The sequence below is a fragment of the Vidua macroura genome, chromosome Z, assembly GCF_024509145.1.
Source record: "Vidua macroura isolate BioBank_ID:100142 chromosome Z, ASM2450914v1, whole genome shotgun sequence".
In the NCBI taxonomy this organism is placed as follows: domain Eukaryota; kingdom Metazoa; phylum Chordata; class Aves; order Passeriformes; family Viduidae; genus Vidua; species Vidua macroura.
This window is the reverse complement of record NC_071611.1, coordinates 58,540,078-58,612,166: the sequence shown is the minus strand read 5'-3', so window position 1 is coordinate 58,612,166 and position 72,089 is coordinate 58,540,078. Positions and strand designations below refer to the sequence as shown.

The 72,089-nt window shown below is 40.1% G+C and overlaps 2 protein-coding genes across 4 annotated transcripts in view; one reads left to right on the top strand and one right to left on the bottom strand.

The window, feature by feature from the left end:
- The window catches only part of MAMDC2 (MAM domain containing 2), a 62,753-nt gene extending 56,984 nt beyond the window's left edge, over nt 1-5,769 (bottom strand). For both annotated transcript variants that reach the window (XM_054004405.1, XM_054004406.1), the window contains exons 1-2: nt 5,711-5,769; nt 5,467-5,580 (exon numbers count right to left, since the gene is read on the bottom strand). In XM_054004405.1, the coding sequence (XP_053860380.1) occupies nt 5,467-5,580; nt 5,711-5,741 (145 nt within the window). In that variant the 5' untranslated portion in view covers nt 5,742-5,769. The remainder of the gene's footprint in view (nt 1-5,466; nt 5,581-5,710) is intronic.
- A 37,501-nt stretch (nt 5,770-43,270) lies between these two features.
- PTAR1 (protein prenyltransferase alpha subunit repeat containing 1) lies at nt 43,271-71,660 on the top strand. 2 transcript variants are annotated; one of them, XR_008441536.1, is made up of 7 exons: nt 43,271-44,093; nt 47,732-47,901; nt 54,219-54,285; nt 59,245-59,349; nt 63,152-63,365; nt 67,802-67,925; nt 69,514-69,575. XR_008441536.1 is itself a non-coding variant. In XM_054004407.1 (7 exons), the coding sequence occupies exons 1-7, from the start codon at nt 44,008-44,010 to the stop codon at nt 70,710-70,712; spliced, it is 1,293 nt and encodes a 430-aa protein (XP_053860382.1). In that variant the 5' UTR covers nt 43,271-44,007; the 3' UTR covers nt 70,713-71,660. The 2 variants fall into 2 exon arrangements, 1 of the variants encoding a protein (XP_053860382.1); XM_054004407.1 differs by lacking the exon at nt 67,802-67,925 and adding an exon at nt 70,367-71,660 and having other exon boundaries at nt 69,514-69,818.
- Nucleotides 71,661-72,089: the final 429 nt, after the last annotated feature.

The following is a 72,089-nucleotide window of genomic DNA, read 5'->3' as shown; positions in this document are numbered from 1 at the left end:
TGTCAGGACAAGGCAAAACAGACCATGCGCCAACTAAGGGCTTCTACCCTCCATCAAACTGCACTTGATACAGAGATGCCCTGGCTACAGGTTTGGAAATCCCAAACCAATAAGCTCCTGTGGCAGGGTGAATTCACCAACTGAGATCTTGCTAGCAAACAAGCACTGGGGTATGCCAGCTTGGCTCTGCTGCAGCTAGGTACAAGCTTGTGCAAGTCTCCTTGACTCCCAAGTACACAGTGATCTCACAACAAACACGTGAGACCGCTAGTCTCATTACAAGAATTGTACAAAGCCAGCAATGTTACAACTTCTTTTACATTTTCAAATTGTTTACTTCCCAATGTACAGGAAAATACTGTAGATAAATGGAAAGAAGACTAAGACCTCAAATGTGCTAATTTGTTTGCCAATAGGTTTGTAACAGAGCATGACAGAGCACACATCAGACATAAACTGTGCTGTGCCACAAAAACAAGGATTACCAATTATCACCTGCTTCATTACTCTGCATATTACAACCACATGATGTGACAGTCAAGATCAGACAGCTCAGATCAAAAGAAGTCAATTTTAAGTCATATGGCACAGCTGTAAATACAAGCTATTTAAATGGTATGCAGGCAATGTTTAGATTTGAGATTCCTTATGCTGCTGCTCTCACGCCTGACTTATCTGATGTCCTGCAATAGCTGTCCTGTCTCTTTAAATTATTTTCCGTATATTTTTAAGTGTAGCTATGTGATAAATATGTTCCAACAGACAAACTTCAGTTTCCTGAAACTACTGTTATTGATGTTGCTTGCTCACTAGCTTTCCATAAATTGCTACCTGATGGATGCCTGTTTGGAGTGTATCACAGGAACAGCGTCTTGGAATAATGAGGCAAAAATAGGCATATGCTTTAGGAACAAGAAAATAAGGCCATATTTGTATGTAATGTAATCTCTTGCATCACTCTTCTGAATGAAATCTCTTTTCCTTCAAAATACTGCAGAAAGAAAAAACATTATTAAAACCCTGAAATGTGTGCTATTAAAATGCATCCTTGATGACATGAGATATTAAGAAACACACAGTTCCAGAATTTTTGAAGGAAAGCAACACTCACAAAAATATGCATTTGAGGCTGTCAATTATCCTATGAGAGCTAGGTGCATACAGCTGTATGAGCTACTAGTGATAGCTTTAGTGTTTCAGTGCCACAAAACTCATTAGGCACATAAAACAGTGATCACTTGCTTTTTGGAGCACATTGCTAATATAAACAATCTCTCTTCCCTATAGGCTGCTGTCGTAATAGACAAGTTTCTTATCTAGTGCTTAAATACAGGCAAGCAGATGCAGCATAGCAAACTCCATTAGGGCAGAGTTAAGCTGAAAGCCAAAATGTACATTATTTTTAGCACTATTAAACTGGTCACTGTTAGAGTGAAGGGCAATGGAAAACCAAACATACCCACAGTTCACACGAAGTGCTGTACAGATATTCTAAGCAAAAATGTAAACATTGCCCAGAGTCACAGAAAAGACATGCCACAGTTATTGTGTCTAATGAAATTTATCTGTAATACTGTTTGTGAGCAGGATGTTCTTACCATCAGGTTATGGCCAGCTCTGTGCTGGACATGGCTAAGAGGAATGCAAAAAATGCCCAAACCTAACACTTTAGAATGCCTACAATTGAACCAAGGCTGTGTTTCCTACTGCTGTTATAAGTGGGTCTGCATGGTTTTATTTATTACTCTACTCAGGATTACTGCCTATTACACACAGTATTTTTCTTTGTTTCAAAGACCGGTTTGGATTTGCAGAGCCTGTCTGTGGTCTAAAATAATTGTGCAATTTGGTTAAAGAAAATCTCAAGATTATTTGTTTAATCTTACCCTACACAATTTGACAGTATGTTTTAGAATTAATTGGTACTTCCCTTACCCACACATATGCTGCTGACAAAGAAGTGAATTCTTGTGGAAATCAGCCATTATGCATCTGCAAAGCTCTATGCCCCAAAATAACTGGACATGAACTCACGCTCCATACACCTGTAGGTGTTAGTAGAACTAGCATGGTGTTCAAACTTCTCAACTATCTCTAACTGCTATAGTAGCAATGAATATAGATGTGATTTCTAAATTTCCTATCCATTGGTTGAGTCAAGAGTTTAATCTTTGTCTTATATTCTGAACTTTAAGTAAAATTATCTGTTCAGAGGCATCATGAATGCAATAACATTTCTGTGGGCATGCCTACACCACTGAAATGAAAATGGACCATTGTCCCCTCTGTTTATGTATAGGAGAAACTCACATAAAGCTTTCAGCTCTTATCACTGGTAACATACAAATTGATCTGTTGCTCATTTCAGAAGCAGGATTACACTATGATGATCTCTTCCTGAGCAACAACATTACTGTGTTTCTTGTGTAGTTGGTATCCTACAAACACACGAAGCAGAACGTGTTGCATGGAATTTCCCATGCTACTGGCTCCTTAGGGAACACACTGCCTCAAGCCTGATGCTGTACTTAAGCAGCCTGGGCCATGACGTCAGTTGGGTGTGCTTCCCAGCCCACCCCAAGGCTCACTAGAAATTTATATCCACAGCTTTTTCTGTGTGTCACATTTTTCCTTGCATGGTGTTTGTCTGCTAAAATCATTATAGTTCTAAAAGGCAATCTAGCTAAAAGCTAGCCAGTGACTGAAAAAGCTGACAGTTAAAAAAGGCACCTTGATACACTTGAAGGTCCTATTCCTGAATTCAGAGTCATGTGAGAGAGCTTGAGGCTTACGGAGTGTTTCACTGAAGCAGAGATTTTATGGGAGCACAGGTCAACTGGACAGATGTCTGAATTGCTTCTTGTTTCAGACATCCACTTCACTAGGGCCTGATTTGCCAGTCTTGAGTAAAGCACTTAGCAGTGAAACAGCTATCCTTTGTAGCATTGACTATTTTCTTTTGATTTACACTTGATTAAAATAGGCCCTAAAATGCCAGTTACAGGTATCAAAACTTTACCTAAAAAAGTAAATTTTTTTCAATTATGAAAATTCTAAAATTAAACAAAAAAAATTATTTTATGCTGGAACTACCAGAACACTAAAGAGAAACCAGAAACATTTAAAACAGCAGCTGAACCTTAGAAATATAGTCATTTAAGTGGGACTGTGTAGCTGCAAACAAAAGCAAAACTTACACTTCCTTTCTGTGTGCCCTGACCATCAGAAGACACTGGCTTCCTTGGCAACTGGGCAAAATACTTTCAAGTATGGAGTGGAAATTTCTGGGCACGGTTTTAGTTATATTTACTTCACCTTGACAGTTTGGCACAAGACTACACTATTGAGAGATCTGTAAGATGCAAGAACTTAACACTGCAAGTCAGATAATCCCTGTGAAAGACCCACTGAATGTAATTCTATACCACAACTAACATTTTAAAACAATAAAGCAACTTGAAAGCAATGCAAGGAGAAGTGGAACAATTCAAAGCTAAACTGTGTCTCCTGTTCTTAACTTCCTCTGTTGTCCCAGTAAATTACCACATGTACATACACTGCACAGCAAGTACCAGGACACAGTGCTGTCAAAAGGGGCACGGTTTTATAAGACAAAAGAATGGAAGATTATCTAAGGAAGACTAGTTTTGCACACCTACTGTGTAATTTAGAATGAATTCTTTTCAGCTTGATTTAATTGTGATTCTATGAATGTATTTCTAAGGAGATCAACATAGTACCTTGTGTACCAAATGTTTGCACAGAATGTCTTGCTATGATCAAATTACAGACTGCAGAAAAGCTGTTTATAATGGAAATGCTGACTATGAGCATAGAACTATGCCTATTACGAGAGCTGGTATACCACATATCCTCCCAGAGTATAACAGTTCAGTTATGTATCTCTGAAAATGAGATATGCAATAGTAGAAGCTGTGCATTCACTGGTATGTTTGTTTGTAAAGAAAGATCAAACTATGGCAACAAAAATTGTGTTCTGTGCACCAAAAAAAGCAGGCTGCTGCTGATCCAAATCTCTGGTCAAAGGTCCTTATATCTTGAAACACTGTAGTGTGGATGTGCACAACATGATACACACCGACTTCTGCAGGTTTTGCTACCAGCAACTCCCAGTCTCTTGGAGCTGAATCAATACTACTACCATGTGGCTGCCTGTAAATCACAAGGAGGAAGTGCTGCTTTGCAGACAGATAGACTAAGAGGGCATAGTGTTAGGAGGCATAGCTGGGACAGCAAAGACTAGTACCTTCAAAAATGCAGGAAAATCTATGTATATTTAAATAAATAAACTAAGAAATATATATCAAATAAATAAGAGAAAAAGCACGTTTTTCAATTATTACATCCTTGCAGGCTTTTCTGAGTTGAGTTTTTTGTACATTCTCAAAGCCTACTGACTAATCTAAAAAGTAACAATGAAGGTAATTTATTTTGCATAGGTGAGAACTGGGTGTGAATCAGGGGGAAAAAACGTTTTTCTCAACTGAGACACAAGAGGAATACAAAACTGGACCAGCCAGTTTTGAAGGGAGCACTGATTAATGGTTTCTGAGGGGTTGTCTATCTCTGTGTATCTCTACTCACCTCTTCATTATTCTTGGCAACTGTTTTTGGGCTTAAAAACTTTAAAAACACATAGTCCCTTTTTCTGTGTGAGCACAGCTTTCACTTAATGAATGACAATTTGGTGAGCACATAATCAAAATTAAATTATTGTATCACCCAGTTACAACCATGCTGTGTATATTTTTGTTTAGTCTTTTGTTCATGTAGATTCTATCAAAAATTGGAGGCCACACTGAAAACTTACGAAGTAGTTGCAGTTGCATGGAAACTCTGCAGTGACTGACTATTCTTTTCAACAGCATTAAGTCTTGTAAAGCCTAATACAACTTACTGAAAGACTTCACTTTTTCTGTTGAACTGGAGGTACTGTAAATCGGAGAAAAGTCTTAACTGAACATATTGCAAAGATAATCTTGCCAAAGATTCTCTCTTGCCCTGGAAATGCATCCACTTTTGGAGTAGAACCCAAAATACATTTAGGAAAAAAGTGATGCATAAGGAATGCATAAGGAAAATAATGCATAAAGAATGGGACCGATGTGACATGTTTTTTTACAAAGAGGACTTGATAAAGGACACCTTTTCCCAACAACACATGAAAGACAGTGAAAGAAAGGAGATTTCTGAGGCATCCTGCAGAAACCTGCGGAGATGCCTGTGCCGGGGGAGTACAGACGCCTCCCCGCAGGACCTGCCTGTTGTCAAGGGACTACCACGGGAGGGGCTAGACGGCGGCTGCTCCCCGCGGGAAACCGAGCGGCGTGGCACCGCCGGCAGCAGCGGCACCCCGAGATGCCGCCGCCCCGCCGCGGGCTCCGGCAGCGCCGGGCGGAAAGGTGAGCGTGGGGGGAGCTGCGCTCGGAGCGGCAGCGCTCTCACCTTCCCCGTGCAGCGTCCAGGGCAGGTGCGCGTAGTCCCACTGGTAGCCGCAGGCGCTGTCCTCGAAGGTGCACGACCCGGGCGAAAGCAAGGCCGCCCCGGCGAGCCGTAGAGCTACAAGAACAAAACGAGCCCCGGTTACGGGCGCGCCCGGTCCGAGGGCTGCCGACTGGGGGCCGCCGCCGCCCCCAGAGCAGCGCCAGGCGCGTCCCGAGCGGGCGGGAGGCGTCCCCGCCGCCCTTACCGTGCGCGGCGAGCAGACAGAGCCGCAGCATCTTCCGCGCCGGGGGCCGGGCTGGCGGCGGCGGGGAGAGCGTGGCGCTGAGCGCGGCAGGCTCGGGGCGCGGTGTGCGGCGGGGCTGAGCGCGGCCGCTCGGCACCCCGGCGGGGCGCGGGGAGGGCAGCGCGGCCGGGCAGGCAGGGGAGGGACGGGGAGGGACCGCGGACACCGCGGGTGGGCGGCCCGTCCCACTCCTGTCGCCGAGCGGGGTCGGCCCCGACGGTGGCCCAAGGCCGGAGTGGCTGGAGTGCCCTCCAGAGTGGGGGTTGCCGCCCCCTTTCCGGGGAACCTGCGGAAGAGTATCACCCCCCGCACAGCGAAAATGTGCTTTCTTACGTTTAAGTGTTTTTTTTCCCGCGTTTCAGCTTGTACACAGTACATCACTCCCGTCATTGCGTACCATCACTGGGTACTACACGTGAGTTTGACTTTGTCTGACGTTTGTCTGACTCGCTGTCAGGTGTTTGTGCACAAAAGCAAGATGCCCACTCAAACATATCTGCAGAGGACAAAGGGGCTCTCATCCCACCAGAGCTCCCGTGTTACCACACCTTGCCCTTCCAACTTTCCCTTCCACTAAATCTGACCTTCAGATGACTATGGCAGGGTACCCTGGCACTTTTAGCTAAGAATGGTCCAGCAGCTGCTGAGATGCTCCAAGTGCTGCTGTTCATAGGCTTACAGAATAACTCAGGACTACACCACGGCAAATGTCCAGTCCAAACCCAGCGCAAAGCACAGCCAGCTTTGAGCTCAGACCAGGCTGCTCAGTTGGGGTTTGATAACTGCGGCGTGGGTTTTTGCTCTCCCCGGCCGCACGCGGCTCTTGGGAGCCTGGCTGCGGCGTAGCTTCCACGTGCTGCCGGGGTTTGCTGCCGCGGGTTCCCGGACACGGCTCCGTGTCTCGGGCGCGTGGGCTGGCCAGCCTCTGTTACCGTGCGCTAGGGATCCGGCAAAGAGGAAGGAATTTGTCCATTTACTCCGTGCTTGGCAGGAACGGTTTATTGGTCACGTGGCGCGGTTCGATGGAAAGACGCGACCGCTCCCGGCACTCGCATGGGAGAAAATGGCGTCTGACTGCCGGCGAGATAGGGCTTTATAGAAGGGCGGGGCGAGAGGATCCACGGCCTGCCGCCCAATAGGGGCGGCTGCCGTGGCGATGATGTCAGCAACCGCGACCAACCAGAGAACCCCGTAGGGGCGGGCGCCGAGCCAGAGCGGGCTGAGCGGGATCGTGTGGCTAGCACGGGGTTTCCCGGGGCCGGACGGCAGGGTGGTTACAGGAGCAGCAGAGGGGTAAGAGCCGGCAGCAGGCAACATGGGGGCAGAAACCGCGGGGGGGAACAACGCGGGGGAAACGCGGGATTACAGAACTTGACTTATTTTAACATAAATTAAAAACCCTAATCTAAACCCAAACTCCGGGATGCAACATCTCCCCGCTTAATAAAATATAAAAAGAAAGCAGTGGTGTTGGTTCAGTCTCTCAAGCGGTGGCCTCTTCTCCCAGCTTCTTCTGGTGCTGCGACTGCGGTGACTGCTACGCAGGTGGAGAGGGCCTGGAGATGGTGCTGGGGTTGGTTCTTTTCAGGGTGTTTAGGGATAGGGAAACTAGGAAACAACTTTATTACAAACATGGGGATTTGGGACACACACAGACTGGGGCTTTGGGGAAAACATTTTTTAAAGAGATTGTAGGGTCCTTTTTTCTTTTGCGTCGCCTGCGGTTTGATGCAACCCCCCGATTGGTGGGGTCATCTGCCACGCTCAAAGGCACCCCGATGTTCTGAACTACCACCTGCACAGTTACTTGGTAACTCACAGCTCTCCTTAAGGTGCTGTGGCCTGCCTTACTTTTATCTTCACGCGAGGCAGGTGCGCGTTGTTCCTTCAGTTTTTTGGGGGAATGGGATCTCCCTCCCCCCCTCTCCCCCCTCCCACTGTCCCTGGGGGTGCCCTGCCCAGAAACGGACATTGAACCACAAAATGTCCTCTTTGATTGCAGTGGAAGCACTGGCGTCTTGCTGGAGGCTGCTTCGGACCAGCGTTCTTTGGAGGCACGGCATCCAAGGCAGCAGTGTTCATGGATGCCGCTTCCAGGACAAACTTGTCCTGAACCTCTGATCCCTCTACATGCCTCTCATCTGTCGGCTCGACCCATTCCACGGAATCTGGAAAATGCTCAGAAACCCACATCCCCCTGCTTCCCTCCCTCCCGGGTCTCCGGGAACCCTGGGACTGCAGAGGCAGGGGCTCCGATTCCCCCCCCTCTCCTTTTCCCTCCCGCCCAGACGTCTGGGGCCCATGGGAACTTGGAGGTAGGGGTTCCCGTCCCCCCCCCCCTCTCCTCTTCCCTCCCGCCCGGCTCTCCGGGGCCCATGGGAAGATGGGGATAGGGGTTCCCGCTCCTCCCTCCCCCCTCTTCCCTCCCGCCCGGATCTCCGGGACCCATGGGAAGATGGGGACAGGGTACGGGCAATAGGACGGGGGCTGCCTCCCTCAGGCAGCGGGGTGGAGATGGCAGAGCTCTCCCCGGTGGAGGAGGGCGGAGTCGATGACTCAGCAGGGACGACATGCAAAGGACTGGAGGGAACACCCATTCGAGGGAGAACAATGGGTGAGGGAGTAACCTGAACTCCCGAGGGGGCGGCGCCCACGCCCACGGGGAGGCAGGTGGGGGTTGGGTCAAAGGCGGGGACACCGGGAACAAAGAACAGAAAGGGGTTGTGGGAAGAAGAGACCCTGCCATGTGGCCGCCCTCCATCTTGGGAAGACAAAGGGATCGACCACGTGGCCTCGGCCTCCTCAGAGGAACAAAGAAAGGGGTTTAAAGAAACAGAACTGCGCGGGGTAGCGCCGAAACTGGGATTTTCAACTGGGAACAAGGGATTGGAAAAGGGGTTTAGGGTCGTGGCCTCAGCGAATCGACCGATCTCGCTAAGGCGGGGACGCCGGGGTGGCTTGGGGGAGCCAGGCGCACGGTCCACGTTTGTGGAGCTGCCCTGCGTCTCAGACTGACGGGGTGCCCCCCCTCGCCCACCCAGGTTAGGGGAAGAAGGGGTAGGAGAAGGGGATGGGGAAACAGATTCAGAGGGAGTAACAGATTTTCCGGATGGTTCTTTCCTTTCCCCAACCGAGTTTCGCGCGGGGTCTGATTTTACTACATCTGTGATCAACAAATGGAATTTAGGGAAGCAGTCACCTATAGAGGGATCCCTACCGATCCCCTCTGCTAGCCTTTTTCCCACTTGCTCCCAAAATTCTGTTTTGCGCGCGTCCTCGGTAGACAGACGGGGGAAAGCAAAGAACAACCACCGGACAAATTTCTTAACTAAATTTTTTGGGTAGGGGCCCTTCACCAAAAGGATTTCTTTAACTTGGGAATAAAATTCCTTTTGTTGGGCAGATAGCACGGTCCCCATGCTTCTTCCACCCAAACCACCTCACCCCTGGGGCAGTAAAAAAGAGAAAAAAAAGCAAAAAAACGCAGGCGACTCCAGCGGCTGCCGTTCGTGCTGCGCGCTGCACGTCCCAACCTCGGGAACACGGCCAGCCCTCCCCGTATTAGCTGGACACGTTTCCACGACTAATACTTACCAGACTGAAGTCTCTGCAAAGAAAAGCTGCTACCAGGGTCCGGGAGTCCCGGGAAGTGTTCTTTCTTCTGCCCTCCTGGCTGCGAAAGTTTGCACTTCCTGTCCCACGCGGGACACACTGTCTGGTCCCTCGTGGGCGACGGAGACTTCACTGACGTACTTTGGAGAGCCCCTGCTCTCGGTTTCCGTCCGGCACGGAGCTGTGGTCTGGCGCGGATCGCTGCCCGCTCTGGCTTGGCGGCGGCGCTCCCCCCTTGGCGGCAGCGCGGCCCCTGGCCGGCGGCGGCGGCTCCCGGCGCTGTTCCTGGAGCTCCGCGGTGAACCTCCGTCCACGCAATCAGCTCAGCGCTGGCCTCGGCACCACGTTCGGGCGCCAATTGCGGCGTGGGTTTTTGCTCTCCCCGGCTGCACGCGGCTCTTGGGAGCCCGGCTGTGGCGTAGCTTCCACGTGCTGCCGGGGTTTGCTGCCGCGGGTTCCCGGACACGGCTCCGTGTCTCGGGTGCGTGGGCTGGCCAACCGCTGTTACCGTGCGCTAGGGACCCGGTAAAGAGGAAGGAATTTGTCCATTTACTCCGTGCTTGGCAGGAACGGTTTATTGGTCACGCGGCGCGGTTCGATGGAAAGGCGCAACCGCTCCCGGCACTCGCATGGGAGAAAATGGCGTCTGACTGCCGGCGGGATAGGGCTTTATAGAGGGGCGGGGCGAGAGGATCCACGGCCTGCCGCCCAATAGGGGCGGCTGCCGTGGCGGTGACGCCAGCAACCGCGACCAACCAGAGAGCCCCGCAGGGGCGGGCGCCGAGCCAGAGCGGGCTGAGCGGGATCGTGTGGCTCGGGGCGGCCAGCACGGGGTTTCCTGGGGCCGGACGGCAGGGTGGTTACAGGAGCGGCACAGGGGTAAGAGCCGGCAGCAGGCAACATGGGGGCAGAAACCGCGGGGGGGGAACAACGCGGGGGAAACGCGGGATTACAGAACTTGACTTATTTTAACATAAATTAAAAACCCTAATCTAAACCCAAACTCCGGGATGCAACAGATAACCTCCAAGGCTGGTGACACCTGCCTGGGCCCTGACTCCAGTCCTGGCCTGTTTTTGTGGGGAAAGTGTTTCTTCCTTGTGAATGCTCTGAATTTCCACTGTTTCATCTGTGCTACTCCCTCTCACTCTCCAGCCATGCACCGCTCTGATGAGTCCTGACGCTGCATTTCCTCTATCCCTCTCCTGTCCAGGACTGCTGTTGTATGTTGCCAAAGTTATCTCTCTTCCCAGCTGAACCCTCTCCTTGCAGGACAGGGTCTCCAGGCCAGCTGCCTCAGTGGCTTTCCCTCACCTCACATCTAAAAGAGATTAAGATCACTTAATTTGTTGCATTGCAAGTACAGAAATTCTGAATTTGTCTAATAAGGGCTGCAGACATAGCATACTTTTCAGATTTGACTGTTGGCACACAGTAGTATTTAAAAGACAGACTTCCGTTTTATTACCATGCTTTAATATCAAAACATTCAGTGAACAGAACCACCAGAGACCCCTTTTATTACTCTCCAGGACCATAAAAGGACTTCCAGCAGGAGGTGGATGTGTAAATTATTTTTAGGGAAGTGATATTTATGTATTAGATAAGAAACACCTTTTAATGAATATGTATGATTATGATGGATAAACCCCTTGTTGTAAAGTCTCACCTCACACACAGAATGAGGAGAGTTTGATCCTCTCTGTGTGTCCTGTGTAGATAAAGAATGCCTGTTTTCTAATACTTCGAATTGAGTTACCCCAAGTAATTCTGGCCAATTTCAGCATCTCCATGAATTAATTTCAGTAATAAGGCAGTTGATTAGCTAAATTTCTCCAGCAGCTTTGACACATGCCCATTTTTACACAGAATTGAGTATCGGGCATTATCTAGAATACACCATTTCTGAAAAGCTGATGGCACAAATAGCCAACTGATACTGATGACTCACCAATATAAGCACTCACTAAGAACAGCTGAAGTGGCTAATGGCCTCAGTTTTTTCCTTGCTGATATCCAAGATGTTCCACCTCTTAGCAGAGATGGCTTAGCTGCACATGTCAGCCACCAAAGTTTACAGCACTATGTAACTGGTTTTCAAACTGGCACCTCCAGCTTCCTGCAACATCTCAGGAGCCAAGGAAGTAGCAGGTATGTATGAATGAGATGACATTAAAATTCCTGAAACTGATGTAAAACCTCAGTGGCCCACTACACTCTTTTCCAAGAACTGTATAGAAGACATTTTCTTTAATAATGAATTTGTAAAAGTATTTTGCCCCTTATTGACTCATGTTTCCTGAAATCTCACCCCATCCTTTCCAGCTGATTTAATTAGGTTGTTCTCTTCATATCAGGGAGTAACATAATCAAGGCCATATTAATCAGGCAATCTCACAAGGGAAAACAAATATCAGAAGCGTCATTAATTGTTATATAGGAGTATTTGAGAGGTACAAGAGGCTTCTACAGATGGCTGAGTTTAATTCCATAAGCACTTACCCAGTTTGTTCCTAAGCAGGCAGGAAATGCGCAAGCCACATTTGTCCTTACTGCCTTTTGAGACTGGGAATGCAGAGATCTAGGATAAGGCAGAAGGCCAGTTACAACTCCTGTCAATTCCTATTACCAAGTGAGCTTGCTTTAAGTACAAAGTTAATCCACAGGCTACCATTTGACTTTTATTAATTTGACTCCATTTTTGCAGATTAACTGCAACACCAGAGAAGGAGACGAGCAGCAACTAAAGTCTGAGCTTTTCCAAATTCTCTGCACAGCTACAGATACTGTCCTCTCCAGTGTTTGCTTTGAAATCCTGGAAAATACACTTAATAAAAAAGATCTCTTTGCATGCCCAGGCACATCCAAACTTTCCACTTGTTCTCAGACATTGGACACCAGTACTGTTCTCAGCTGGAAAAGGATATCAGGACTGAAAAAGGAAATAAGGTCTTGTAGTACCTTTCAATGTTCAAACTTCAGTTTTCTCATATACATGTGTTAATATTATTATTTTACACTTTATATGCTTTAATGGAGCTATAATCATGCATGACACTTTACAAGTCTACTTAGGCAGAAATCCTGGCATCTTTTTCTCTTTATTTTCAGCAAGAAAAATACAAATAATTTGAGCCAAGCTCGTCTAAGCTAACTTTGCTTTGGTGTATCCATATTTTTTATGTCCTTTGCCCATTGTCTCTGTGATTCACAATTCCAGATGATTCTGATCTTGCCTATGAGCCAGTTTCTGCAGCTGCTGTCTTCTCCATTCTCTGGAAGTATGTCATGCTGTAGGAATGCTTCCACTGGAAAGGTAGAAGGTACTAGCAAGCCAGTGGCTGTGCTGGACATTTCTGCTCCCATATGGTTTACCATTTGAGGATGGGGTAAGAGAAGAAATGTACCCATGGGATGAGCAGGAAAAACTCCTGGCAGCATTATTTCATTTTTCTGGTTGCTATCACATTGTACTGTTAGAAGCAAACTGCAACTGCCAGCTGAAGCACTGGGGAAATCTCCTACTGCTATCTCTTTCATGAGCCACATGTGTTTACCAGCAAAACAGATACACCTGTGTGCTTTTGGGGATGGCTCAGAGAGGAAAGTAATTCACATTCTGTTGAACTGATTCTGTATAACACTTTGAAATGTCCTGCTCTGCACAATCTGACATCGTTTATTCCTAACAAAATGCACACGTTTGTCATGTTGTTTCAACTTACTGTGTCTTGATTCTGTGTATTTACTCTTCTGTGCACTGAAGTTGCATCTACTAATTGATGTTCTGAAAACTACACATGGAGACCTGTGGAGCTCTCCACTGCTTCTAGTTTGCTGAGGATGGATGACTGATCGTAAGGAGCACCTGACTTTGCGAATGGAAATTACAATCAGTCCAGTGCTGGGTCACCTGCTGAGTGAAGGGAATCCTGCTGCGACCGAGCTTGGCAGGACTGGCTGCTGCTGAGGGTTGTGATACAGAGCCACGGCAACAGACAGGAGGGGGTTGATCTGTTTTAGATGCCAAGTCAGTATTTGCTGTATATATGTATATATATGAGATACATGTATATCTGTAAGTAGTGCTGTACTTACAGATAAGAATTTAGTTAGTGGTTGAACTGAGCAATCCTTAAAAAATATTCAATCATTCTGTAATATGCAGGTTTCTCATAGTAGGGAAAAGGCCAGGAGGCCAATCTCAGGAAAGATAAAGCTGGGCATGAAGGCACTGCTCCATAAAGCTGACTCTTTCTGAGGGGTAACAAAGAGACTACAGGAGCCCTCTCATACATTAAAAGTACTCTCTTACATTAAAATAATCAGGTTATGTCTTATAATTTCTGTATTATTTTACTAAGATTATACTTTTCAGACCCTGTTTAATTCCATGTAAAGGAAAGCCAGCTGCTGGAACAAAGTCAGCTCTTGCCGTACATCATTGTGGTTTCATTAAGAAGAGTAAAAGGAACAGTCAAGAATGACACCTGTGTGTGAAATTACTAAATTAGTTAAATCCTAGTGATCTGGCACTTTGTTAAATCTCTGCTGGAACCAGCAAACAGCAACTTCCTCTTTCAAAAACAAACAAACAAACAAAAGAGACACCATTCAGGTGCCAGAGAAATAGCTAGCCACAAAATGCTCAGTTTAATAGCTAATGTATGGTTTACAACTGCTCTCACATCTGAGTTCTATGTTTTTGGTTTTTTTTTTAAACCAGACAGCTAGCAGATTATTGGAAATGGTTGATTCATCATCCCTGGAGGAATTTAAAAGACATGTAGATGTCTTAGGGACATAGTTTAGTCAAGGACCTGGCAGTGTTAGGTTAGTGCTTGGATGATCTTAAAGGTGTTTTCCAACCCCAATCATTCTATTATTCTGTGATTCTGTGACTGAACTGTACAGTATCTAAACATTGGCTACAAGGCTGAGAATGGGCCTGCTGGCCAGGTAATGGCCCCTGAAGGGCCTGGATATTGCTTTTAGCTGCAAATTCTGTCCTTTTCTGTCAACGGAGGGTGCACAAGTCACTGATTTTGCAGTTGGTATAAGTGATCAGGAATGTTATGAGAATACCCAAGCTTGATCCATCCAAAACAATGCAGTTTCCAAGAGTCCTTTCTACAGCTTCATACTATAGGCTGGTCAGCCTTGTGGAGAAAAGGAAGCCAGTAGGTAGGAACTGGAGTAGCACCATCCTTAGCAAAGCAGGAGAGCCAAAGTGAGATGGGCAATCTCATAGTCACGAGAACTACAGATGAAAAACTAGTAGTAAAAAGTAGCCTTTCCACATGCATCCATGTAAGGGAGTTTCTTGGAATAAGTCCAAGCTACAGCACCTTGCTTCACTAGCAAGAGACAGGAACCACCAGAAGAGAAGACCTCGCAAGACAAAGCTGAGTGCTAGAATTCCCCAGATACTCTCTTAGAGATGAGCAGTTAGGAAATGAACTCAGGAAGAAGAAAGAACAAATATTACTATATTTTGGGGTTTGGGGCTCAATATTCAAGGAGGTTTTGGTTCCTGGACAAACCCACAGAACTACTGAAGATTCAGGCATTTTAGTGAATATTTCAGCTACTCAGGTGAGAACAAAAATAAATGCTTCAATTAAAGCTGTCCTGTGAGTGTCCAGTTACTGAGGGTTAGTTATATCTAGATGAAAAAATAGCCTTTGCTGTTTGACATAAAAAGATGAGTTTAAATAAGTACAGATACCTGGTGTGACCCTTGGGGTGTCCTGTGCAGGGTCAGGACCTGGACTCCATGATCCTTGTGGGTCACTTCCAACTCACCATATTCTGTGATTCTGTGAAATATAGAATAGAGACTACTTGCAAAAATAGAGCCTAAATATTAATTCCAACACAAGTATATTTCTCATTTTAAAAGGGATTCACAGTACTCTGAAACAATATGTACTAGAGCAGGCAGTTATGCGATTACCAGTGTAACTCTAGCTTGTAAATTGTGAAGTTTTCCCATGAAGACAAAATTCCAGGAAAATCCAGATGGTCACAGGATAGAGTAGAAGGACAGCATATATTTTGAACGGGAGAGGTTTATAATTTACTTTGCATAAAGCTAGAGTTAGGATTTGGTTTAGGGCCAGGGAAATCAAAGACCTCAGAGCTGAAGTGCCAGCAACATCTTGCTCAGCCCAAAGATATGGGATGGCAGCTGGGCTCAGGAAAAGCTGTAACTCAGTACACATTAGGAATCATGAAGAGGTCTTATGCCCTGCAAAGATACCTAGTTTAAAGTCAGGGTCTGGGTTAGTTATCTGAGGACCACATTGGAGCAGTGTCCAATTGGCCAAAGAACTGTTCTTTCCAATATAGACTACCTGTATTCTGCTGCAAATTTTAGCTCTGAAAACAGAAAAGTTTTTGTTTTTTTTTTTCTCAAAAAGCATTCAAGTGCCATTATCCTTTTTGGACATTGTAGAACGAATCAGGTAAAAGAAGAAATTGTAAACAAAAATTTGTAATCCAGAAATAACAAAACACCATGGACAGTAATTTATACCAGATGCTACAGTATAGATGTAAAAGTAAATATAAGTAGGCCTATAACATCAAATATGAGCAAATTAACATCACTGATTGTTTCAACATAAATAACTCTTTCTTATTGTCATGAACAAAAGCCACTGACAACTGCAGAAAACCTTTTATATTGATGGTGTCCCTTTTGTTTATTGGTTCTGTGCCTGTAAAAATATACTTCTAAGATTTCTTTGAGATATCATCTGCAGAAGAAGCAGGGGAATGCCCAGCTGTTCAAAAGCTATTTCATGATGCAGAGGACTGCACAATGAAAAAAAATAGGGGTGCCATGGTAAAATATTATTTGCATACAAATAAAAGCCCTGCAGACAATTTCTCCCTCAGATGACATTACTTTTGCAGAACTTTATAGAAAACAGAGGACAAAGCCAAATATGACGATATGTGCAAAGATGGAGAAGGAGGAGGGGGAGGAAAAAGGATGTGAGACAAGAAAGGGAAGATTTATTCAGTGTTGTTGAAAATCATTGGTGCCTATGTTTTAGAATTCAGTGAAGTGGACCTGTATATGCCTTATCTTGTTATAAAGTAGCTTTTTGAGACTGAAATAGGGTAATGAACTCCCCTGTCAGGGGCAAAATTTCTGCCCAAAAAATTAGCAAAATCCTGCAAAGAAGGGTTGCCCTCTTTAAGAGAGATCTCTTGTCACAGGATTCAGCTGCGTCAGGACATTTTCTGTCTCCCGAGTCAGCAAAGAACTAGCAGACACCATCTCAGCATTGCATCCTTGGGGTTTAAAGTCCTACAGCGGAAAGTTACTGCAGTCACCTGGCTGCTGGGCTGGAATTTTGTGTGGCTTGAAGTCATGCAGTACTCCTTTTAGCTGGGTATCTCCTCCTGCCTGTGTCAGACCTTTCTCTTTGCCAGCACTGGAACCATCTGTTCCAGTTGAAACTGTTGAAACATGCTGAATAGAGCAAGGATATGTACATATGTACATAAATGAAAGACATGCTTACAGCAATAGCAGTCCCAGTTGCAACATCAAATAGGAAGTGTATGAGATTGAAAAAAAAAAAAACAAACCCCAAAACAAAAATAACCAAAAAACAACCAACCCACAACCACAAAAACAAGAGAGCTGATATACATATGGCATTTTTGCCTGAAGGAACTATGGCTGCAGTTTTACAAATTCATAACAAAGTGAAGAATATTCTTTATTTTACAACAACTGCAAAGGAAATCAGGACACCCACTCAACACTAGAGATTGCTGAGTATCACAAGAAGTATAGTTTCACTTTTTCAACCATCCAAAGAGGCAGCTCCAGCTGCTCATCCTTTTTCTATTTGATATACAGCATAAATATATAGGCCATGAGATAAATATATATTTAAAGCTGTACAGGCAGGTATTGCCACAGGATACCCCAGCCCACTCATGTTAAATGCCAGCATTTCAACAGATTACATGTAACAAAGAAAAATCTCTGCAAGTATTGCTTACTTTGATTACAGGTCACAACTTGTTAGCTACATGATGAAAAACCTGAATGGCAGCTCCACTGTGTTCCTGTATACCAATTGATCTGATTTCCACCTTGTTTCATGGCCAAAACTGGCCTTTCTTTTCCCTGCTACACCAATTTGTTCTTATCTGTAAATGTTGTGGCACTCAAGGAGTTGTTGAAAATGTTTAGTGCAGCATTTATTACAATGGTAGGAGAAAGGAAATTGCTGGAACAGGAAACGAAGGAGATGAACATGGTGGTTGTTTATTGTTTGGAATCATCCATTTCATTCCTCAGCAAGGGGGCAGCAAGCTAATTAGCTCAGATGTTTATATATTTAGTGTTGTTTAAACAGTTAAGGCCTGGTTGGCATTTCATATCCCAGTTTTATACTTCAGTCTACTTCCTGGTTTTCCCTTCTACACCTGTTTGGTGTGAGAAGAGTGCAGCTTCTCAAACTGAAATGTCATGTAGCCCAAGTTAAGGGAGTATAGAACCCAAATAATGAACACAAAGAATGCAAACCTGGGAGGTAAGAAAAATCCCTATATATTCATTAAAAGCCAATTTTCATGAAAGAGAGAGCACCACTTTGTCATTCCTGATCTGATTGCCAACCAAAAAGCCTTGCCAATTTGAAAATCTGTAAGGACAAAAATGTCTTTCACAGGTTAAAATATTTGTTCCCTAGGAATTATTAGGGACTGTTGGACATTATGAATGCTTCCAGATTGACAGAAGGAATGACTGACTCACACTGATCATCTCTAAAGAAAAAAAATTAAATCTAGAAACTTTAGAAGTTCTTCTTCCTGTTTTTAAAGGTAACAAACAGATGAGGCTATTTCTTCTAAAGTTTTTTACTTAGACAAAAAAAAAAAAAAAAAAAAAAAGAAAAGCCAAAATTACACCCCTTCTTGTGGCTGTGGTTTTGCCCTGTCAGCTGATCTGACCAATGTCTCCAACAATCTGTGTGTGCATCCTGGCTGCCTCACACCAGATAAACTGTCAAATGATCCAGTAGTGGTCTTTGCACCAAAAGCTGCACATCATGCTAAACAAGCAAATTTCATTTGTCAACAAAGCTACAATTTTGTGGTTTTCTTTCAACCATCTAGAGACAAAAGTAGTGAGTGAGGATTACAGTATATGGCAAGGTCCAAGGGGTGAAATAACTAATAATTAATGACTCTGGTTATGAGGTTTCCACAGCAATGTGCTGTCATGGACTGGGTCCTATGACTGACTTACACAATATATGTATATGTTCTTGAGCTGTGTTCTCTTGTGGTTAGGAATACTCCATTTTTAGTTCTAGCATCATGACAAGATGGGTTCAATAACTAGCAAGCTGCCAGATCCTGTTTCCTTCAGTTTCTAGACATTGATTGTTATGTGTTCTGAGACAAACAGGAGTGCCTAAACTGGTTTTGTCCAAGGTCAATTCTCATAGAGAGGTTTATGATTATATTGTGCCAATATGTATAGCCACCTAGGGAACAAACCAGAATAAGGGTTGAGCTGCTTAGTTACAGGTGGGCCCACAAGAATTGGTCTGCTCCAGGGCAGGGCTCCCACACAGATCTTACATCTGTCACCATGACATAGCAACAACTTCATCAGTTTCCTCAGACTGACTGGGCCACTGCTCATCACTGTTCCACCTCCTCCAAGGACTGGGCTACTCACTTCTTTGTCCAGACCTAGCCTTATGAGACAGGAGAGCTGGGCATTGTCAACACATCATTGCCTGATTAACTTTGTATTGATCTCCTTTATACTTGGCTGACGGTCTGGAAGTCATCACCCCATCTGACATAAATAGTGAATAATAGTATTAATTTATGGTGCCCACTAGTCCCAGTTATATGACAGCTGACTATGATACTTAGCTCACCTTGTGCACAGTGGTGAAGCCATGGGCTGAAAGGGCCACAGAAGTGTATGGGAGAATAAATAGCATGTTCTGCTACTATTTGTATGGCATTGTGCATAACAGACTAAAGAAATCTGATGGTCCAGAATTTTTAAAGAAAAAACACTTTCAAATTTGTTTGTCAGCTGGGATTCCTCCCTGTAATTTCTCTATGAATAAGCTTTTCTAAAATTTACCATGAAATGTGCTTTGGAATCTATTTTTATCACAGATCCACATCTCAGAATCTCAGAAGTTGGCAGGTATCTCTGGAAGTCACTTAGTCAAAACCCCTGCTCAAACAGTAACAGCTACAGCAAGTTTACCAGGACTGTTGTTCAACTAGGTTTCTAATATCTCTAAGAATTGAGACTCCACCACCCCAAGACACTGAATGCACTGTTTAATTGTCCAAACACTAAAAAATTTTTTTTTCTTCTCTCTAAGTAGAATTTCCCATATTTTTCTTTGTCTCTTGTCCTGTCACAGGGCACCATTAGAAGAGTCTGGCTTTATCTTCTTTATGCCCCCCATCAGGTATTTGTACACATTAAACTACACTGTCTTGTGGTAACTGCAGCTGTGGCTCCTCCCAATAGTCACATTCCCAACCATTTTTTTTTTCTGTGAAATTAACAGAAACAACAGAACTTCTTTGGCTTTTCAGCCACTGATGTCAGGAAATCATCATCAGTGGAGTCCAGAAAATTCCCAAATTACTTGTGCTCTACTGCATTAACTCTGCAGCAGATAGAGTTGAAGAGCTAGAAAGCCCCCTGACGGCCAGGGCAAGTGAAAGTGAAGTTTCTTTTAGGCGTCTGAAGACCTTATCTGAAGATCTTCAGATCTTCTCTGAACCAGATCTTCTTTTTCCTAAACATTTCTTCTATAGAAGACACCTTTTTCAACACCCTTCATGTGCACCTGCTATTCCAAAATTGCGCTCCATGCACTCCTGCTGCTCCTTTGTACAAAGGGCAGCTCCATTTCCTCAATCTCCCAGCCTGTCCTTCCTAATGAATCTGTTTCCATCCATCACAGCACTCTAGTCATGTAAGTATGTTTCCATTCATTGCAGTACACCAAGGTAAGTACAGTGAGCCTGTAACGCTGCAAATGCACATAGACCTCCAATTCCAGCTGTGCTCCCCAAGCTGCATTAGATAATTAAATGGTAGTGGGCGCTTGCAACTTAAATTATGAATTCTAAAAGAGAGGGTGAAAATAAAAATCTCATTTTAACCTCCATTTCATCTTCTGGTATACAGTCTTTTGGAATACAGTCCTTTCTTTAACAAAGAAACAAGAAGTTGTGATCTTTTCTCCAGCTTAATCCAAAGACTGTGGAATTACTAGGCTTTAGATGGAAACAGCAAAGAATGCAAGGGAATAACAGAGCACTATAGCAAATTGCTTTTTTAGTTTTCCCTAGTAACTCCTTTTGTGGAAACAATTTTGTTCAAGTTTTAAGTAACCCTGAAATAATATGTTGTGTCTGACTTCTGTTTTGGTGCCAGTCAGAAAAAGACAGGGAGAAAGGAAACTCCATGATTGCTTATGAGACAGTTATAAGCCAAGGAAGAATTTCAGGGCCTTGAGAACCTACCACGGTATTGCAACCTGAGGTGCCCCAAAGGAATGGTGACATAGACACAATGACACTGGATTGTGTCACAAACCCTTTCCCATGTGGACTAGAGAGTTCATCACTTAAGGCAAAGGGGTGAGCTGTGTTGCTTTTGGGAGGTGGAAGAAACAGCATGCATCTTTGTTCACCAGGCATTTCAAATACCTCTGTGGTGTTACCATATATTGGTCAGTGATTTCAAGGTCATGAGATTGTAAGGAACAGGAAGAGTGAAAGAAAACTTGTTAGAAAAAGGGAGGAATACAAAGTAGTAGGATGGGCAGGGAGGTCTAACCTCTACAGGTCAGGAGAGCCAGAAGAAGATGAGACTGACTGCAAGAACAAAGAAATCCAAGCATGTACTGCAGCTATTTTTCATTACTTATAATCACAGATATATATAATCCCTTGTTATATCAGCTGGCAAATTGGGCTATTTGCAAAAAAACCCTGACTGGCTTTTGAACAAATATGAAAATTACATTTTTTTCTGTTGTAACAGAAAATTTTAAGCTTGCGAAAGAAACTTGTGCCACAACAGTAGCAACTGTGAGCAAAAGGAGATGGAGAATAATGCTGGATGGCAAGTTTCTTTCATACAACAACCAGAGTTAAACTATGCTAAATGATGATAGGGACCATTTAACAATGCCCAGTTTTAAAAATCAATAGACCCTAGTTATGTTTGTAATTCAGTAACTTCCTGTTTACAGCTGCTTAATCCATACATGATTTGCAATCAACACACCTGACAATTCTGTTTATTTGCTATTGTTTCCTTTGCTGCTACTGTTAATTTTAAATTTAATGTCTATGATTTTCACTTGAAAACTTGTCTTATCTATTTCATAATACATTACAATACCACATCAAAATTTTAAACAGCAGTTATGGATACCTCTATAATGTAAAAATCAGTGTGTAAAACAAAACATGAGTGATTTGAGCTCAGTTTAATTGGAGACTCTAGGAAAGGCATGCACAGAATGACAGAACCATAGACTGACTGAAGCTGAAAGGGACTTCTGTTGGCCCACTGCTCATTCAGGGCCACCCAGAGCCAGGTGCCCAGGACCGTGTCCAGATGACTTCTGAATATCTTTAGGGATGGCATCTCCAGAGGCTCCCTGGGCAACCTGTGTCAATGCTTTTTTACAGTGGAAAAGGGGTTTCCTGCTGTTTGTAGGGAATTGTCTGTGTTTCAGTGTGTGCCATCGCCTCTGGCCCTGTCACTGGGTTTGTCTAGAGAGAGTCTGGCTCCCTCCTCTATGTGCACTCCCTTCAGGTACTTGCACACCTTAATAAGATCCCTCCTGAGCCTTCTTGGAGCTCCAGGCTGAACAGCCCCAGCTCTTTCAGACTCTCCTCAAAAGAATCATACAGCACACAGGGATTGAAAACATAACATATGGTTTGTTTTTATATCAAGCTCAGAAATCACTACATTTTCCATCCCTAAAATGAGAAGTTCTATTCATGGCCTGACTGTGCATTGTGATCTCCTATTATGCCATGGGTAAGTATATTAAAGAAAAGACAGCAGTACATATTCACCAAGCAGCAGGCACAAGTAAATACTTGCAGATTTTGGTTGTAATAAGTATAGAATTGGTAAAAATAGAGATAAAGTATCAGTATCCAAAATTATGGAGTGTGTTAAAATAAAAAGGAGCCATGTTTAAAAGTATAATGCCATGCAATGACGCTGACAAGTCTGAGGTCACATGAAAAGATTATAGCCAGCTTAGTACTTGGCATGGATGTGGTAGCAATAATGGAAAACAGTAATTAAAATCTACAGTGTGTATGCAAAGTTGCATACACACATAACAGTGTGTATGCAAAATTGGGACAAGTCATCTCTACTGAGTTGACTTGTCCCAGTTTGAAGAAGCCAGAAGTTTTATGGAAAAGCCATGTGAAAATCTGTGCCAAAAAGGTATGCCATGATCAACAAAGTGTTCCTACTTGGAATCCCCTGATTCAGTCCTGCCAGGAGTTTTCCATAATTGGTGTAGACAGCTTCACACAAAACATGAGTATGAAAGCAGCAGCTATTGCTTTCTTATTTCCTCAGACCTGTGAGGAAATGTGGTAGCTATCATAAAATAATAAAATTTTCATATGAAAGAGATTATTCAGAAAAAATTACAAAACTCTTCATTGAAATAATTTGCTCATAAGAACTACTTGTGTTGGTTTTCTTCAAGTAAAGAAATTCCCAAACACCACAAGAAGTGGAGACTTCTGTGAGCAGAAGAACTGAAAACATCTGGTTTTAAAGACAGACATGAATAATAAATTATTCTTCTTTGTGTAATTATACAGATCATAATTCTAATCCCCAGTATGTTCACAAAAACAAGAGAAAGGCTCCCCGAGCAAGAGGAACTACATATCATGACATCCAATTTAAGATGGAAATACAAGTTTGATGCTGTAAAACAGCTGGTGACCATCAGGCCTGTTGAATTTAGACCACAAACTCATTAGAGCAGGAACTGCTTCTTTGTTCATGGCTGGTGTCTTATTTCTTAATTGGCAATGTTATTGCAAAATGAGAGTAGAAAGAAAAGCTCTGATTTTTGCTAATTCAAACCAGAACTAGTATGACATCAGTTTGTTAGTGTTGGAAGCTAAATTTTGACATGCATAAATAACAGAAACCCTATTACACTATGTCAAGCACTGGAGAGTCCAATTGTGTTTGACTTTGCTATGGTCACACAGTCTGTTCAATACCAACATTTTACACAATCACCTGCTTTTAAAAACAGAATTAATCCTTCATGTTTCCCTTGTAGATTTTAATGAAGATTCAGAATCTCTTGATGAAAGTAGAAGTGGAATACACCACTAGAAGCTGAAAAAAACATACTTCTGAAATGCTGGCACAGGCAGAATTGAATACTCAGCTTACTTCAACCCATCTCATAGTGGTGTGACACACAAAACCCATGATTTTGTTTGTAATACTCTCCAAATATTATTAACTAAGTCTTTCCATTGACAGTTCTTGTGTGCCAAAACAGCAGACTGAATTTTGGAAATAGAAAAAGAGTGTAGTAAAAGTCTAGAGAATAATAAAATATTGATATTTATTAATTTCCATAATAGACACGAGGAGGAAAAAGTAAAAAGTGAAAGAAAACAGGATCAGACATTGCTTTCAAGAAACTGTATGTAATGACTCAATTGTGCTCCCACTGAAGGAAGAAAAAGACTTTCACTTGATATTAATGGAAACAGGCAAAGATTTTCAGTCACCTAGAGATGCTGCAAACTGAAAAGATGTGTATCCTTGAACACTACGCTGGAGACAAAGAGAACATTACATTTTATTTTACTTTGTTCAGTATTATTTGGCATTAGAAATAGAAAGATAGTCTCAATCAGCAAAAATCTAGAACATCCAAACACAGTATTAAAGGTATTTATTAATTCTTTTCTCTGGTTATGAAAGGTTATGAAAGGCATCTTAGCTCATCCAGCACATCACAGTAGAGAGTAAAGATTTCTACTTTCAGAACGGAAACAAACCAGTACTTTTTAATATTAATAAGTGTATAAATAGGTTATTTTCTTTGCCTCTGTGTGCATTTTTTTCTAAATATGTTTGAGATTCAAATTTTATAATATACTGTAGAACTCCCCAGAACACAGATTTAACATTCTCATCCTTTCTCTTGCCACAGTATGCAGATTGCTGTTCAAATACCAGTTCAGCTGTAGGCAAAACAGCTGCTAACTAGCAGTTCACTGGAGGCAAACTTAAACGCATTTCTTGTTAATTTGCACCCCTCTTTTCTCCACGACTGAAAGGTGCATCTAAGAGGCCATGAGTGAAATCCTAGTCTCAGCCAATCAGGCATAAAAGTCAACAAACACCCATGAAATCAAGGCAGGAAGAATAACACGCAAAAGAAGCCAAGTCTTTTAGGCAGGAGCACTAATCTGTCTGAGAAAATAGCCTTGCACACTTTTTCCTTTTCAAACAGTTTGTACACAGCTGTGACAGTTATTTACCATTTCTGTCCCTGCTTATGTTCAGGGCAAAGATTTGTTGGTATAAAATACCTCTGCCCCCCTCCACCTTCACCAGCTGGGATTGTGCTCCTCTAGCCACCCCACTGTATCCAACTGGTTCCTTAGCAAACTTCCCTTCCTCTTAGGAATGGTGTCCCAAAGACTAAGTTCTGATTTGCATTTGACAAGCCTATCTGTGTTAAAAGAATTCGTAGCATGTTCACAACGGAGGGCAACTTGCATCTGAAGCCAATGACTACATACACAGCTTCAGACATATCTTGGGTTTTGAAAGCCTTTAATGCTAACCCCAGAACAATTGTCAGCATTTATAATGGTGATTTCTGACATGCCACTGGGGATTGTTTCCTAATCAGAAAGAGAAGAAAAAGAACCACAAAAGTAAAAGTTCTGCCAGAAAAGTAGACTAAAGCAGACAGATGGTTTATATTAACTGAAAGGGCATCCAGATTTGTGATTTTCTTTTTCCTTAACAGCAATATCAACAAACAAATTCAGAAAGCTCATAATATTTCTTTAACTGTTCAAACACTTACTCTCTTTGTATTCCTTAGGTGACCATCAGCTTCATCTCCCATACAGACAGGGTAACTGGGGATAGGTGGAAATCTGCTCTGAAGACTTTTTAGTGGCAAATGGTGCACAGAACCAAAAGACATACTGAAAACCCTGCTATTCAGTATTAATGAAACATCATGCTACTGTTGTATTTTGTCTGTCCTAGCACAGGGCATGCAGAATGCAGAGACCTCCTGGAACTGCATGTGGTGAGAGAACCACACAGGGTGCAACATGTGTTTGTGCTGCCTGTTTGTAAATATCTGTGTATTGAAACACCCAGACAGATCTGCCCCAGTTTCCCTTGCCCCACCTCAGAGACACCAGCACAAGTACATCCTGAGTGATGAGCCAAAGGAAAAGGTCCTTCAGCAAAGCAGTCTGCTTACTCCCATGTACTTTCCAGTAGCAAAGAAAATTATGGCAAAGAAGCTCATCAATGTACTTTTGTTTCTCCTATACTAGTCCACTCTCCAACAGGCATTTTTCTTCTTGATGCTCAAGTTTCCATTCAAAACCTGAAATTTGTGGCCACTAGACTATTATCTCCAGGCTTGAGCCATCTGTTTTTCTTCTTGGGTGGCTTCTACAGTTGTATACTATAATCAGGATCAATTATGCATTTATTTCTGACAAAGAACAGCCACTTCTCATGGTTTACTCTGCCTCTTCAGACAGTGATTGAGACAATTCTAATTCCTGTGTCTCAAACAGAAGAGGAATTCTTACAAAATAAATAGGAAAAGATTTATAGACAGGATTTATTGGAAATAGTTCTTCTTCCACACAGTAGGTCACTACATGGGCAAAATTTTTCATTAGAAAGTTAATACTAGGTCATGAGAGACCCTCTGAAAATATTAGGGCAGCCTCTGTAAAATTCTTATTCAATATCTGAAGCTGACATTTAGCACTAGACAAAAAAAGTACATAAATGAACCAAATAAGAAAGAGGGAGCAAAACCTATCTCTTTCATACATAAAACTTTGTCTATGCAGGGAATAGAAAAGCAGGCTCCTACAGCCCAAACCACTGAAGCAAGCCAAAAGAAGCAGCCTCATCAAACACCACTTCACTGGAATCACAAAGCCTTCTCTGTGAAACAGCCACACATGACCATCAAGTGCCTGAGCTGAAACTGCTCCTGCATCAACTAGGCATGGGAATGCTGTGGGCCCAAGACCCACCAGAGGGAGAAGTTCCTCCTCCTACGTTTCCTCACCAAAACCTAAATTATAAAAAAAACAGGTCCATGTTGAACAGCCCTTGGCTGTAAGAACACCTCACCCTTGTAAATAATGGCTCCAGCAAAACAGAGGCAGCTGGGCTCTTTTTCATGGTACCACTCCTTTTTCATGGTAGTTACCAGAAGAAAGATTCCAGCCCTATTGTACAAATTGACCCAGCTGTTCAGAATATCAGGTATCAGTATTTTGAGTTTTATTTGTCATTATTGCCAGATGTCAAAGGAATTATTAACCTAGATGCTAGTGTATCTGAGATGCCTGCAGCAAGGTTATGGTGACCCATCTAACAGTCTCAGTTCACATTCCTGTGGTCTGGGATTTCAAATGAGCCCTAATAGCAGATAATCCGTACATTTAGTAAGTAAGTGTTTATTTGTTTCTAATTGTACTTGAAGCTCCAGCTAACAGATCATAACTACAGGACCTTTAAAAGCTCCAGCATGACCCAGTAAAACATCAGAACAATGGAAATGCCTTTACAGACATATCACACTTTAAACTGAAAAAATATGTTTAAGGCTTGCTACTTTGTTCTAGTTTCACCAGCAAATAAAAACCTATTCTTCAGTTGTTTTAAAAAGAGGTTACTGAAGTAACAACTACTTTCCTTCAACACCTCTTGAATTAGGGGAAAAGAAATGAGGAAACCAAAGAAGTGGGGAGTACATATTTAACTATTGATGTGATTTGGTCTGCACTTTTCATACTGTGTAAAAGCAATACAACTTAATAACGTTAGCATATCCTTTTGAGAGAAAACTTCTGTTTTTAAACTCTCTAGAGTAAAAAGTAACACCAGGATGGGGATTTGCTATCCCCAAGATTCCCAGATCGCAAAAACTCAGTTTATGTAGAAAACGTGTTCTGCTGCCTACTCACTTCCTACACCTACATGGCGGCTTTGCTTTATGTGCCATTGCCATATATAATTTAGTTGCAGTTATTGATGAAATGTGAAACAGAAGTCCAGTGAAACAAAACAGAATGGGGAGAATGGACACAAAGATGTCTTTGAGACCTTCCTTCTGCCTACATCTCTTCCAGAAGAGCTGTTCCTCCATGGGCTGTCAGCATAACGAGGACTCAGGGATGGCCAGGCATAAAAACTTCTGTGCTAGTTGCAAAGAGTATGGAATAGAGAAGCAAGAACAGTTCTAGCTTGAAGCATGTTTTGCATCATCTTACAAGTGTTTAGATTGGCTAAAATGCAATTACTACTTCCTAGTTTTGTAGAAATGTTTCAGACTACTCATGTTAATTAGCACAAGAAAGCAAAATAAGTGTCAAGAGATTATGAGCACTTGTTTCTACAGTGGATTTTCTTTAGTGAAAACTACGAACTTCAGCTAGGATGTTGTGGATAATGCTATCAGACATATGGTGGGATTCTTGGGGCTGTCCTGTGCAGAGCCAGGAGCTGGACTTTGATGATCCTGGTGGGTCCTTTCCAACTCAGAATCTTTTATGATTCTATGAGTATTTGCTTGGAACATTTTTTTCCACTCTTCTAACTCAAGGGGGAAAAAATTATAGTAAAATACACAACATATAGGCCTAAAATGACAATTTATCCCTGATTCTTAAATCAAATGTAGAACTTGTTGTCCACATTAGAGTAGCTTGGATAAAACAGTAATTTCCTAACAATGTTGTCATTTCTTGTATATAGGAAGAGACAAAGCTAAATTTTAGTTAAAGAAAGCTTACAATTTTAGCAGTCCACTTCCTTTTTGCACTTACTTGGTCTCATTTAAAAATTCTTTTCTCAAACACCTCTTCAATAACTATGCTCTTCTGACTTTTTCTCAGCTGAAACACAAAAATTCTTTGAGTTCATTCTGTAATCACTGAAAATTTACAGTCAAATGTAGGTTTTCTCTTATGTTTTTCCTTTTAAATCTCTGCACATTTGGGGCAGGGGAAGAAGAAGGAAAGCAAAAAGAGTGTGAGAGGTCAGCATAAGTACTACAAATTTTAAATTATGACAATAGTAAACTGAAGTTTTACTTTTAAGTGACCAAACAATACTTATTTTTTTTATTTCTCCATGACTAAAATGAAAAATCAAGGCACAGTTATTATTCTCTCACAGCAACAGATAAAGTCAACACCAGGATTCTGTTCTGAGGTGCATTGGAAAGCAATGTCTAGGAGAAAGAAGTAAGCATAATTAGAACAATGTGTATCTAGCACAAAATACCTCAAAGTCTGAGAGGGCCACACTAACACTGTGCCTATAAGAGACAACCCCTGCCAACACTGATTTATTTGGTACAGAACACCTCCCAGATAAATATCACAGTATGAAATATAGTTTTTTGGTTGGTTGTTTGGTTTTTTTTTTAGACTGTGGGAAGCTCAACGTGGTTATCACCAGATGCTTATGCTTTTATATACCCAAAGTAGAACAGAACAGCATGTATTGCAGCACAATAAAAAATCCTTAAATGTGAGTTGTACTGCCACAAGCAACTGTAGAAACGGTACTGTCTGTTCCTTAGCAATATGTATACACACTTTTCAGCAAGTAATGTTCTTATGCTCTACACATGACATAAGAATGTCATGCTGTGCCCTTGGTTATGTCCACCAGACTCACATGGCATGTGCTGCCTGACACAGAGCTCTAGCAATCCTCATCCTACATATTTTGCACCATTTTTTGATGTCAGTGACAGACTTTGAGTTCTGGACAGGTAGATGAGAGTAGAAGGGGTAGATCTGAACAATGCACATGTGGGTCTCACTTTTCACTCATTAAGTACCCTGTTACCAGCTTCGCCTTCTCATCTCTGGGAGCTTGCTCTATCCCAACACATATGATTTTAGAAAGCTACTTCAGCTGTCAATTGCCTTTTCATTTTAGAATCATTGAATTATTTCAGTTGGAAAAAACTTTTAAAATCAACCTATTATCATTATAATTTTGTGCTTTGTTTGTCAAGTAACAGAGGAAAAGAGTGGTCAGTATAAGGCTAAACTCTAGAAAAGCATGCTCTCCAATAACAACGAATACAGTTATTTTCATGACAATAGTAAACTACCCTTATAGTGGGCTTGTTGACCAGAAAATTATTAAGAAACAAAATAATTTACTGTTTTTACTAGATGAACATAAGAAATATTTCAGAAAATACAATGAAAATCAATCTCTTTAATGAATTGTTACTATATCAGCTTTAACATTGCTTAATTTTATACCTATTACATACTAATTTATAATACAGCTTTTACCATGAGTGATTTAATTGTCATTAATAAAACAGCAACTTAAAGAGCAATAAACTGATATTCTGGTAAGCATATTCAGATGTGATTAAGCTCTACATGAAAGAGAAATTAAACCTATGATGTAACAATGATAGGAAATTTTCAATACAGTACCTTTAGGAACTCCATTAGGAAGACTAAGAAAATTATATACTAATCCTGTGCAAAAGTAATCTAATCCTGTCTCAAAAATAGCATTCTATCTTTTATGTCTCAACTTGATTTTCAACAAAGACATACAGAAAAGATGAACCTGTAAACAAAATTCACACTTCTGCTGAAACCAAATACACCAATGCAGAGAAGACTGAATTTTATATAATTTTATAGCCTTCCCCAAACCTCTGCTGACTTTTGTTTCTTTTTGTTTAAACTTTTCCACTGAAATCTGTCTAGTTGATGAATATAGTTAGTAACTTAATTTCACCATTTAATCCATAGTTACATACAGAAGGAATACCTGCCCCAGAAGATGTACAATCATCAACAGGCCTATTCAGATACTGAGAGCAGATCCTAAGTGCTGTCCTAAATTATTTTAGCCAGGAATTTGTTACTTCTTTATTAGACTTCATGTGCCTGAAAACATTCTTTTAACACCCTAATCTATTATGTAATCGTCTGCAACTTAGCTTGCATTCTTCTAAATCCTCTATGAGTAAAATTATCTGAAGAAAGTGCTTACATGTTTAACAGTTTGTATATTTTTTCTGCTAAATTACCTAGTCTAACTAGTATGTTTTGTCTCCTATCTGTCATTGTGAGGGGAAGAGGAGGGGCAGGCACAGATCTCTTCTCTGAGGTGACCGGTGAGAGGGCCCAAGGGAATGGCCTGAAGCTGAGTCAGGGGAGGTTTAGGTTGAACATTAGGAAAAGTTTCTTTCACCCAGAGGGTGGCTGGACACTGGAACAGGCTTTCCAGGGAAGTGGTCACAGCACCAAGCCTGATGAGATTTTGAAAATCATTTGGACAATATTCTCAGGCACTGGGTGTGATTCTTGGGGTATCCTGTGCAGGGACAGACATTGGATTCAATGATCCTGATGGGCCCCTTTCAATTCAGCATATTCTGTGATTCAACGATTTAATGAAGAGCCAATGATTTTAAGGGAAAAAATAAAACCAGAACTAAAACCCTTCAGATATCTTAGCCTTTTGTCCCAAGTCATATTAAAATCAAATGGCTGAGTAAGAGTTAGGCACGTAGTAACTTTCAGGTGTACCTGATTAGTTATGCTCTTTTTTCCTGCTGCTCTATGTTGCTGCTGAGCGAAGAGTATGTAAGACCTGGCTCTTATTCATCTTTTTGTAAGAGAATAGTTTACAAGAACAAAAACATCAGCTGTCTCTCCTGGTGTGTTTGATTTGTCACTATTTATAGTAGTTTTGTTACTAGGATACTCCCACAGAATTAGGTGCCTATCCTGCACTTGACACACAATAGGCATGATGCAGACTCACCCTTACATGTGTACTTTCTCTTTTTCTATACTGTTTGCAAAACAGACTTTAACCAGCTTAAACATAACAAAATTACCAGAGAAACAGGATATAGCCCTGAAAATGTAGTCTTTTTCACAATATGATAAATGCAAATGTAAAAAAACAAGAGCCATTTATGAAAGCAGGAAAGGCTTATTATATAAGCCTCCAGAACAGCCTCTGCAAAACCCAAAATCTGAGTCCAGATGCAGCTTTGCTTCTAGGTTCAACACAATTTTTGTTTTCTCCTGTTTTCTCCCCTTTCTGGATCCACCTCCAAATGGATCCAGGAAAAGAAAATAGAAACATAAAACTCTTACCTGTAGGTAAGAGTTTATTCTCTGGGTATGCCTTAAGAAATACATGACAGTTTAAATTCCTTGGTTCCCTAAGATGGTAATTTCTTCTTAAGAAGCACCTAGAGGTATACAACAGTTCAATATTTCTCCATCTTGGCTTACCTAGACTTATTTTTGTCTACAACTGGGTATTATAAAGCAATAGTTGCAAACTATTTCTAAATGTTTTGTTTAGACTCCATGAATTTGTCAACAGAAGCTATTTACACAGCTTAGCTTGACCTCTTGTTGATCTATGAAAATTAATTCAAACACTATCGTTTTTCCTTATTCACTAAAATTGCAAAAGAAGTATGCAGGTAAATAAGGATGAAGTAAAAGGTGTTCCATCTATTATTGTGTGCATTGTTGGGTTTTTCTCCCCAGTAACAAATTATTTTAATAACTGGGCTAGATCTAAAACTCAGAAAATACCATGTGAAAGACATATGCTATACACAGATCTGCTAAATATGACTACCACTGTGCCAATTCAACCCCAAACAAATGAATACTTTTTAATTTAAATAATACATTTTAATACTTTTTTATTTTAAACATAAGATGTTTAAAATTAAATGTTACACTGGGTTTTTCTAGTTTCATACACAATGGAAGCAAATATTTAACATACGGAGTATTTGATGGTAACTGGGCAGGCAATATCTCGGGGGAGGAACAATTTAAAATGTTCTACTTAAAATGTTACACTGTTTTTGTGGAAACTTAAGCCATGTTTGGAAAAACTCCAGTGACTTGACACAGTCACATTTAGAGCTCTCAAGGTTTCATACGAGTGCATTGCTACTTGGTGGCTTCATATACAAAGAACTGCAATGAAAACAAAAAGAAGAAAAGAACATTTGGAGTGCTTTCATATCTCCAGACATATATTCTAAAAATTAGGTCCTACCTTATTATTAATGGCAGAATAATTTATTTTCTTTGATGTTTCAATTGCAGGGAAAGAAACAAAATAATGAAGAGCACAATCAATTTTTTAATATGAAAATCCCCAATAAAACCTACAATTTGTAACTCAGAGAGTTACTTGGGCTAGTGTCCCAAAATAAAACCTACAAATTGTAACTCAAAGTGGGCAGTTTCAGGGATGGGGGCTATAGTTATTTTAATTCCATAGAATTGAGCTTAAGCCATCTGTATATTAAAACCACTAAAAACACTGAGAAAATACTTTCCCAAAAAGTCCTGAGAAGATTCCATTTGCTGGGGACCAGATGAGAATGATCTTACTCTTTATCACCTTGACTCAACACTCTCCATTTGGTTCTGAGATGAGACAGTGGAAAAAAAAAGGCAAAATTATCTTGGCTTTAGTAACACATCTGGTTTTATGATGTTATACTAACTACAGCTGTAAAGAAAAAACCCAACAAACCAAATACTGGAAAAATAAAAGAAGAAAAATAAAGATTACATAATTTCAGAAAAATGCATTTTGAAAATTCTTTCCTAATAAGCCAAGAATTGTGGCTGCCTAAAGCTGGAGAAACATTACAAGATATGTTCTTGCTGGTCTTTACAGCTGGATGGGGTAATGCATACACCGGACTTGGGTATCCATGTAGGGAATGGTCCATTTAGGTAACAGAGACATATTTTGTATTTTCTACAGTTTTCTGAAGTTTTCTAATGATCAGGACATTCAAGTTTGACCACCTTTGAATTAACAAGAACATGAAGTTTTTTCAACAGTCAAATAAGAACAACTGCTATGTCTGCAGATGCTCATTTAATTAGAACCATTTTATCTCTGTTGGCTTCAGTGAAATTACTTGTAAGGCATTTGAAGACACTCTGTCTATATGTCAGAATAGTTTAAAGACATAGCTGTCAATACTTGTATCAGACACACATCCCTCAATTTTAACTTGGTGATCTAAATATAATATAAATGTCAAATGAATCTTAAATAGATTTGGTGTTTAACTGTGATATGAACTTACTCAACTCCTCAGTTCAGCTCCTACCCTTGAAATTCTGAAAAGAGATTTACAAGAAAGGCTGAAAATTGAAAAATGTGGACAGCTATAATGCTTATATGGGTCAGAGAAATGGGTGTAGTTACAGGAAGAGTGACTCTGGAATATTACTGAGGACAAGTTCTTACTCTTCGTTAGAGTAAAACTCTTTGTTTCAGGTGGCACTAACACATATTGCCCACCACCTGTTTTAAAAGAGTGAACAACTCTGTCAGCCTTTTTTAAAGTCCTGTATTTTAAGTGCATTTGCAGAGATGACTGAAAACTGTCCTTCAACATTTGCCTACTGAAAAATTACAAAACGGGAGGACAAAGAAGAAAAATAAATCACACCTTTATATGTAAAATGCAACACTAAGTCATTGGTTATTGCATGTACTAAATCATCTCTGTCAAGAGTTGCACCAGAGCACCTGATGGCTTACATCCAGTTGTGGAGTTTGGCTATCCTCAGCTATATTTGAAACTAAAGATCAAAGGAGGAGAAAACCATAAAAGGAGTAAAATATATACACAGGCCCTCCCTCTGTTAGATACACTGTGTCCTCTAGCATCTGAGCTTTCATTTAAACAGCCTTTCTACATTCCACCTATGCTTTTCTAGGATAAATATCTGGGGGAATCAGTTTGGAAGTCAACATCCTTTTACTGCTTTATTTCCAATCCTGGAAGGCAAACTTGACATACTGACAATCAAGAGCAGAATAAAAGCAACTCTGAGCTATGTTGTGTTGAAGTTTCTTACAATCTTCCCAAACATTTTTCTCTGCTATGAATATATTACACCATACAGATCTGTAATATTCTTTACCTGAAATAATAAAAAGTAAAATCATTAATATTTTAAAGTGACCTGGATGACAGCCTGAGAAAACAGCTGCAGAGTGTAAAAGACATTCTGTCAGTTTCCTGAAAATCAATCACTCTTAGTTTGAGATCCCAGACTTACTGCATTTCATCTGTTATGAAGAAATGTTTAAATAGTAAACAATTAATAGAAAACTGATATGAATCAAACAGTTTTGCAGGAATTTTTTAGAAGTTCACAGTATTTCTGCATTCAGGGAAGGTTGTTGCTGAAGACTTAATAACACAAATCTGTCACAAAATATTGTTCCTCTTCCTTTCCACAGCCAAAAAATGGCATAAAAATCTGCAAAGCAAATTAAGCAGTATCATCTTAAGCATGCATTATCTCATTTACTATTTAAATAGTTTTTCAACAGTCCTTCCTTGCAACTTCTCTAGATATAAAGATTTTTATTTGACAGACAGATTACATTTTAATCATATTTGCATCATATAGTGTTATACATATTTTCAGGCCGTATGCATTTTCTTCCCCATCAGACCCCTTCCATCAGCATGGCTTTAGAGCAGGGATTAAAGGCCTGTGTTGAAGAGGGGAAAATCCTAAAAATTAAGTTCTTCAAACACCAGACTGAAGAGGCTGTTCCAGTTCATCATGCTACAAATTATTATTTTAGAGGTCCAGTTGAGAGTTTGCGGCGTGGGTTTTTGCTCTCCCCGGCTGCATGCGGCTCTTGGGAGCCCGGCTGTGGCGTAGCTTCCACGTGCTGCCGGGGTTTGCTGCCGCGGGTTCCCGGACACGGCTCCGTGTCTCGGGCGCGTGGGCTGGCCAGCCGCTGTTACCGTGCGCTAGGGACCCGGCAAAGAGGTAGGGAATTTGTCCATTTGCTCCGTGCTTGGCAGGAACGGTTTATTGGTCACGTATGGCGCGGTTCGATGGAAAGACGCGACCGCTCCCAGCACTCGCATGGGAGAAAATGGTGCCTGGCTGCCGGCGGGATAGGGCTTTATGGAGGGGCGGGGCGAGAGGATCCATGGCCTGCCGCCCAATAGGGGCGGCTGCCGTGGCGGTGACGCCGGCAACAGCGACCAACCAGAGAACCCCGCAGGGGCGGGCACCGAGCCGCGGGCTGAGCGGGATCGTGTGGCTTGGGGTGGCCAGCACGGGGTTTCCCGGGGCCGGACGGCAGAGTGGTTACAGGAGCGGCACAGGGGTAAGATCCGGCAGCATGGGGTCAGAAACCGCGGGGGGGGAAACAACGCGGGGGAAACGCGGGATTACAGAACTTGACTTATTTTAACATAGATTAAAAACCCTAATCTAAACCCAAACTCCGGGATGCAACAGAGTTCTGTGTCACACACAGAGATAAATGCTCATTATGGTACCAGAAATAACACATTAAGTCCTCATTCCATTAGTGTGGACTTTTAGAAGTCTTAAATATAATTTTCTTATATTACATAATAAATGCTCATTATGGTACCAGAAATAACACATTAAGTTCTCATTCCATTAGTGTGGACTTTTAGAAGTCTTAAATATAATTTTCTTATATTACATAATGATAATATGCTGAGAAAGGTGAGCTTGATAAGTGATGATTCAAGTGTGCAGGGAAGCGAAAGAAAACTCTCACAGTTATCTTCTGGCACAGTGATACAAAATCTAGTGGAATTATTATGGAAAATGCTGTAACGTTTACTTCTAGAATTATTTTTAAAATTTTATCACCTTTTCTGAAAAAATCTATACATTCTTCACAAAGCATGCCAGAGCAATAGGCTGACAGAAACCTCATGAGGTTCAACCAGAAGTGCACAGTCCTGCATGAGTGAACAGCCCCTGGCACCACCACATTCTGGAGGCTGCCCAGCTGGGAAGCAGCTTTACAGAAAGCACTTGGGAGTCCCACAGACACCAAACTGACCATGGGCCAGCAGTCTGCCCTTGTGGCAAAAAGCCCCACCAAGGGCATCCTGGGCTGCATGAGGAGCAGTGCTGCTGGCAGGCGAAGAGAAGTGATCCTGTCCCTTAACTGATCTCTGGTGATGCCACACTCAGGTACTGGTTCAGTTCTGGGCTCCCCAGACACAAGAGACGTGGACATACTGGAGAGAGTTGAGCAAGGGCTGCAGAGATCATGAAGGGATCAGAGCACTGTTCCTTTGAGGAGAGTCTGAGAGACCTGGGGCTGTTCAGCCCAGAGCTTTGAGAAGGCTCAGGGGGATCTTATTAACGTGAAGGGAGTGCACTCCTGAAGGAGTGCACACAGAGAAGGGAGCCAGACTCTTTCTAGACAAGCCCAGTGACAGGGCCAGAGATGATGGGCACACACTAAAACACAGACAATTCCCTACAAACAGCAGTCACCCATTATCACTGTGAGGGTGACTCAGCATTGACACAGGGTTCCCAGGGAGGCTCTGGAGTCAATATTCAGAAGTCATCTGGATATGGTCCTGGGCACCCAGCTCTTAGTGGCCCTGACTGAATAGGGGGTTGGACCAGATAGCTTACAGAGGTCTTGTCCAAGTTCAACCAACCTCTTATTCTTCACCACTGAGCAGCCAACTGTCAGTTCATGAGCTCAAAGATAAAAGTTTCTGTACTCAAGAAGACATGGGGAGTTTATTTTATTACTTCCTGCAATGCTACGAAATAAATTTTCCACTGGAAGGTTACTAGACCATGAAGCAGTACTACAACAGCCCCAAAAATACATTACATTACCCACCTCTTTGCCATTTGTTGCTCTTTTATTGCCTTCTCACACTAGAGCGGCTGCTGTGAGCTTACTGTTTCTGGGACAGCCCTCCACAACCACATGTGACCTTTTATTATACATTGTGCTTATCCTATCTCATGACTCAGTGCAATAATACACACCAAATTCCATTGTTACTTTAGGTGAAGACCATCGGGGAAGGGGGCAGACTCAGGTCCACTCATTATGGGATTCATCACTGTTAACTAAGTATTCCCTTACAAACATACAGTTCCTAAACACTTGAGGACTTCAAATACCATCTTCATCACTGCTTTATCCATTAGCAAACAAGTCTACAAGCAAAGCTATTTGGTGTAGAGAAAGGTGGAGTAATTTTTTTTTAATACAGGACTGAGTCTAGGCAGTATGTAAACTACTGCATGTGTTTATGTTGTTTTGGTTTTAGGACTAGGATTAAAACATCATTCCATCCTCAAAATCCTAAGGTAGTACTCTAGACAGCATGAGTGTGTTTCAGCCACAGCATTTTCTTGACACAGCCACAGAGAAAGAATCCATCCATCCATCCATCCATCCATCCATCCATCCATCCATCCATCCATCCATCCATCCATCCATCCATCCATCCATCCATCCATCCTTCCATGGATCCCCGCAGACGCAGGTGGGTTCCGTCACCGAAGCGCCAGGATAAGGATAATGTCACCGCGCCCCCTGCTGTCCCCGGCCGAGCTCCAGGACCCGCTCCCGTGCTAATCCTGTAAATCGTTCCTGCCTTCCTATACAATCATTTTCCTGCAGCTACAGCCAAACTCAGGACGTTAAAACAAAATAAATGAAGTGCAAGCGCTTTTTATCATAAAAGCCTTTGCATTTTTAATCCTTTTTTTTTTCCTTCAGATTACATTAAAATATCGTTTAGTATCTTCCCTGGAGCGACTGCTGCTCAAAGCAAGCACTGAGGAGTTACTCCAAAACCACAGCCTCATAACACGGTTAAGCCACAGTACTAAAAGGGTGGGAAAATGAGGTCAAGTTCTAATATTAATCAGTTTACTACAACTGCAGTAAGAACTGCTGTTCCAGCAGAACACAGCTGTTTTCTTCTTTTTTTGCATTTAGAAATGGCATTGTATTGCTGTGATTTAACACAAAAGGAATGCAGGAAATACTACGCATTAGAAATCCAAGTGCTATCTCTGTTTGTCCTGGACTTGAGAAACTTCTAACCTCTCCTTTCTGCAATGAGTATTAAGTGCTTTTTCTATGAGTCAGATAATTAAACTGAAATGGGGCTTTCAGTCTCGCATGAGAAGTGAAGTCAAAACAACTGTGACATCATCTCAATTAAATGAAACAAAATTAAAGGGCTCCCCCACTACACTTTAGCACCACTCACATATTCCTACCACATTTTCCTAACACTTGGGAACAGGAAGATGTTTCATAAGAAGTTTAGGCATGGATAACCACTGTATTAATTGAATAAAATGACAGTATGTCAGATCAGTAAGTCTAAGTAAGAATAAAATAATTCCATAATTATTTGGTTTAAACACTTGTCTTCTGTAAAGAATGACAGTGTTGCTAAGGAGTAGTTTTAAGTAATGTTCAGTATTTTAAGCAGACATTTACAGCATTGTTTTTTAATGTGTGGAAAGTTTGTCACATTCATTACACAGTTCAGTGCAACACAGAATCTGTCACTTTGGAAACATCTTGCACCGACAGAAGGTTCACTAATATCCTTCATATTTACTATATTACTAATCTGTGTGACAGCTTTAACACTCAGATAAGCATAAGCAAACCCAAACACAGTAAGTTACATGACTTCAAAATAAAAGTTGGGTTAGGACATATTCTCACAAGTAGATGAATTTACTTTGCATCCATGTGAGTATTAATGGAACTGGGTTTGTGAAGACAAGCAGGGGGAAGTCCTACACACACCTGATGTACAAGTCTAGTCTCTTCTTGATTCTATTCTAAGAATGCTCTTGAATCTTAGTTTTTCACAGAAAACACTTCAGAAATTGTAGAAGCCTGACACTTTTGAATTATTGTACTTCAGATATATGAATGCTTCTAAAAATAAGAACATCATTACATAACACACCTTTGTAGTCAACTTAATAAAAATGACAGCTAGTTTACATAAAGTTTTCTAGCAAAAAATGTAAAATGTATAGGTGATAATGAATCAAAATATGTTTTACTTTAGACTTAGGCTGCTGAACTGGTTTGGTTTCATTAATAAAAAGGTGTCTAATACAACTGTACTGGCTTTCACTTGATACCTTAATTCACTGACCTTAGGAGAGCCACCAAGTAACTCAGAAGAAAAAAGCCAAGATAGTCTTGACGTGTTGTTGTTGTGGAAACTGCAGCCCAGCTGACTACAGTTCCTTGGAGAAAGATTTCTGTATGAATGCTTTTGTTTAGCATAACTGAACTGTATTTCTCTCCAGTAGAAGCAGAGAAATAAAGCGAGCATGGAATGATACATACATATTTCTCATTTTGCCTTAGTGACATTCCTATGAGCCATCAGATCTGACCCAGAAACATACACAGCCATGCCTACTACATTTGAAAAACCTTGTTTTCTGTACACACATCAAAAAAAAGATTATTCATAGAGTGAATGTATATTTAGTCTGTTATACAAAGAGGAAAAGCTACCTACTTTAATTGAATTTGCATTTAACCTTCTCAATGGAAAATGCACATTTAAAGGTTATGTTTGCTGAATAAACTAAACCTAAAGGACATGAAGATGCAGGTGTTATTAGTTAAAGCTATAAACAGACCTCACAGATGTTGCACTTCAGTTTCTGAGCTATAACAAATGAGGTGGCACAGTTGCTTCTTCTGTATTTCCTTGTATCAAATACATTGAAAAGAATCTCATTTATACCCTAGTCTTTTGAGGTCAGCCTCCTAGTGCCAAAGCATGGCAAGAAGAAAGGTTAAAAAAAGTACAAGTCACATATTTGGAAAGCCAGAGTGAGACATTCTCCAGTTTCAGGATAAAGGCTAAAAACCAGTATTATTTTTAATAGTATTTTCCAATCCTCTCTGCTACCACATTTCGTTAATATAATTAACTAAATAATTAATTAATATAATGTTTGCAATTGTACTGCATGACAAATAATTGGCTTGTCTACAATACAGTTTTAGACCTTTTTGTATCATCCCCCATTGTAGACATCAAATGCTGGGTAAGGCAATCTGTCACTCTTGAGAGGTAACCCTGAGAAGCATCCCTGCCCGAGACTTCTCAGTGCTGAAGAGCTCAGTGGGCTCTGGTGGCTGTAGACACTTGTAGTGAGAAGTGACAGCCTTGCAGTCAAACACCCCTTTGGTGTGTGTGCAGGTGTAAAAGTGTGGCAATGCTTCATTCTACCCAGTTCCATACCAGACAAGGCACTGCAGTTCTGGCTCAGGCACTAGTCCCCAATAAGATGTGACCTCCCACAAGCTGGCTGGGTTTGCACATCAGGGCTGATCTCAGCCAAGCCTGTTTGTCAGCACGGCCTGAACCAAAGTACTGTTAGCTCAGTCACCGCAGGTGCATCTGTTGCAAACAGCAGAAATCTTTCTGTCTGCTAACCCAAGAAGCAAACACAAGCACAATGGTTATAAATGTTATAAAACCATACATGCACCCACCACGTTCTCTGATGTTAAAGAACCATCACTGAAAAATCTGAAGACTCATGCTTTTCATTATATGAAAAAATGTGCTGCGACCTCCTGCATTTGTACCATGCCTGTCAAAATTTCAAACAATCTTTTTAATAAATAGAAAAGCAAGGACAGTGGTGATACACTTTCACTTGTGTTGGCCATGCAATGCGATCTACTTAGAAAAATATTAGGCCATGGGAAATCACTAAGACTGATGTGCCCATTTCCCCATGCAATTGTTTTCACTCTCACAAAGGAGGAACAACTAGTACCAGCTGTGAGACATTTTCACAGAAAATATAATACTGAAATGAATTGCATTGAACTCAGTTGGACTTGTCTATAAAGCTCTAACAAATTAACATTGTTGGGGGGCACAGAAACAAGCCAAGATTTTTACTCATTTTGTGAAGGTGCCCATGAACAAATTAACAACTACATTTCACACTTGGTGAAGTGGATCTAAATTGCAAAATTTTAACCTTTTAGGCATTTATTAAGGCAATTTTAATGCACTAGGAGTTTGTTATATCACTTTAGATAGTTAGAAGGACATATTATTCTGTACCCATGAGAGAAGAAATCCTCAAGCAAATAGTTTCCAATACTTTTGAGACTGCCTCAGATGACATAGGAATGGACTACTCAGGGAAATTTCTGCATGTAACAGAAAGATAATTCCTGACTATTTAATTACAGTCTATTTTCTACAGTTTATGCCCTATGTGAAATGTAACAAAAGAGTATTTTCTGAAATAAATTATTATAATTTCCCCAAAATTACAGCAAGTAAGCATTCTTGGGTGACAATTCAATAATCACTCCCAGAAGCTACTATAAAGTATGATGTGCAATATTAACACCTTACAAGCTTTGACAACATATATAATTGCTAAGATGTACAATTAAAATAAATTTTATTATGACATTTAAATAGGAATAGCAATTTAATATTCATTCCTATTTAAAAGGTATGCATGAAGTCATAGACAGTATATTGTCAGTTGATTGAACAATTCTAAATAACTACTTTGCAACCTTTAAGTACGTTAGTAGTTTTATATCAATTTTCAGTACTTTAAGAACTTTGCATTGTTATGGTTGACTTTCACTTTTACCCAATACTAAAACCAAAAAACCACCAAAACCCCAACCCATCACAAACACAAAAATTCAGCTTTTAATCCACAGAGTATTTTTGTCATGATTAATGACATCTGAAAGTTGTTTAATTTAGGTCTAATTCACCAAAACCTCTTAACAGAATTCCAACAACAAAAACCCAACTCAAACCAACCTCATAGCTAGAACTATTTCAGTTACTGTGTTCCCAGACTGAACAAACAAATTGCACAGGACAAAGTCAGCAGGCAGTGAGTCAGAAAAGGTATACTGTCCATCACATAAAACCAACTTAGTCCTTTCCTGCAAGGCAAATAGGCAAAAATTAAAAATTCAGGGTTATGCTGAACACAGTAATCTAAAATTTTGAAAAAACAGTTTGTATTTTTCAGCTAAAAATATCTCCCAATGGTCACCAAGTGTTGCAACACTTTTCCTCATATTTGTATTTTTGCCTATTTGACATCCAGAATGTATCAGTTTGCTTCAACAAATTTAGACACCACACTCATAAAAACAGTGTCTATACATTCTACGAAGTGACTGAAAACCTGGAACAGCAGAGACAAAATTCTCCGAAGCCAACATTATTTAGTCTGATTTTTTCCACTTAATATATTGGCTATTAAGAAGTGATTTACTAAAATATGAATGTTGATCTAATATTGATATCCAACTGAGATGGACAAAAACTCTCTAAGAGTCTAAAGTTAGAAAATGTATGTTTATTGCAACGGGCCGGGCAGTACGTGGGATAATTCCCTAATGCAGACTGCAAAAATCACAGGTACTACAAAGCCCTTTTATTTACAGAAGTCTTCAATACACAAAGTATGAATGCATTTTCATATCCCTGTCACTTCCTCTGCTCCGGTATGCTAATTGGCAAAAAGGCTATTAAGCATGCGTAGTTTTGTTCCCTGAAATGAGTCGGGGGGTCTCCAAAATGAAGAAGTAAAAAAAGTCTTTTTCATTCTGACCTTTCTACCTTTGCAGTGCATACGTGACGAATCCTGCAGTTTTCCTGTGTTCAATGGATTCCTCAAGTACGGGAAGTCTGCAACTGTTTTTGTGTCCCTGAAATCTGTTTATCACATTCTGTTTTTCATAAGCGCAGCTACCCAAACATAAAGTTGACAAACAATGAGTTACTAGATCCTGGACATCTTGTCTAAGATTGAGCAGAGCCTATTTATCTACTTTTGCTAACTCAGCAACATCTAATTTAACTTATCATCTTAGCTTTCCTAAAATTCTTAATTCTTCAAAATTGGGTCTCAGAAGGCCCCACAAAATGTCCCATATGCCATTTTATTTTATTTTGTTTTTTAAGGAGAATAGGAAGGGTCTACTAGGCCTCTTGCCGGGGGGGGGGGTGAAGGCAATGATGAAGCAGATGATGACGACATTGCAAGCTTTCAAATTAGAAACAAATCAACTACGCACGGTTAATGCTTTGTAAATACATTGCATACAATTTCTACTGACAAGCAAATACATAAGTTACGGTCCAGAATTACAGTCGCCTCTTCGCATTCCGCCTTGAAGACAAGCGCTCCCATGTCTGCTGGCAGTCAAGAGAAGCTATAAGCACAACGCTTATCTTTCAAAGCTACGCGGCCTAGCGCGATTTCTGACACAACAAACGCACGGAGCGATTGAACAACGTCTGAGCACCGGGCGCCTCCGGCCGCGCCCGGGCACCGCCCCGTGCCCGCCGCGGCCGCGCTGCCCCGGAAGCGCTCCCGCCGCCGCCTGCGGGAACATGGCCGAGTCGCCGGAGGAGGTGGCGGTGCTGGTACAGCGGGTCGTGAAGGACATCCGCAACGCCTTCCAGCGGAACCCACACATGTGAGTGCGGCCGCGGCTGGGCGGCGCGGAGGGAGAGCTGCCTGCACTCCGGTCCGTGCGCGCTCCGCGGCCCCCGGCGGGCGGGGTGCGGGTCCCGGCGCGGCCGGCTGGGGCCGGGCCCGGGCCCAAGGTCACGCCGTGAGCGGCCGTGGGGACTAGCCGGGTCTCCTCCGAGCGGGAGGGCCGGCTCCGGGCGGCCGCGGTGGCACTTGTGCCTGCTTGGGGCGGGGAGCCGTGTCCCTGTCCTCGGTGCTCTCCTGCCGCCGCGGCTTCCCCTGGACTCGCTCCGGGAGCCTGAGCTGTGGCGACTGGTGTGGCCGCGGCCGCAGCCCGGCGGCCACAACCGCCCCGCCGGTAAAACGCAGCGCGTCATGAAAACCAGCCAGGGCTCCGCAGACAGATACATTTTCAAAGAAAAGTTGTTAATGAGCTCTCTCTGAACTCGATGTTTGGCAGGATTAAACCCATCGGGGACTCGGTATGGGGCTGAGTCTGCCCGCGGATGGGCCAGCCCTGCCGAGCCCCACAGGAGGCAGCGGGTTCTGTGTCTGCCTGGAGCAGAGCACTGGTGCTGGTGGGAACAAAGCTTAGGATTGAAGCCTCCTGAATTGCACTTTTGCAGAAACAGAGCAGTGTGGTGGATGCACCACCTTCAAATCCGTATCTGTTGGTAGAAATGCCACTGCTTTTCATTGTGTGTTGGTTTGAGGAAGACAGAATGACTATGAAAATGCAAACCACAGTAATTGTTATCTTACGACAATCAGATTTATCCAGCAATCTGGGGACAGATGGTGTGTTTTATTTTTCAGTGTTGTTGACCAGCCTTGAGACCTTGTTTTAAGTGCCCTCTGTACTTCTGTTTCACAGAATGTTTCCCCAGCCTTTAAGACACAAACTACAGAATTATCTTTCAATCTATATGCAAGCTTCATGTTGGTTATGGCGAATAAGGTAGCACATAAGGAATAACAACTTCCTAATTTAAGTGAAGTGTATTTATGTCAGGTGGAAACTGCAGTCTCTGAGGTAGTGGCCTATTAATCTGTTCCAGAAAGTGATAAGCTAAACAATGGCATAGGAAAATTCTATGTCACTTAATTTATCCTTTTTCTTAACAAGAAAAGATTAAAGTAAATACCCTCATGTTTCTCTAAATGTAGTAAGCAATTTGGGTGGGTGGCCAGGTTTTAAAATGCAGCATATGGATGCTGTTTAAAAAAAGGCTGTGTTTTGCCTTGAAGCTTCATTTTTAGGATGTGAAGCATAATGTGCTGTAAATGGCCAGTATTTATGAATGAATGTTCTGTTTTTTTCATAGTTCCCACTCCTCTGCCAGGATTCTTTATTGGTAGCAAACTTGGAGATGGTGTTTTTGAAGAATTTGCTGCTATTGCAATTTCCTTCCATAGATGCAATCTCAGAGATGAAAGTAGGCTGCAAGAGCTGTGCATACTGAGACTGATGCACTGTGACATGTTTCAAATGAAAAAGCACAAGCTGCTGCTACTTTATCTCTCAAAATAGAAAAAGTAACAGTCTTGTCTGCTAGATTTGTGAAGTGGTTGAAAATACTTGAAATGGGACTCTTCAGGCCAATGTAGGCTGTGAGCCCTTTGCTGTGGTGCCTCTGTGCCTCAGGAGCACCAGGCTGTAGCTCTGCTGGCCAGGTCTTTTCATATCTTCATCTTGTCTTCTGGTGCTGGCCAGCTGCAGTTCCTGACAGGTGATATCCTGAATTCAACATGTTGCAGATCCAGGTTTGAATTATTTTACATGGGAACTGCCTAGCTTCACTGAAAATAGGGATTCTGCTACATGCATAATGTTCCTGTTTACTTACTTTTGTCCTATACTCACCTCTTTTCCAGCACAAGTGGGTACACCTACCCACTTATCAGCTTTGTGCAAACTCTACCTGTCTGTCATTTTGGTGTGTTCAAAGCAGTATTGTGAAACTTAGCTCACCCAAGTCAGACTTCTTCCATTTGGTAATAAGTAAAGGTGTGGACGTTTGTTTTGTGGGTTTTTTTTCCTCTGCTTGCTGTTTGCCTTTGGTATACTGTTTGTGAGTTACAGTATACATACCTACATAGCTGGTAGGTTCCTATGTTAATTCAGAGAGTTAATTAGCCAAGCAGTGTCTGACTGCGTCTTCGTTGCTTTTGGAGATTTTCATGTCCCTGTGTGCAAGGCCAGGCAACATTTTGCCAAGGACTGGGTTTAGCATTCATAAAAGAAAGACCAGCGATACATACAAACTTCAGGCTGTTAAGACACTGTGTTGAAAGAAGCAGACTGGAATGTAATTTTAAGTTTAATCTTGCTTCTTGAAGAGCTTAGCTTGTGTTAAATAGAGCAGAATAGACAAGGTTCTCGGTTTGATACCCATTTCTTGCTTTTACTGGGGTAGAGGAATGCTTTTTTCTTCTCTCTCTTCTCAGCTGACTGGGGAAGCAAAAGGGACCTGCATGTGTGTTTGGAGACAGAGCCATGTGATTTGCAAGTGTTTTACCTTGAGTTCACCTTACCTATGCTTTTTGCAGCTTGTGATGTATGGAAGATCAAATCTGTTCTCTGAATAAGCAAATGCATTCTTAAACAAGCACACTGTGTCGCTTTTGATTATCTCAGTAATAGTCCAGTGAGGACAGAGAACTAAATCAGCACACTCAGAGTACCCAGTAATAAATTTTATTTAAGATAATTGAGTTGGGGTTTAGGAGCTGACACTTGCCGTATATCTGTAAATCTTGTATTAAGAAGACTTAAGATGGAAAATATGTTTTCTGAGATAGCAAGAAATCTTTTTTATCCTGCGTGAGATAAGAGGATTTTCCTCTTTAGCAACAATTTTTTTCCATTGAATGGGAGTTGGTGGAGAAATTATGCATATTCGAAAGAAAATAATGTTGCTTTATGTCTAAACAGGTGTGAATCCTTGATAAGCTGTGTTTATTTCTAAGAAGCTGCCAAAGCTGCTATTCAGCATGCCAGAAAAATCTGACAAAAAGTAAAATATGGTATGGCCCATTGAAACTGAACAACTGAGTCTCTTCTGCTTTGTTTGCTGGTACAAATGGTCATGTTTGTCATTGTTTTAAAGGCTTAAATTTCTTGTACAGAGTTGTCATCTAATCAGACTGGCCTCTGTGTCTCAAATCTTCCCCCTGTTGATCATCCTGCCTTGCATAGGACAATGAAAAATGGGACATGTGGAAGTGAGCATATTCTTCTGTGTCATTCTTAGTTTCAGAGCACCTGGTGCAGAGCACACCTGGGTAGCTTTTGGTCAGTCAGGTGCCTGTACTAGTTAGCATGTTCTGTTTCTCTTGCCGAAACAGCAGTTATAGCTCTGTTGTGTATTTATTGCAAAACCAGGGGTGCTCATGTTGATTAAGCTGAGTTAAACTGATTGGGTAGTAGTCTAAAAACAGAAAAAATGGGGCCTTCATCATTTCAGATCTTTGTGAAAATCAAATAAAACTTTTCTGATTACAGATTTCAGCAAAGACGAGGAAAAACTATGATGGAATGTTTGGTTGGGAAGCATTGCCAGCCATTGCATTTCTGTATTGAGAAAAATAATTGTTACCTACTTGAAATAAGCTTAATTATATTTCTTTCTGTTTTTTAAGAGATGAAATTGGATTAATACCCTGCCCTGAAGCCAGATATAACCGGAGCCCTATTGTCCTGGTAGAAAACAAGCTTGGTGTGGAGAGCTGGTGTGTGAAGTTTCTTTTGCCATATGTCCACAATAAACTTCTCCTCTACAGACAGAGAAAACAGTGGCTGAACAAGGATGGTAAGTTCTGAGTTGGAGAAGAGTATATGATGTGATCTTTAGTACACATTTCTTACTTATCCTAAAATAATTTAGTTTGGAAAAGAGCTTTAAGATCAGAGTCCAGCCATAACCTGACACTGCCAAGTCCAGCACTAAACCATGTTCCTAAGTGCTGTGTTTACATGACTTCCAAAATACCTCTAGGGATGGTGACTCTACCACTTCCTGGACAGCCTGTTTCAATTTTGACAATGCTTTCAGTGAAGAAATCTTTCCTCATGTCTAACCTAAATCTCACCCGGCACAGCCTGAGACCATTTTCTCTCATCCTGTTGTTTGTTACCTGTGAAGATAGACTGACATTCACCTGGCTACAATCTCATTTTATGTAGTTTTGGAGAACAATGAGATTATCCCAAGCCCCCTTTTCTCCAGGCTAAACACCTCCAGCTCCCTCAGCTCATCTTTATAAGACTTGTGCTCCATTTGCCCTTCTCTGGGCTCACTCTAGCACCTTGATGTCTCAGTGAGTACATGGAGATGGTCACTGATGTGGTCCTGCTGGCCACACCATTGTGATCCAAGCCAAGATGCCCCGGCTTTCATGACCGCCAGCTTGTTCAGATCCCCCTACAGAGCCTTCCTACCCTCCAGTAGATCACTCCCACCCACAGAGGTGTAATCCCCAAACTGACTGAGGGTGCACTCAATGCCCTTGTCTGGATCATTTACCCTTCCTAATGCCAATTTAACCTGTTCTGGAAGAAATGGTGGTTACTGAGGAGAGCAGGCTTTGGATTGTGCCTCTTAACTTGAATGAGTTTAGGGTCATTTGAAAATAAAATTTCTTTCTCTCTTGCCCAAACTGGAAAGGTTAGAGACAGACAACTTCAATGAGTTCTTTGAGGAAGTGATGTTAGTTCAGAAGGAATTTTCTCCTGTTTTCCTGAGTCAAAGAAAAATGGGATGATGTATATATCTACTGTAAGAAATGAGTGCAGTGTGTTTCAGATGCAGAGCTACCAGAAATCATTAGTCCCTACAGCTTGAGAATTGTAAAGTTTTATTTCCTTTCTCATCTCTTTGTTTTGTTTTTTAGTTTAACTTGCATGAAAATTTCTTTTGTATATGTTCTTTAAAAAAATCAAAATAAAGAATTACGAACAGGTGTGACATAGGAGGTACTTGACTGCTTATAAGGTATCCTTCTTAGAATGAGAATGAGTAACTAGTTGATGAAGCAAGTTTTTTGTTTATTGTTGCAGTATCTTCTAAGTAGCAGTTGGAATAGAGGATGTTCTTATGCTGGGCTTCTGAGTGTCTTATTTCTGCTTTTTTTTTTTTTTTTTTTTCTTTTAGAGACTTCTTTCTAGTATCTTTTACCTACTATGGTATTTTTCATAGCCCTCAGAAAGAGGGATATATGTTCTGTTGAAGAGCACCCTGTGACCATTCACAGAGTTCAGATCTTTAATATCTCACATGCAGCTGGGTTTCAGTTTTGGACTGTTACCATATTTTAATTTGTTTCTCTTTACTTGTAACTAACCTGTCCATAAAGCACTGACTGTGTCCATTTTGCTTCAACATGTGTGGGATTGTCTTCCCCTCCTGAAGCAAAACAAACAGCCACCATTCATTCAGTTGTGTTGATTGTAGCAAAGCCAATCTCCCTGGCTGCATTATGAAACAGAGAGTTAAAGAATTATGTTTTAAATAGTGGGATGTTAGCATACATCTGGTGCAGACTCTAGTGCCTAGTCATAACTAACATGGTGTACTACTTGGTGTTACTGCTAGGTAAGTTTTTAGAATAGGTCTGTAATGATATGTGGCCAGTAGCATTTCTCCTTTGATATCTACTTTTCTTTAGTGTTTTATTGCTCTATTCTGTTTCACTTAAAGTGGATGAAGCCAGATATGCACTGATGCTCATTAAAGTGTAGTGTATGGCACAGTCAGGTGGTGTTGGTCAGATCTGTAAATGTGCACTTAAGCTTCTTTTGCCTTTGGAGAGATACAGAGAAAGAAGATTGAGGTCTTTAGTGGATCTTGGAGTCGGAGCATTCTTAAGGCAGAGAGTGTTGCATTCTTTTGTGTTGTCTGCCTGATGGTGGGCTCTAGATTTGCTAAACACACTGATTTCTTATTAGAAATATATGGATATATAATGCAAGCATTTTGGAAATGGCAGACAAGGCAGATCATGACAAGGAGGAACCCATTCTCCTGGCAACACAGAGTCTTCCAGTGCTAGCTGTACACCTTGAGTGATGTTAGAGTAACAGTGCACTGGCTTGATCCTTAGAAGTAATTACCTTCAAAAGAGTAGCTTAAAGAAGTTGAAGTGTTTTCATGTGTTGCTGGGTATGACAGACCCATCAATTGTGTTTTACTTTTATCTAACAGATTGTTTGTATCATTGTGTTTCCCACACTCCTCCTAGAGGGTTGATGTCATGTCATGATGTGGACTTTAAAAATTTTACATTGCCCTTTATTTTTTTATTTTTACATAATTTATTTTCTTGAATGTTTTTTTCTCATAACAGACATCTTTAAAAGACTCTTTCTAGAGGATGTGTATTGGTAACATAAGTAACTTCCATTTCTTCTTGGTCTTTGTGGTTTATGGTTGGACCTGTTAAGACCAGGATGTTTTTGATCACTGCTACCAGCCAGCTGCTGATTTACTCAGTTCTCATAGAAACTGGTGATTGTGACATGCCAAATTTGAAATTTGTAATGCAGACGACTACAAAATTCAGTGAACAGAACTTTAATACATGGAATTACATAGCTAAATACAAACTTTAGCATTTAAGGAGTTGAACCTACTAGCACGGGCAATCTTAGCAACACCAGTGTTGTCATTGCAGTGCTTTTGGAGGTCTGAGGTAGGAGTTTTTGATGTATATTGTTATTACACTGCAGATCTTCAGCTGGGTGGCTTCATTTTGGTCTCAGGTTTTACTGTAACATCTACCCATTGAAATTTCTGTGCAGAGAAAAACTTCTTGTTTCAAGCCAAACTACAAACATTGAAATCTATGGCACATTTTTGGGTGTCTGAAGACAGCTGATAGCCGTTACCTCTGTTCTGGCACCCTGCTCCAGTCACACCAGTGCAGGTGCTTTGTTGCGATGCTGTCACATCTGCCGATGCCACAGGGATGGTGTCTGGAGGCCTCTGCTTCCCTCAGGTGAAACTTTGCACAACCCTTCCTCTCAAAATGCAGCTCAGAACACTCTGTCAGTGAATACTGCAGTAGCATGGATTTTAGACTAGTGCCTGCAACTTGTCTGGCTTTCTTTTGAAAATGAAACTCCATTCTGTTTTGTCTCTTCATTTACAAAAGCTAGTTTCAGATGTGTGAGAAGAGGTGATCTGCAGCATTTTCATGTCTGCTGAAGTTTTCTGTAACCACTGTAAAATACAGTCAGGTCCTTCATGTTCAAACCCTGTTTGTAATGGAGTTCAGTATGTTTTACCATAATTGAGTTTCACATTTGATAAAAGGTTTGAGCAGAAACTGAGCTGCAGTGGTGGAGAGAATTAAGAGTGCACGCTTGGAATTTGTCAGGGTAGTTGTTTTCTTTTGCATCCAGTAAAGAAATTGATTTGTCTATTACCGCTTCAGAACTCAATTGTATCTTCTGTTGAAGCTTGTTATAATCAGTGATTGCAGATGTAGTCTCTACTCACCTCTTCTGTTTTGAGTCACTGTAAGCCATTTAAAATAGAACAGCAGAGAACAGGGTGCTGATTTAAGTGTCTGCTTTCAGATGTCTGATATTTTTTCTGACAGGATCCTGGAAGAAGGAGGTGCTTTATAGTCATTCATTGATAGGTTAGTGACACAGATGTTTAATTACAGTTTCTTTTGGATACTTGGAATCCAGAATCATGACTGATCCCCCTGCTGTTATTTGAGTTTAGATATCTAAGTTTTACAATATGTTTTTATCCTTTCTCCAGTATTTTTTAAATTTATACATGCATACTATTTGTGTTACGTCAAGATGATTTTGTGAAATTGTTACAAACTACTCACAGAATATCTAAAAAACTGTATGCAACCATATTTAAAGGTGAGCTAAAACCATACTGTTTTATTTGTCCTTTTGCAGCTGGGGAATCTTTAATATGCAAAAGGACATGTTCAGCCTGAGCACCTATAATGCAGTAGTTTGCCTGAAACATATCTAGTATAAAATACTTTTAAATTGTAAATAAAAGATGTTGGGTTTTGTTACTGACACAGGGGGAATAGTTGGCAAGTACTATCATTGTGTGCCAGATCCGTCATAAGACTTCCTAATAAAAAGTGGCTCAGAGGTTACTAAATTGTGCCATTTTTCTATTGAAAAGTGGCCTAGAGGTTACTAAATTGTCATTTCACATCTCTGGCTCAGAATCCACACTTCATGAATCTTCATCTGTTACTTACATCAAAGAACATTGACATGAAGGAACTGGGTTTTACTTGGAGATTTTCCTTTTATCTGCATCTTTCCTTTGATAATAATCAGGATGAAGTGAACCTGTGTGATGGGCAAATGGACAAATGCAAACAAGTTCTGTTTAAGTTGGACTTGATTGAGTGCTGTTACAGACCTTTGAGATTACCAGAATGGTCATATTAACTGGAAATCATGATGAAACAAGCTGTATTGTTCGAAGTTGACTTTGAAAAGCTTTTACGAGAAGTATTCAAAAAACTGAAATAGGCTATAATAAACTTTTGCTTGATGTGCATATAACATGTACAGTGGTAGTACCTAATAATTACTAAAAGCATTGTTGTAGGTAAAATGGAAAATGTACATGAAACAATCACAGCCCACAATTTTAACTATACCTCCTTATAAAAATTATGCTTTGATAAATGTTCCAAACTAATTTCTGAATGTAAAATTGAAATAGTAGCCACAAAACACTTAGCAGATGTTTAATTTTATGTATGTTTGATTTTGTTTATGTGAGTAATCTTGGGATTACTTAAGAATTGGGATAGTCAGTGGCATAAAATTAAATGGGTGTTTAAATACTTTGCTGGTTCAGGAATTGGGTAAACCAAGGAATAATATTTGTACATTCAGGCAGCAAATTAGGAAGAATGTGCATTTTTTTATATATGAAAAATATTTATTCCTTGGCAGCAAAGAGAGGTTTAACTTGTGAAAATAGAAAGTTAAGTTCATTCCTTGAGATACTTCAAAACATTACAGCTTAGTGCAAAGTCAAGTACACTAAAGAATTCCCCACCATGCCCCCCATCACCCCTTGCATTATATGGTGGCTTAGCATGTTCCTCATAAGGAAGAACATAATGGAAAACACAAAATTGGACATAAATGATCCATCAGACACACAGTGATATGTGAAGCCAAGTCCCTTTGCGTTTTGAATTTGTGTATCATTACTGTGGAATTTCTTAACAGTTCATTTTGCCATCATATTGACTGCAGTAACCAGAGATCTGTTTGCATGAGATACCATCCTTTTCTTTTTCCTTCAAGGAATGAAGTACCTCTTATTTGCTGGAAATCACCTGAAGTATGACCTAATTAGTATGTTAAATGCAGGGTGATTAGGAGAGAAAGTAGCCAAGTTTAATTTACAGTAAAGGCTTGTATAGTCACATTCCAGTTTTATGACATAGTTAAAAATATGTGTAATACATAAATCTACAGTATACAGTGCTTAAATGCAGGCATGCAAGCAAATGTTTTGGTTTTTGCTTTGGGTTTTTTATTGAATTAGTCTTAAAACTTCATTCTGAAGTGCTTCATTTAAAGTGTTTTCTGTACAGTTTAATAGGGAGTACTTCTGTAATCCTCATTCATAGATGTGGTGTTTTATTTTTTAGCTATAGGTTTTTTAATAGTGTGTGTATTTTTTGTAACAGTATGATATATGGCAGCCATCTGCAGCTCAGACTTGCTCTAAAATAGTAGGGTATATTTTTATTTTTCTCTAGTATTTTAAAATCTTTGGATTTTCTTTGAAGAATTCTCTGCTTCTCATATATAGTGTGTTTAGTTAAAATCACTGAATAATCAAGGATTTCATATTATGATTTTTCCTTTCTGAGGGCATACTCAGTTCATTATTTTAAATAATGAAAGGGAGGGTATGGCAGATCTTGCTTCCTCTTAAATTAACAATTAATTAATGCTCTCTCATTTCTGGAATAAGAACAGTATTTTACAGAGGTACAGCAGCTCATAGCAGAGAGACTGAGGGAATGAGAGGGAGTAAAGGTCTGCAGAGAGATCAGTGCTGTGTGCAAATCATTACTAATCTTAATGTCTTTTGTTCCATCGTTTTAGAGCTGATAGATATCACGTGTACCCTGCTACTGCTGAACCCCGACTTCACCACTGCTTGGAATGTAAGGTATGTTGCACTCAGAAAATGCCATCAAAAGAGCTGGGCCTTACATAAGTCAACTGAAAGCTTTGTTTCAAGTGGTTGTTAGTGACGCAGCAAGAACTTGTCAGCTAAGAAGTGTTGAAAGAATGTTAAAAATCTCTTCTTTCCTAAATGTTGCAGATAGTTTGAGACTGCCCTTTTTTCGTTTTTATTGGGTTGGTTTGTTTGTTTGGGGGTTTTTGTTTGGTTGGGTTTTTTGGTTTTGGTTTGGTTTTTTTATTGCAGGCTGATGATTACAGTGCTGCATATGAAGGCATGTTTACACCACATTTTCAGGGTGTATAAGACCCACTGAACTACCATTCCTCTTTCCTTCTGCAGTTAATGTGCTCAGCTGATATCTGCTGTGTGTATTCACTGTTCTCATTTTTACCTGTCTTTGAGTTCTTTTGAGATTCCAGCTCAGTTTGCTGCCATTACTGGTGCAGGCTATTGAGGCTCAGTAGATAAACTGCAAGAGAGGGAGAGAAGGTGTCTACCCTTTATTTCAAACACATTTCCCCCCTCCTCTCTCCTTTCTTGTACCTGCTGGGTTTAGCATAGCTTCATCATTGGTCAAATTTCAGAACTTGTCCAGGAGTCATAATGGAGGAGGAGCAGGAATTTACCTCCTTGCTCTTCAGGAGGTGCAGAAACAACAATTATTTACAATTTTGTAATCTTACAGCTGTTTTGTAAGTTTCAGAGTTGGAGGAATATTCTCTTTCTGTTACCAAAGACTGGAGACAGTCGATAAAAGCTATAGTTTCAGGAGGGCTGGAGGGCTGACGAAAGTATGATAGTCTCTAGGAGTGCATTAATGGAAAACAGGACTTCTGTAGTTACAGTGCACTATTGCAGGTGGTGTATTAACAAAATGACCTAGAAAGATAATGGCTGCGTCTAGTTGTCAGCCCTACTTATGGCAAATTCAGCTTTTTCTTTTTTGTTCTTTCACTGCTGATACAGTTCTGAAGGATTCTGCTGTGTTCTGTATCTTTCTATCTCTCAGGTCTCAAAAAGGGGGATGAATGTGATAGCAAAGGGTTTAGTGTCATGAAAATGTATAACTTGAGTAGCTTTGAAGTGTTAAAATGGACTTAGGAGCTTGTATATGTACTAGAGCTGCTACAGTAATCTCATATTATGGTACTTACAGTTGGTTTTTGGTTTATGTTTAGTGGAATTTTTTTTATTGCACATGCATTCATCCTTATCAGTCTGGCTTTTTTTGTACCTGACAGCTGGAAGAGTTAGCTTTTATGTGCATGTGAAGAGTAGTTCAAAGTTGTAAGTGGAATTAAAAATGCTAAGGAATATGGATGAAGATTGTTTTCTCTTTTATGATGTTTATGATTTACCAAAATACACAAATTACTACGGAAGCTGGCCTTACTCCCCGAATTATTGACTAGTGATGTACAAGTCAGTCTGTCTTTGAAGTTCTGTTTAGCATCCAGAGAGATTTTGTTACACAAGCCAGTCAGTATCTGTGGAGGTTGCCAGCAGGCCCATTCTAGCAAAGGAACTGCTTTGCTGAATCTGACCCTACGTTGTTCTAGGCTTCCACTGGGAGTTTGCTCTTTTGAAGGGGAGGCACTTTAGTTATGTTGACATGTATTTCAGCTTATCTGTGAAATTACAGATCAAGCTAGCCAGATGTTTGGCATAATCAATCACAGAGTAGAGGACTGACTGTTTTCTATACGGATGCTGGTGATATATCCTTATCCTGAGATAGTCACAACTGAGAACTAATTGTATGAGACTTGCACTCTGCTTGCAGAACATGATGGATCTGTTGTGGGATGATTGGTTTCTTGTTGCTCAGACGATGTTTGTCATGCCAGGTTCATCTTGCGTTCTCCATACACTAATTCACTGCTTTATTTTGAGGGGGAAAAAGCATTATAGACTCTTAAGTAGCCTAAAAAATAAAAAGTGTTCTAGCCTAAAAAAATATAAAGTGTTCTAGTTGTTTACTGAATAGCAGCCCTGCACACAGCGTGTTTCTTGTATCTTCTTTATTGACTTTTTCATTGTAGACAGGGATAATCCCTTTTTCATATATCAAATTCTGCTGAAAGCTTCACAGATAGTGGTTGACTCAGTAGCACTGAACTGGAAGAGAGAGAAAAGGAAATCCCTTCCTAGGAAAGGACACAGGACTTTGCAGAGCCCAGTCAGAAAACTTGAATGCTGTTGTGGAAGACAAGTGGGCATTTCCGCTCAGCTGACAATCGTAGAAAGTCGTATCTGATTAATGAGGCACAGGAGATCACAGAACTTGAAACATGTTATCTAGGCCAACTAGGAATAGGTCTGCCTTGACTTTGTAGCTATTCTCAACAGTTGTAATGTGCCTACTACATACATTTGTTGTTTATTTATTTGTTTAATTTAGAAGTGATTGGAAAGTTACAGAAGGGCAGTGTATATTTATATATATATATATTTATCCTAAACCCTGAGAAACACTTGCTAGAGAGTAGGTGTGTCACTTCCCAGGAACTGAGAGAGAAACCCCTGTTATACTGAATGGGATAAGAGATATCGCCAGTTGTTGATCCTAAATTCAGTTATCCTGTGTTTTTAGAAGTTGAAAAGTCTTGCAAGTTAAACTGACCTGAATTTTTATGGGGTGATTGTAAAGGAATTTTCATAATTGCCTTTGTTCTTCCTGTTATACTTCCTAGCATGTACAATTGATGAAAAGACATTAGGTAACAAGATGCTCTGAAAACTCCCATTTTGCTTTCAGATATAAATGACTTCAAAGGTGTTAGCATAAGGCAAGTAAAAATTATTCCAGATGATCTTTTATGGAGCTATAATCCTTAAGGCTGAAACATTATCTATGATCCACATGGCAAGAAAGTGAGCTAGAAATTATATATCCCAAGTTGGATGTTATTTGAAAGAGCTTAGAAGAGGTTTATGTGGGAGTGTATGGTACTTCAGTCATACTAGTGCTTGCAGTCCTTTGTGAATGGGAGAATCTCTTATTTGAAAATCATTAAAGCTAAAACCAGCTTTTCTACTGCAGCAGTGAAGGTGAATCTTGTCTGTACTGTTCCTCAATTTTGCAAAAGAGGAAGTTTAAGAGTGTATAAGTGTGAGGCTGTTTACTTACAATGAATGTTTTAATATAGAAAGAGCACTTTCTTCACTGAAAGTTTAGGTTTTGGGAGGTAGGTGGCCTGGTAATCTAAATCTCTGTTAAATGTGTACATGTATTTGTTTTAAGTATCACAATAATCTAAGCTGTATTTTCATTGTGTGTGTGTGGTAAGTAATTTTTACCAAAATGTCACCTCTTGCATTGCAGTAATGAGGTAGTTGTTCCACCTGCTCCAGTGCTGACCTTGAATCTTTCTTTTGTCTGCTTTCCAAATTTGAGTGCATTAGCACAGAATGGTCTGATCAGTCTGCCACTTCTGGTTGGTATATCTGACCTGCCTGTTAAAAAACATCTAAAAGCATCCAATCTGAAGCATGCTGGAACTTGGTTGAGATAAAAAGAGATGCCTCAGTAGCTATCAGAAGCAAAACTTTTATAAGGATTCGTTCCATAAGGATATGTTCCCCACTCTGCTTCAGTTTTAAATAATACTTGCTCACTGTTAGTGTTGCAACCATTAGCTTCTGACTGTGGTTATAAGTTTCAGTTACACCAACACAAAGCCAAAGTACTGGATGGAGTCAGTTTCCTACTAAAAATTACCAACTCAGACAGAAAATATGTACTGACAGAAAGGAAATATGTCAATTTGTTTGTGAGACTCGGGCCATAACTTTAGGACAACATTATGTTTTCTGCGTCAGACTGCAGAGTTTTGCCTTCTTATGTGATAGCAGAACTTGCCAGAATCTATTTCCTCCCCTCCCACTGGGGTCTTTTGGTCAGAGAGTTGATCATCTGCTCCTCACTTACTAGTGCCATGCCTATCATTATGATGAATCAGAAATTATTAGCCAAAATCCAAACCCATGCCAAAATTGCTTTTGCTTCTTGTACTCTCAGTTTTTTCACAGAAAATGTGAAATGAAATGTGTAATGTGTAATTGCACATGTCATTAAATGAAATGAAATGTGTAATTTCTTTCTACAGATTGTAACTTTGGAACTTACTGTATCTTTACTTCAAAGCTGCTACCTACTAGATTGGAGAATAGGATATGAAGACTAATGCCCTTGTAGGAGCCAGTGATGGGGTGATGTCTACAAACATGCTCAGGACAGGCAATAAGAGTTATAAAGCTAGAAAGAAGAGGGTGAGGGGCAGGGAATTCTGTGCAAAGAAGGTGAGAAAGCCAAGTACAGATTTTCATTTTGCTCTGTCTGTGGGAGGTACTCTAGAAAGGGTTGTGTTGGATGAACATTAAGTTTTGTCAGGGCAAATTTTCAACTTTTTTTTAACCAAAGATTGTTTTGCATTTAAGTAAACTGAGCAATTGCAGCCTTTTTGTTAAATTTGTAAAACATTCTACACGCAGAGAATACTTCCTTTTTTAAAATAAATTTAGGGAACCTTGACCCTGTATCTTGAACGGTATTTAAAAACTAAAAGTAAGTATGGAGGAGTGCTATGTGTAAGAATATTTCCACATGTACACAGTGATCCAAGGGCTTAATTTCAAGAAGGGATGTTTTTTCATATATGTAACCCTACAGGTAGTTGACTCAGTAATTTCTGGGTAGGTTTGAAAACTAATGGGTTGTATGTGTTCAGATTAAGATAAAGTTCTTTGTGCGCATATGTATAGTACATATGTATGTGTTGTAAAATGGATTCATGCACTAAGGGTTTTTTAAACTCTTGTTGTTTGACAGTGGAGTTCTGTTATGATACAAAGGAAATGCCATGCAATTTGTTATTGGGATTTGTGTTCTGTTTTCAGGTTACTACTTTTATTCACACTGATTTATTTTATCTTTTGTAGGAAAGAATTAATACTGTCTGGCACTTTAAATCCACTTAAAGATTTGCATCTTGGAAAACTGGCGTTAACCAAGTTTCCAAAAAGTCCAGAAACATGGATTCATAGGTTGGTTTCCTTTGCCTTCTATTGACTCTTGAAGCATTTTTCCTAGGTTGGTTTTTTTTGTTTTGTTTTGGTTGGTTTTTTTTGTTGTTTGTTTGGTTTTTTTTTTTTTTTTTTTTTTTTTTTTTTTTTTTGTGTTTTTGTTTTTTTTTTTTTTCTTTCTTGTTCTTGGGTTAAGGAGAGTTGTAGATGCAGGAGGACATCTAGAAATATATCAGATTCTTTGAACCAGTCATTGCAGAATACTGTGCTTTGGCTTTTGAAGCTACCTGTCTATATTCTACACTTAGAACTGAAATCATATGTACCTTTTCTGCTGCATACTTTTTAAATAAACTTCGGAGGGTGGATAAATTCCCTTAGAGGTTTATCATGTCTTGCAACACCTAAAATCCTCAACCTGAAAATTCTGATTTCCTCAATTGTAAGTATTTCAGCACTGTAGATTTCTCCTTTCCCTCAAATTTACTACTGTATTGTTTGTCTACATTTCAGAAAATGAAGATTCTATTAAAGCCAACCTTTGTTAAATAAAGCTGGGTTCTTTTCCATTTCAATACTGGTCTTTTTGGTTTGGTGAATTTATTTTTATTATTTCTAACTTAAACTAAATCATTCAGTCACCACTACTGGATATTAAAATAATGGATCACATGTTTGGAAAATTTAATTCCAGTGTTACTCAAATGCACAAGGCTAACCATCTCAATAATGACTGTCCATAAAAAGCCTGTAGCAGAGCCAAGTGAAGCATAGATCCATTGCTCAGCTTTAAAACAAAAAAACCCAAAAAACTTTGTATGTGTGTTATCTTTTTTCATGATAGAAATAAAAAGCTAGGTCAACCTTTTATAGACAGCCCTAAAGAGATTTAAATGTAACATATTAGGAAGCAGTTTGCAATGTTTGTGTTTACAGCTGCCCTAATGCTGGACGTGTTAAAGTTGATACTGCATTAGGGACTCCATACTCTATAAGGAACACAACAAAACTTACTGACTACATGAGAATTTTTGGAAATGAAAGTTGTTGGTAAACTCTTGTTTGTCAGTGTATGCACAAGCTTAAAAGTCTCAAGGTAAACCTAGTAAGCAATGCCTGGAGTCTTCCAAGGTATTTCATTGATACAGCAACAACAATGAATTTCTGCAGCATTGACTTTTAATTTTGATGTTCCACTTCTTTTCATCATCCTCATGCTAATGATTTGTGCTACTTGATAACTTTGAAGCAGAAGTATATAGTTATATTGGGGAAAAAAATCTTGCAGTTTGTCATAGTTTACCTTTTCTACATGGTAGCTAACACCAGAAAAATAAGATTTTTTTGCATGTTAATACTTCTGAACCTGGTGCCATCCATATAATTATGATGATCAATATATTTTTATCAAATAAGTCAGAATGTTAGGTTCTTTATATTTATTTACATTTTAGAAATAATATAAAATTGTCAATAATTTCAATGCAAACTTAAATTAGGAGTATTTTGATAGTGTCATAATTTTTTTTCTTTCTCTTACTTGCCTACATGAGAAAACTATATTTGAGGGTGATTGCACAAATATTTGGCTTGGATTTAGATATGCTGACCATGATTCATACATGTTAGAAAATAAGATTTGCAAAAATACTTCTCTGCATCAGCATAATGTTTGATTTTGGGTTACCTATTCCCCCATGGTATTAAATCTCAGACAGAAGATGCAAAAAATGGGGCTTTGAATAAAATTCGGTAAAACATAACCAAATTGTTTTTTCTTATGCATGGGAGATACACTCGCTGAGGATGCCAAATACCTGTCATTCATTTTGTCAGATGACCTCCTGCTGTATATTTTGGAAGTTCAGATATAATTTGTGCATATACAGTCAGTATATATATTGATTGTGCAGTTGTCACTTAACAATCCTTTGTTTGTTGGATTCCAGGAGTTGTAAGAGCAGTAGTAACATGCAAAAGTGAAAATGACTCCAAATTGGAGTAAAATTAATGCAGGAAATTTTGCATAAAAACCAAATAATACCATGATATTCAGCGGGTTCCAGAAATAGATTTTAAATCTTCTGAGGTTGTGATTGAACTGTCTAGAAAGTAGCTCTAGTTTAATTTTATGGGTTTTTTGATGCTGTAGTCACAGAGATCATAAAGTCTGTATTTTTTCACTCTCCCCTGCATATGTAATTTATCAGATTTCCTTGGTTTATAAAGCATGCTCATTTTAAGAAACTGAAATAATTTAGAGAGTTGAAATATTTTGTCTTCATGGTTTCACTCAGATAATGATGTTAATGAAATAATACATATCTCTTGTTAAAAGAGTGACTATGCTCATTGAGTTTTTTTGCCTAGAATTTTTTAATTTTCCATTTCTTGCATATCTGTGGACTGAAGTAAAAAATACAAAAGGTGATGTTTGGATCAAAAACATTTTTAAAAATTCAAAGTTAAGTCTTCAAAATTACTATGTTTCATGAAATACTGTTACACAACAGAGCATGGTTTGCTTAGCTGTACATCTTTATTTAGAACAAATGGTGTATAGGAAGAAAGTGTTCATACACTGCTTGTAACTTTCTGCTGAGAACCACAGTCAGTTTAAAATTGCATTCTTCTAAATTATCTTCAATATTGTCTTCCAATACTTTGTCCTTTTTTGATAACTGAGTGAATATATATACAATATAGATAAAACCCACGAGTGAACAAGCATATTATGGATGTCTTCAAATGAGAGAAAAAGCAGATGAGTTAGCAATGTTTTTAATATGTGGTTAACTTATCTATTTTTTATATACGTGTGTATATATATATGTAGATACATAATTTTACATATGGCCTGCAAAATAGAGTTCTCTCTTTCAAAAAAGGTAATTTATTACTTTTATTTTATTTTATTGATTTATTTTAACTTGGAGTTAAAAGAAATTTTGACATCTTTGAAAGTAGCAATTCATTGGTTTTGGAACCAATGTGAGCCAGTACAAAATAGGATAACCTCCGTGTTGCACACAAGAGGATGTCAGTGTCTCCAGAGCATTCCACACTGGACTGTAGCAATTCCATTGACATGGGCTGCTCTGTGGAAATTTACACATCTGTAATCTATTTTTGTAGAACCCTTTTGTGTTGGGGCTGCAGATGCAGCATTGAGGTTGCCTCTAAAAATGCTACTAAAATTTTGTCCAAAGTAAAATAAAAAACCAGAACATCTAGGAATCTGTGCTTATCTCAGACACGTGAAATCAAATATGTGTAATTCATCAGTAGAAACATCTGTTTTGTTTATACCTATAGCCATTGAAACCACAAACCTTTTGGACTTTGCTACTGCTGGTGGTGTACAGAAACCAGTTTGAATTGTGGTGTGTGGTACGGTCAGCTGTAAAAGATACTGAGCAGAATTAATTTTTTATTAAATCACTTCTTTCTATCTCGCTTTGGCTACTTCATTTTTAGTGCTATGCAAGACTTTGAAAGAGGAGCGCGTTAGAAATTTTATGCCCATGCTGCTTGCACTGTTTCATAAATTTGCTGTTTCCCTCTGTTTTATTTTATAATGCTGTAAGTAGCCATGATCACTTAGAGTGAGCTAACTGATGCAGGCGTGTTGGGAGTGCAATCATCGTGTTGTAGTTTATAGCATGGCAAGTGTTCAGATGGTTGTTTACTACTCACTCATTACCTAGCTACAGAGTAGTTCAGAGATGGAAAGATTGGAAAGGTTTGATTTATGCACATGAAAAACCATCTTTTTCTCTTAAAACTGCTCTCTCACCATTAACGCTTTACATCGTTTAACCAGACGATGGGTGCTGCAACAGCTAATTCAGGAAAACTCCTTGCCCAGTCTTGCAACTAAAGGAAACTTGGGAGCAGCACCTGTGGAGAGGATTCACCGACTAGTGCAGGAGGAAATGAATGTCTGCTCTGAAGCTGCTGGGAGATATCCAAGCAACTACAATGCCTGGTCCCATCGCATCTGGGTTTTACAGCATTTGGCAAAACTCACTGTCAAGGTATAATACAATAGTGAATAAATTCTTAAATTTTCTTCTCAAAAAACCCAAATACTGGTTTGCAAAGCAGATTGTATAACATGAATGAAGAGTATCAAGTGAAGTTATCACAGGGAGCTAAGAATGTTTTAAGAAAGGGGGCAAAATCTTGTAGTGAGTATGTTTTGCATTTTTCTTGCCAGTGTAAGCAGGTTCTGCTCAGCAGAAATAATACATTTTTCTTGCCTGTATACAAAATTCTGTTTCTCTCTTAGTACTTGGTGCTAATATATGTGTGGGAAGAGTATAGATGGGACTATGTGAGCCAAAGTAAGGAATGGGCAACTCTAAGTAATTCTTCCAGCACTAGTCTTGAAATTCATAGAGGAAATTCATAGAGGAAAAAGGTAATACATAATAGATATTATTTTGATAATGTAATATCAATGTTTCGATGCCCTTACTCAGCTTACCTGTGGTTTCAGAATTTTAAAGGACCAAGTAAAGACAGCAGGAATTTTGGAGAAAGCATAGTAGTGCTTGTAACTAATTTCTTCAGTTCCAGCAGTATTTTTTGGCAGCATTTACACTGGGAGCTGATTAAACTATTTCAGGGACAGCAGGGACATTTTATGCAGTGTTGAATGTTGTGCATCTATAACATCAAGACCTGCAGCAAATTAAATTAGTTAATGTGATGTGGTCTAAAATTACATAGGCAGTTTTGTAATACCATGTTTTCTGAGTGGTTAGGTGAATTCTTTGTGAGTATTAGGAGTGACATATCACTCACTTTTAACAGCAGTTTCTGCATTTTGCCACATAGGGTTGTAAGGGAGGATTTTACTGGATATTGTTGAATCAATATAGCCATTATTTTTATGTCCATTGCAGAGACAGGGCAGAATTTGGACTCGTCTGCTTAACAAGTTTATATGAAAAGGTAGTTTTTAGAAAACTCAGAAGAATTGTAGGATTCAGATAGATTGGAGATTAGAAGTTAGGGTTAGAAGTCTATATTAACAGAAAACAGGAACTTTGGTGCCTTCAAGAGCTTATTAAAAGGTGAAGGGAGTTAGCACTATTAAAGAAAATTCAAGTCATTTTTTGCCTTAAAACAAGTTCTAAACAGCTCTGTGTCCATTATACTGCTAACAGTAGTCTGAGGATCAGGATTATACCTTGAGTGCTTTTTGTACTCACTATTCGGTACTGATTTAATTAAAGAAAAATAATTACATTGCAATAAAAATAACTTTTTGCAGAACTGGAATTATTCTGGTGAGTTCATTCACTATCAGTTGTGAGTGCTTTTTGTGGCAAATCACAAGCATGCCTGTGAAGGTAGTATTTAAATTTGTTTGACCATTCTAAAGTCTATTTAGTTTGCCTGCCATCTCACTTCCCCTACTGATCTACTTTTTTTGGAATGAAGACTATGGAAGTGATACTTTTGTCTAGAGTTGTCCTTCTGGTTTCTGTTACCTCTGGCAAAATTTCACTGGTGCTGTTGTTCCTCCACCAATGTTTTAAACTCGTTGGAAAGTGTCTGTGTTGGCTCTAGGTTTTTTTCAGGACACCACCAATGCACCTCATCAGAAGGCCTAGTAGAAGGTGTTCGGGATACAGGAAAATTAGGAAAAAGTGTGGAACATTAAAGACTGTGAGAAACTTTTGATTAAATTTGTCTAGGTAACTTTAAGAGGCAGAATTATAGAGTGATTATTTGCAAGATATGATGCAAGGAAAAAGCAAATAAGAAGGAGAACAAGGAAAAAGCAGGCATTTTCACAAAAATATTCAGGTTCATAAAATCACAGAATGGTTTGGCTTGGGAGGGATCTCCATCTCATTCCAACCACCCTGCAATGTGCAAGGATGTCACTCATTAGATCAGGTTGCTCAGGACCCCATCCAGCGCAGTCTTGAATACTTCAATGGAGGGGACAGTGGAGCAGTCCCAAGACAGAGAGCCCTAAAGGGCTCATCACCAGTCTCCACTTGGACATAGAGCTGTTGACCACTCCTCTCTGGCTGCATCCATCCAGTCAGTTCCTTACCCACTGTATGGACCTTCCATCTGTCTCAAATTTGGAGATAAGGATGTCGTGTGGAACCCATATTGAATGCCTTCCACATCTAGATTGATGGCACCTGTTAGTCTTCTCTTGTTGACCACTGTAGTCACTCTGTCATAGAACGCCACCAGATAGGTCAGGCATGATTGCTGGCTGTCTTGTGTCACCTCCTTGTCTCGTAGGTGCCTTAACATGTCTTCTGGAAGGATCTGCACTATGACCTTGCCAACCACAGAGGGGGTGCTTACTGTCTACAGTTCCCCGGGTCTTCCTTTTTCCTCTTTCTCCCATTTTAAAAATGAGAACAGTGTTTCCCTTTTTCCAGTCACTGGGGACTTCCCCTAACCGCCATGACTTCAGATAGGGTGGACAGTGGTTTGGCAACATGAGCCAGTTGTCTTAGAGCTCTGTAACATGGATCTTCAGATGCCATCGATTTGTGGCTGTTCAGCTTCCTCAAGTGGTTCTGAACCTGCTCTTTGCTTATAGTGGGAGGGAGTTAGCTTCCTGCACAAGAGTCTAGAGGATCAGGGACTAGAGAGAAGTGGGAGGGAGGCCTGACTGCCAGTGAAGACTGAGACAACAAACTCAGTACTTCATCATTTTCCATGTCAGTTGCCATCAATTCTTGTTTATTAGCAAGCATACATGCTCCTTGGTCTTTTTTTTGTGACCTGTGTATTTACACAGTCTCTTCTTGTTATTTTTTGCGCTTCTTGCCAAGTCCTGTCCAGCTTTGCCTTGGCTTTTCCATTCTTTAGAGGTTTTTTACTTGCTTGATGTCTCATGTAACACCTTCAGCAATTTCTGTGTTTGAATATCTGAAAAGTATGATAATTATCAACAAGATGCATGACTGGAACCATGCTGAAAAATTGACGGATAAAACAGTTGCTGATTCTATGGCCATTTAGTTCTTGCAAGGTTGCCTGAAATTAAGGAGTACTTGTATTAATTAGGGCTGTATTTCTGCTGTAATACAAATTTTGCCTGTAGTTTGAAGTGTACAAGGAAGCAGAGGCCCAGAAACATAAATTGTATGTTGTATTATCATTTAAATATGACTTGTCAAAATGAGTTTATCATTAACAAAGCTGTCAGCCTGCTTTGAAGGATTTCAAGAGGTAGGCTGTGTAATAGGATTTTGGTTATTCTTTTCCCTTTGGTTTGATAATCCTAATGCTAATGCAGACTGAATCTCAGCTCAAGCTCTGGGAAAAAGATTTAAAATGCTAGAGAAGAAAGTTTTGGCCCAGTAGGAAAATTTACTCAAAGGATATAGATGTTTCTTCTTTCTTACATTGGACAGTCAAAAACATTATCTTCTTTCAATATAGACATTTCAGTTTGTTCTAGCTGCAGAATTTAGATGGCATTAGCAAGTTTATGTAGTGTTTATAAGTGTTCATTAACATAAATCAAGGATTTGTCAAGAATAGATTATTTGAAACTAATTTAATAATTTTGGTATTGGAGTTCTTACCATGGAAAGCCCGATTTCAGATTTCTCACATGACTGTGCAGTTAGTGGGGTTCGATCATGAGTTTCAGATACCTACTAAAAGGTGGGTGCATAATTAGTTAGAGAACTGGGGTAGGAGAGTAGTAGGGGTATAGTCTTAAAATTCATACACACCATGTTGCTTCAGTGAAGTCATGCAGATAGAGAAATAGTGTGTAGTTCAGCAAGGATTGACAAACTTTTTTGTTTTCTTTAGATTGGAATATTCAATTTCATAATTAAAAGGTGGAGATTGACTGGTCAGACCCTACAGTAAAATAAGCAAGCAAACAAGTAGTGGGGTAATTGTCATGAGGCAACACTTCTCTTGTGTGATGCCCAGAAGACAACATGTTCATGAGATACAAAGTAGTTTTTCTTGTAGCCATCCCCAGCAATGCCTTAGCTTCTTCTTAGATGACAGGGTCTTTAAAAGTCCTAGTTTCTGTGAGTGCTATTTATTTGGTTGTCCTTAAAAGTTTGTTTCCCCAGTTCCTTTTAATTTCCTTGGTGTCCCAGACTAGGGAGGAAGTTTCAGGTCTCTAGTTTATGGTTGGAAAAATGCACTAAAACAAGCAAGCACATGGTCAGGGAGGGTGTAAGAGGGAATGCATACCCAGAGATTGAGACAAAGGTCACTGAGCACACACGTCATGTTCTGGGGGAGGCTGCCAGTTCCATGGTAGTCAGCTCACCACCAGAGGTAGAAAAGAGGTTGTCAAGAGTGGAGTAGGAGGTATTTTCATATAGTTTCCTCTTTCTTCACAGAACAGTGGCAAAGGCCTTGTACTGATAGAGATGGAAATGGAGGAAGCTGGCTTTGTAAGAAGGAACCTCTTGGAATTCAGATATTAGCTGGCTTTTTCTTTTACTTCCAGTTGTAAGAAGCATCTTCCACTGGTACTCTGAGGTTCCTAGGTACGAGGCTGTTTTTTGTAGATCTGAAGAAGTTTTCATGGCAGTCTTCAGTGTTGCTTTTTTAAAAGAGGTGTTCTGGTTCAGGTAAGGTGTGATGCTGGGAATAATTTTGTTCCCTTTGTACAGGGAGTTAAAATGTGTAATTAAGATGTTCCTCTGTAAATATGTAGCTTATAAATATTTCAGATAAATTAATTGGATTCTTCCGAGGTCTCAGTTGAGCATAAATGTGTGTAGTATCAATCACAGCTGAATAAAGGCTGATCTGATTTTTTCTGAGCCTTATGTTGTTCTTAACAGACTTTTACATTTTGAAGTTCAAAAGCTTAAAATACTAAGTTCTATGAAGAAAGGAAAAGCTGATCTTATTGTTTAATGTGCAGATGTGAACATGGATTTTTACCCCCTTTAAGAACCCTGTGTGTGGACTGTTATTTAATACTGCACTTCTGTTTGCTGATCTCTGAAAGGAAGGTGATGCTGGTATCTTTTGGCAAGATTTAGAAAAACATGATGACTATCTAGGGTAGAAGGCACTGTTTTCATTGTATTTGCTCCAATTTCTTTTAGAACAGACGGCCTCAAGAAAGCTGTATAGCTAGCCTTGTGTGTTTCCATGGTTTTCTTTGTGGGAGGCTGTGGCTTTTGTGCTGCAGTATCTGAAAGAAAGACTTCTACTTAGGAAAGTTGTTTTGCATCAGCTGGTCCTGTTAAGTGATGTAGGTAGCTTAGGAGAAGAGGTTAAAAGCAAGAGTATACCGTAAGATTATTAAGATTACTTCCAAAAGTCTTTAGAAGTAAATGAAAAGGGTAGTTTTGATCTCTTTGGATAGTTTAAGCTCCGGAGGAGAAGCAGTGTGAGGAAAGAGGTTAAGGCCTATGAAAAAAAATGAAACCAGTGGCTCTAACAGAGACAACAAAGCATAGTAAAAGCTTTGTCTGGGAGCCAAACTTGCATTTCTCTCCAGAAATTAATTTTGAAAGTTTAAAAGCACTCAGAATTAAGAGACAATACGCAGGAACCAGAAGTGTTAAAAATAGAGCTACAGTTGGCAATTCAAGTATTTACCAGAGTTGGTGTGAAAGCCTTTCTAGGGGTTCTTCAGTAGTAAAATCAAGCAACCTGATTATGGACAAGTACTTTCATATTTCACTGGCTCTAGGACTTTAAACATAATGTTATGGTTGACATTCTCTCACGGAAAATCAAGGTGCAAATTAAGTTTGGTTTTTTTTCCTTTTAAGCAACTCACCTACCTTCTGACACCCACAATCCACTGGGTAGAAAGTAAAATTCTTAAAGCTAATAGCAGTGTAGTTTGTGCCTCCTCTAAATAGTGTTTATTGCTAGCCATTTTGAGGTTCTTAAACCACTGCTTTTTTCATATCAGAAGAGGTTTGGGTTTTTTTCCCACTCAGGTTGTGGGTTGGTTTCTGAAAAACTTGCCTTTTCACAGTTTGGAAGAAGTATTTATTTGTTTTCTGCAGGGATGCCAAGATGCTTTTCAGCACATAGTAGAAAAGGCTCAGTAATAGTTCTTTTTTCTGTGTATTCTTAAACCATTACTACAGTGGCTGAAATTCCCAAAGAAGAGGTTACCTTAATACAAAAGCAGTAGTGGTAAGTTCCTCCTTTATACTGGTTGATAACTGTCTCTGCATTTTGTTTCAGGTTCTCCTCGATGAACTTTCATCCACTAAATATTGGGTATCCATGCATGTCTCAGACCATAGTGGATTTCATTACCGCCAGTTCTTACTCAATTCCTTGATACGCCGAACGATGACTGACAAAAACATACTGGTACAAAATCAAGTGGTAAATGAACAAAAGAAGGAGGAAGAGAGTGCAGGGACGGAAGCTGCCTGTGCAGAGGAGCAAAACGTGGATCTTCCCCACCATTTAGATGAAGAGATGGAACTCTGCAGTGAACTGATTGACAATTACCCAGGGCATGAAACCTTGTGGTGTCATAGGTAAGAGGACTTGGTCAAAAGAGTTCCTTCTGATTTGTGGATGAGTCTTCACATGGTATTTCCAAACAAATTGTTCTGGTTTTAGGAAGTACCACTCAATAAAAGATTTTTAAGCTACTATATATTAAGCCTTTTGAAAATATTCAAGAGCATAATCAGAGCTATTGTGTGGGAAATTTGATTTGGCTTAAATATCTTGCAGTGTAAGCTCCGCTTGTCTCTATAATTTGTGCAAGAGACACAAGATGCTGGTAATGAGCCTCCTCATATTTGAAATGTTTAAACAACAAAAAATGAACAAAATGCCGACAGAAGACTGGGTGCCGAAAATGTTTGCTTTACTAGCTGGGTGCAGGTTCCTGACGAGGTAACAGGAGATTTGCCAAGGTGACATGGAGCCCTTTCTAGTACAGTGTGCAGAGACAGCAGATTTTGTGTCTGTGAGGGAAATCTGGTGGGATGGCAAATGAATTGAAACACTTCAGCAGCAACAGCAGGTTATTTTCAGTGCATGACTTTTTTTTTTCTTCTTTTCTTTTCCTTTGAAGAAGGTGTGTATTCTACCTTCAGCAGCACTTAAGCAACAAACTTCCTCTCATGAGTACAGCGGTATCTGTGGACAGCAGTGATGAAAGTCTGAATAATTTCCACCACAGTCCTGCAACAAGTCACATGGCACAAGCTATGGATGTTGATGGTTTGAATGAATCCAGCAGCAAACAAGGTTATACCCAAGAAACAAAACGCCTGAAGCGTGCTCCTGTGCAGGACTCTCTTGGTCCAGAAATGGAATACCGGTTTGTTGATAAAGTTTTATCAACATGTAGGGATGTGGACCAAGCCAGGTTTGCTACTGCTTATAGGAAATGGTTAGTTACTTTTTTAGGTCAGTGAAGGAAACGTTGAAAGCTTTCAGGGTTCTTCTCTTAGTGCAATATTCTCTTTTCAGACACAATTGCATGTCTTGGTTGAAAGTGTTAGCTAGCTTTATGTTTCTCTCTGTTTTGATGGTCAGTCATAAAGCTAAATTTCAGAGTAAACATCTGTCACTTTATTAAAGAACTGGCATACATTTTTATTAAGCAAATGCATTTTGTTACTTAATCTCTCAAAGAAATCACTTTTACCGGCTTCCTACCATGACATTTTCTCCTTTTTTTTTAACTTCTGCATTAAGGTGGACTCTGAATCATTTGACTTTAAAAAAAAAGAGGTAAAAGAAAAAAAGTTTGAAATGCTTGTGAAACAGAGTGTCTGAAAAAAATGGGAGAATCTATCAGTATCAGCTAAACTTGTTCCCAGTTTGTTCCTGTATGGCATCCTGCTAGTACCTTATTGGATCCAGACTGTATTTGTTGAGTGCTATTATTTTTGTATAGCAGTCTTTGGTAGAACACCAGAATACAGAGTTTCTTTCTGAAGGCTTCAGTAACAGTTTTGGAGCTGTGATGCCTTTTACTGTTTTAACTTGGTTTTTGTTTGCTTATTAATTGTCATGTTAGCTTGATAGGAAGGTCTATAAGGTTGAAATCTTGATAAGCAGATACAGGAAGATGTGGCAGAAAATAGTTCAAACACATGTTCATCCACAATCAGAGCTGTATTTGGCTGTATTTGTGAATCGTTTTCTTAAAACAGACTACCTTCATTTCTTACTTGGTGTTTATTTATTTATCTCAACAATCCAGATTTAATCACACTTGATACACATTTCTGAATGTCTTTTTTTACACTACAGATTCTCACCCTCCCAAATCACACATTGGTAACTTGTACTTAATCAAGTCCAATATTGGATAGCTCTTCCAACTGATGATTGAGACCATACAGTTAAAAAAAACAGTGACAGCAAGGAGGGAACTAACCCTTCCCTTCTGTTTTTTTGAAGAGTTTCAGTCTTTGTTGTTTTGGGGTTTTTTTCCATTTTTACTCTTAAAGAAGAGCTCTACTCCAACCATACATCTCTGTTTACATAACTGTAAATTTTAAGGGAATTTGAAATCAATTATGAATGGTGTATTTTGTCATTTCCTTAGAATTTGTCTGTAAAAGGGATTTTTTACTCTAGTAGAATTGTGCTGGTACACAGACCCAGGGAAAACATTCTACAACTGTAGAAGTCTATACAATGGCAACATTGCCTGTTTTAAAAGTAGACTGTTTTCTGGGGGGGATTAGATTTTCAAGTTACTGTCCTTGCCATAATTGCTTTATTTATCTTCTGTCCCAAATGCCTCTTGACCATAAGTTTCAAGATACTGTTTCTGTTGG

What these genes read in the sequence shown, in the direction of transcription:
- PTAR1 (XM_054004407.1), top strand. Translation starts at nt 44,008, where the DNA reads ATGGCCGAGTCGCCGGAGGAGGTGGCGGTGCTGGTACAGCGGGTCGTG. An exon ending in ACCACTGCTTGGAATGTAAG is followed by an intron (nt 54,286 to 59,244) that starts GTATGTTGCACT and finishes TATCTTTTGTAG; the next exon opens with GAAAGAATTAATACTGTCTG. An exon ending in TGGCAAAACTCACTGTCAAG is followed by an intron (nt 63,366 to 69,513) that starts GTATAATACAAT and finishes ATTTTGTTTCAG; the next exon opens with GTTCTCCTCGATGAACTTTC.